Below are 57793 nucleotides of genomic sequence, written 5' to 3' on the forward strand. Positions count from 1 at the left end.
TAAGAGAAAATATTGCGATCATATCCTTTTTAATGGGTTAATACCCAAAATATATAAAGAACTCCTATAACTCAATACCAAACACACACACACACAAAATCTAAGGGTACTAATTCCATTCGTGAATGCTCAACTCTCATGACCTAATTGATCACCTCCCAAAGGCCCTAGCTCCCGAAACAATTACCTTGGACATTAGGTTTTCAATGTGTGGATTTTGAGAGATACAAAATGTAGACCACAGAAGAGGAATTAGACTCCACCTCTTTTTATTTATTTATTTTTTAATATTTACTTGAGACTAAACATGAGGGAGCAGGAGGTGGGGATGGGGGAGCAGAGGGAGAAGCAGACTCAGCCTGAGCAGGGATCCAGGTGAAGCGCTTGAACCCAGGACCCTGAGATCATGTCCTAAGCCAAAGGCACTTGACATACTGAGCCACCCAGGTGCCCCAAGACTCCACATTTTGATGAGAAGGGTATCAAGTTTTTGGAACCGCATGTGGGATCAAAAATATTGTGGATATTCTTGGAAAATATGCCCCAGAGGCTACATGAAGATGCAGAATCCTCTTGCTTCCAGAGATCTTTCAGTTACACATTTTATATCTGCCCTATTAACTTTAAACATCTCAGAGGGAAACTAATTCATACGGCCTACTATGCACCAAGCACTGTTAAAAGCACTGTAATGTGTTTTTGCTATATTAAGATTATTCAATTCTGCTGTAAAAACTGAAAGAAACTAAGTGTGAGAGCCATTGGATTGTAAGACCTATGGAGATTCATAAGATACGTTAAGTATAAATAATAAGTTACTAACCTATGAGGCATGGTAAAGACAAAATAAATGGAACACAATTATGTTGAACATAGATAAAAATAATGGACATTTTTATCCATTAAATAAATGGATATTCATTTATGAATATCACAGAATGTGATATGTCACATTCACAGACAGAAATGGCTGGAAGGAATAAGGAGATCTAAAATATTCATGAGGTAAAGATCGTGTCATTTCCAGACTGACAACTATGTTATCCCTAAATCAGCCACCAATTGGTGACTTCCATTTTGGTCCCACATAGGCTCTTCTCAGGAAACACAGATAAAACACATAACTGCCCAGCAGGTTATTATAGGACATGTTATACCTATGAGCAGGTCTGCTTGCTCCTGTATCTCCAAAAGAGTAAGCTGGCTTTACCTTCTGTCTGTTGAGATCCCTTGCTAATTCTTAACTGTTTTTTTTTCTTTATAGGATTTGAGAGAGAGAGAGAGAGAGAGAGAGAGAGAGAGAGAGAGAGAATGAGTTGGGGGCGGGGAGGGACATGCAGACTGCCCACCGAGTGCAGAGCCCTATGAGGGACCCTAACCCAGGACCCTGAGTTCATGACGTGAGCCAAAGTCAGACACTTAGCTGACTGAACCACCCAGGCACCCCTTAACTCTGGTTTTAATAACTATACCATCAGTCAGGAAATGCGATACAGCAAGGGCAGGATTATATGAACACTGAGTAACACTGAGATTTGCATCGTAGGGTCCTTCCTTTCAGTCCCTCTCCTCCCCATACCCTATCGTAATTGGGTTAACTATTCCAACTCTCTCCTCTTCATTATGCCTTAATTTAACTTAGTAAACTGTGTAATTCAAGCAACTGAATTTGATCTGAACCTTTCTGTTCCATGATCTCTAGGATGGCCAGATTAGCAGCACAAGTGTACTTGGAAGCTACCATTGTCATTTCCCGCCTCAGTGAGTGCTTTGCAAGTAATATATGATTAAATCCACACAACGGTCTTAATAGGAAGGCATCATTATTCTTATCCAACAGGTGAGGAAATGGAGTCTCGCAGAGGCTAAGTAACTTGTCCGGCGTAGCACAGCTAATATACAGGGCAACTAGAATTCATGCCCATCATGACACCACTCCAGGGTCCATGTTCTTTTTCACTATGTGCATTCATTTTTGTTTCTTCAATAGCCAATACGAAGCCTGACATACAGTAGACATGCTGTTTGGTGACTCTAAATGATATGATCCTTACTCTTAGTTTATCTACTATGTGGCCAATAAATTATCCAACCTCTTTAAGATTCGTTTCCTCACATAATTTGGCTACTACTTAAAGTCAGTAGATGTAAAACATTTTCCTCAGCAGCTGACCTCTAGGAATTGCCTTGACAGGGATAACTGGTGACGCCTGAGTGCCTCAGTGATATAGCATCATCTGCCTTTGGCTGAGGGTGTGATGCCAGTTCCAGTTCGGGATCGAGTCCCGCATCCGGTTCCCCGCAGGGAGCCTCCTTCTCTCCCTCTGCCTCTCTCTCTCTCTGTGTCTGTCATGAATAAATAAATAAAATCAAATAAATAAATAAATAAATAAATAAATAAATAAATAAATAAATAAATAAATAAGAAAAGGATAACTGTCATCCCCTATTCTAGGACAGATTTTACAGAGAGCTGTGGGGCATTTTCTGAGGCTCACTTTCTATCCTATTTTACCACACCTCACAAGGCCATGCGCAGGACAGGTGCAGGCTGTGCAAGGCAGGACAAGGTTCTCGCAACATCTCCGCTTCAAACGACTGAAAGTTTCGCCTCATTTTTACTCGCTAAAGTCATTTTTTCTCCTTTGTTGGAGTTATCTTTCCATCAGCCCCCCTGGGAGGTGGGTGGCAGCCATTCACACTACGGTGACTACGGGCACACCGCCCCCGGCCACGGCACCGGGGCGCGGGGGGCTCTGTCGCTTCCAAGTTAACGAACCTCAGTGACGTTTGCTGAGGCGGCGGGTCCTCACCTGGGGGAGCGGGGGCGCCGCCGGACTCGCCTCGCAGGGGGTCCCGAAGAGGAAACGGCTGGCGCCCCCTTCGCCCGAGCTCGGCAGCTACTTCCAAAAGCTTTAGTCTGTGGAAAGAATCTCCCCGAGCTTCCACAATTTTCCCGAATTTAGTCCTTTCCGCCTCTCCTCCTCGACTAGAGGCCCCACCTACTCCGTTCCCGCTTTCCCTCCACCACTTCTTTCCGGTCGCTGGAATACAGCAAAGGCAGCCTTCTCCCCTCACAGGGCGGTCTGCTCCCGTCGCCACCACCGCTCCCCGCGCGGACAGCGCTCTCTCCGGCCGTCCTCCGGCGCGTGGGCTCGCCGCCCCGGGCAGGCTCAGGGCAGGCCGGGTGAGCGCGACGTACCGTGTTCCCGAGGCGCGGCGAGGTGGCCGGGCGTGGCCGGGCGGCGCGGCCCGCGGGTTCCGGGCGAGCTCTTCTCGGGGCGGGCGGGAGGCGGGGCTGGGGCGGGGCGGGGCCTCCCGGAGTGGGCGGGGCCCTGGGGCCGGGGAAGCGGGGTCCACGCGAGGGTGGTGCGCGGTGGGCGGAGGCCGAAGGCGGAGGCGGGAGGCGGAGGCGGGAGGCGGGGGGCGGGGGGCGGGGCCGGCCGGAGCAGGCGGTACCCAAAGGCGCGGGGGGCGGGGCCAGGCCGGCGCTGGGAGAGTCGCTCAATCCGGGGGCGAGAAAGCGTAGCCGGCGGGAGTAGGAGGGGTCTGTGCCGCCGGGGGCGGGGCGGACTCGGGGACCCGCGGGCCACCTGGGCTCTGCCAGAGTTGGAGGTGGCCGGAGGCTCTCGGGTTCTCAGCTCCCGTGGCTCTGGCGGAGTCTGCGCGATGGGGGACCCGGAAAGGCCGGAAGCGGCCAGGCCCGAGCTAGAGGAGGTAAAGGTTGCTGCGGTTCCCTGACCCGCCCCATAGGCACGCCTGGCCGGTAGGTCGCAGGGTGCAGCGGGATCTGCGAGGTGCAGGACCGCAACAGGGTATTTTGCGCGTTGTGGTCGGCAGCCGGGTGCAGGCCCAGCCGCGAGCCCTCGCCGCAGCCTGGTTCCGCGGTTGCGAGTGCCCGGGAGGCCGTGTCCGGGGAGGGGTGACGAGGGAGCCGGGGTCTGCGCGCTTGGTCTGCTCCGGGGCCAGCCAAGGGCGACGCTCTGAGGTTCAGGCCGGGCGGAGCAGCACCTCGCGCCCGCGTCCGCGCGGTGGTCGGCCCAGTGCCGTCCTCCCGTCGTTGCGCGTCTGGAGCCCTGCCTGGGAAAGCCCAGACAAGGGAAGGGGGCAGGTGGATCTACTGCAGAAACGCATCCCATCTCTGAGATGATTAAAAGGAGTTGGAAGCCTGTGGACACCGACACAGGTGGACGGGGTGGTGATGAGAGGAGAGGGCGACGGCAAGTCCTCGCAACAATGAAAAATGTCCGGTTAGGAGGCCGCATTGGCTCAGCCTGGGCCACTTAACTAGCAGTGACTCTTCGGGGTGTCACTTTCTTCATTTGTACAGTGGAAGTGATACTTACCTCGGACGAATAAGGCAAAGGCTTTATGCAAAGCGCCACGGAAATTGTGGGTGCATCCAAAAACCCAAGTTAACGTGTTTATCTGCGTCTATAATAGAAGTACATAATAACAGTAAATCAATGCATTCGACTGTTGTCCGGTAGTTCAAATAGTTGCTCTGTAATTTATACCCTGTTACTTCGCGAATACATCTAAACCATTTGTGTACAAGAGAAATACTTTTTTGTATTGATCTTGGACCTGTTGGCTGTGTGTGATATCTTTGTTTTAACAGTTGCAGCTTACAGAGACTCCTACTTAACCCTAGATTTATTTAGAAGGTTGTAGAGGCCCGATTTGGGGTTTTATATTATTTGATTTTGATTTTGTAAACATTTAGTAACTAGTTAACAAGTTGTAAATATCCCTCAAACTTTTTCTTCCCTCTTGTTTTCTTCCCCTTTTGAAACAAACTGAATACCAATTTCCTCACTTGAAAAGGACATTTCAGACTTGTCTTTTTGTGCTAATGGCACCAACACCGTTCAGACTTAACACCTGGAAGTTAACTTTTTTTTTTTTAAGATTTTATTTATTTATTCATTAGAGACACAGAGAGAGAGAGAGAGAGAGAGGCAGAGATGCAGGCTCGCTGTGGGAGCCCAATGCAGGACTTGATCCCAGGACCCCAGGATCATGACCAGAGCCAAAGGCAGACACTCAATCACTGAGCCACCCAGGTGCCCCATGGAAGTTAACTTTCACTTATTATCCCTTTCTCAATGTCATAGGCCCACAAAGATGCAGATTTTAACTCTAGAATGAATTCTAGTGAGCATCTGGTCCAAAAGTTTTTAACTTGAGTTGCAAGAATGCCTCAAGCACTTTGTTTCTCTAGATATGATGGTTCAGCATAGGCCATCTGCATTAGAGTCAGGCTGGAGTTGTAAAAAATGTAAATTACTGGGCCTACATTCTAGACAAGGTAAATCAAGATCTCTTGGGAGGGTCTGGGACAGCAGTTTTAACAAGGACGTCAGGTGATACTGATTCACACTTTTTAAGAAGCACTTCTTTGAAGGGTTCGTAGATGAGCTTGGAGGAGGTTTATGAATTTCCTGAGAAAGGGGTCCTTAGCTTTCATCAGTTTCTCAAAGTTAACCATCATTAATCTAATTGATTAGATAGTCCCTATTTTCAAGATAAGAAAGTTTATGCCAGAAAAGATAAATTGGCATGCCCAGGACCACATGATTCAATAGCAGAGCTGGGCTTAAGACTGATTTCTTGCTGGTGGGCCAGTATTCTATTGGGAATAGAAAATGACAATGAAAGTGACACCTGGGCAAATACAAATAGTGTATGACTGTAACAATATCCAGTAGTCTTCTTACCTGAGAAGAGAGGCCAAGGTAAACAAATGAAAATGGTGGAATTGAGGCTGGATTGAGAAGGAGGGCTGTAGCATGCCAGCCTACACCAGGGGATGGTGAGTACTAGCTGGGGAATCTGTTCTGGCATATCCTCTTGGGATGAAGTGACCAGAAACTAAGGCAGACAGGAACTAGAGGCACCATTCTGGAAGACACTGTGGAATGTTGCCAAGAAATGCTTCTGTGTTCTGAACTTTATTTCAGGGTCTTATACTTCATAACTGTGCAGCTACAATGACATATTTACCTCCAGTCTTACCCACTGTTTAACTCTTTTTACCATTGCTAAATTAATCCTTCACTAAACCAGTGCCTCTATGTCACTCCTCTCAAGTAAAAACTCTTGAGACTGTCTCAATTCCCACCAAAAACATCCAATTCCATAGGCTGCCAAAGCCCTGTTGAAGCAGCTTTTATTATGCTAACCACCACAGCTTTAAGATTTTTATTTTATTTTATTTTTTAAGTTTTTATTTATTTATTCATGAGAGGCACAGAGCGCGCGCGAGAGAGGCAGAGAAACAGGCAGAGGGAGAAGCAGGCTCCATGCAGGGAGCCCGACGTGGGACTCAATCCCAGGTCTCCAGGATGGCAACCTGAGCTGAAGGCAGCGCTAAACCGCTGAGCCACCCGGGTTGCCCTAACCACCACATCTTAATTCAGGCTGCCATGACATCTTTCCAAAGAAGACATATAGATGCCCAACAGACACATGAAAAGATACTTAACATTATTCATCATCAGGGAAATACAAATCAAAACTACAATGAGATACCACCTCACACCTGTCAGAATGGTTAAAATTAACAACACAGGAAACAACATGTTTGTCAAGGATGCAGAGAAAGGGGAACCCTCTTATACTGTTGGTGAGATGCAAAATGATACAGCCACTCTGGGAAACAGATGGAGGTTCCTCAAAAAATTAAAAATAGACCCAGCAATTGCACTACTAGATATTTACCCAAAGGATACAAAAAATACTGATTTGAAGGGACATATGCACCCTGATGTTTATAGGAGCATTATCAATCAGCCAATTTATGAAATTTGTTCAAATATTTGTCAACTGATGAATGGATAAAGGAGATGTGGCGATACATATAATGGAATTTTACTCAGCCATCAGAAAGAATGAAATCTTGCCATTTGCAATGATGTGAATGGAGCTAGAGAGCATCATGCTCAGCAAAATAAGTCAGAGAATGACAAATACCATAGAATTTCACTCATGTGGAATTTAAGAAATAAAACAGATGAATGTAGGAAAGGGAGAAAATGGAGAGGAGGCAAACCATAAGAGAGACTCTTAACTATAGAGAACAAAGAGGGTTGATTGAGGGGAGGTGGGCAGAGGGTGGGCTAAATCAATAATGAGTACCAAGGAGGACACTTGTGATGAGCACTGGATGCTGTAAGTGATGAATCATTAAATTATACTCCTGAAACCAATATTGTACTTTATGTTAACTAACCAGAATTTAAATAACTTGAAAAAAACTAAATAAAAAAATTCAGGCTACCATTTGCACCCCTGAGATCAATACCATGGTTGCTACCAAAATCTATGTTTTTTTTTTTTTCCTTTTCCAGCTCATCCTGGATAGATAGCCAATGAATCCTCCTGATGCCACCCCTATACATGATAATTCATATTCAGAAACTATTACTATCCAGAAGAATGCTTTTCAAACAGCCCTACAGTGAATACCAGTACCTGGGGGTTAGGGGCACGTAGTTAGAGTTGGAGTATGAGCCTCTCAATCCCCCAGATGTTTGAAAATCTTTGGCGCACAGAATTAATTCCTAACCTCTTACCCTGATTGATATCCAGAGTGTGGATTCTTTACAGAATTCTTCTCTATTTTGTCTGTTGACAGAAATGGCTTTAGCCAAATCAAATCACTTCTGCCTTTGCTTTTGATTGTCCTATATCCACCTCAGTCACTTTTAATCCCAGCTGGTTCCTCTTCTTCCACCTGCCCTTTCAATTGTCAGCATTTTCTCGGCTGCATCCTCAGCTGTGCTGTTTCTCTATATTTTCTCCCTGGATAACCCCTTAGGTGACTAATAGTGGGATGGATGGCCACCATTCATCTGCTGTAGTGTTATATTTTTAGCTGCCTACTGGATATCCTCAAACTGATCAAATTATGTTTTTTATTGACCAAGTTGAACTTTTAAAGACTATTGTGTTTGTAACTATTGTTGTAGTTGGGGTTGGTGGGGGAGTTCATTCAAATTAAGCTTTTATTAAACATCTAATATGAGATGCAAGAGTTTTTGTCTGATTTATTCAGTTATTCTCCAGATGCTGAGCACTTTGTGTCTTTTACTTCTTGCTGTGATCATCCAGTTGTTGGACATCTTCAACTCTTCTTTATTCCATTCTCCAAAATCCAAATTTTTTAGCAAGAATGATTAATTCTACTTCTGAATCTCTCTCTCTCTGTCTCTCTGTCTCTCTCTCTCTTTTTTCTGAATATCTCTTAAAGCAGCTTTCTTTTGTGTTTCTACATCTGGTACCCTGGTTCAGGCAAGATTTGGGTAGGATAATGATCTTTTCATTGTTCTCTCCCCCTGTAATTTCTAGTCTGATCACATTTCTAGATAAGTGATTTTTAAAAAAAAGATTTATTTACTTATTTGACAGAGAGAGTGGTGGGGAGGGGGAGAGACTGAAGGAGAAAATCTTTAAGCAGACTCCCCGCTGAGCAACAGAGCTTGAGGCGGGCCTTGATCCCATGACCCTGAGATCATGACTCAAGCTGAAACCAAGAGTCAGATGCTTAATTGACTGAGCCACCTAGATGCCCCTTAGTTCGCTTCTGAAAAATATATACAAATGGTTACAGGGTTTATTGTTCTTTTGTTTTCTTTTTAACTACCTTTCTCTAAATCTTATGCAGTCTTCAATTAAGCAGAGATGGCTAGAAAAACTTTTATCTGAGGTCATCCAGAAAAAAAGAAAGAAAGAAAAAAAGAAAGATGGCAGCCTGGAAACACAAGTTCATGGATTGGTGGCTTTCTTTATGTGTATTTTGGAATATATCTGTTATTTTTTTACCACTATTTTAACAGCTTAACACATTTCATAGTGAGATCTTAATCTGGCATTTGTGACATTAGAGGGACTGCAGAGTTCTTTAGAACACATTTGGATAGTCTCTGATTGCTTTCTGGTTTCTTCTTCCATTGTCCCCCACATATGGTAAAGTCCAAACTTAGAAAGTTACTTCCAATTCTTTAAAAATATCATCTGACATCATGTCTTTTTTTCCACGTTGTTTTCTCTTCTAAAATATGAGTTGTTAGCTCAGGTCCATAGAGGATATTCTAGAGATCCTAGAGCTTTGGGATGTATGATCCTCCTGACATTGATTAAAATGTGTGTGGATTTTTTAAAACATCATGAAAATAAGCAATATATCATCTTTAGCTCAATTCAGATGTTTGTGTTGGTTATACCAGCCCTCCTCTCTTCACATTGCAAACTCTTGCATAATGCTCTCCTCATCCAACTTCTTCTTAACAATGTACATATTATCAGAACGGAACAGGAGGAATGTTACATAGAAAAAGGACTTTCATTCTAACTGAAAGATACTAGTCTTCAGCAGTTTTCATAGGTAGTGACATTGATCAGTTATTTAATCAGCATTTAAAAACTCCCTTCATAAAATAAATAAATAAATAAATAAATAAATAAATAAATAAAAACTCCCTTCAGGGCCAGGGTGCTTGGTACCAAAGAGTTACTGCTTATGATGGTTCACATAGCAAATACAGTGAAGGTAAGGAGTTCCAGCTCTGAATGTATACTTGTACCCCAGGGACAAAATATATAAAGGCAACACAAACAAAAAACTTGAAAGCTTCTATTTTAAAAATGTGCTCAAATATTTGGGGAAATGAATGTCAACTACATGCCAGGTCATATGTCAGGTTCTAGGGATTCCACAAAAGTAAAGTTACCTTTTACTCTCAAGAAGCATAGTTTGGAGGGGACTCTAAATGGAAAACAAGGAATTAAATTGCAGTGAGTTGCGTACTGTGTGAGGTATGCAGTGAATTATGTGTTTAATCCAGGCCTTTAGGGTGATGGGGACAAGGGAGATATGGGAGTACTTAGCAAAGGCTTGATTTGATGGTTATCTCACTGATATATTGTGGTCATATGTTAAATTCAAAAGGTATCCAGTAGCCCAAGCACAGGATAAAGAGAAATTAGCAGCCCATTCACTTACTTAGCTAACGTTTATTGATGTTATGTTTGGGAATGCCGTAATAAATAAAAAGTAGTTTCTACTCTCCAGGGCTCAAGTTCTTTATCTGGGGAGGCCTACACCTTCAAATAAGTAGTTACAAAATAAGACAGTCTCTCTACTATGATGACAGTATGTGTGCAGTGTGCAAGCCCTACCTGGATCTGTATAGCCTCAGGCTTTGATTTTGATTTTGAGTCTTTTTCTCATCTTGCCTTGCCTTAGCACACTTGCTCTGGAGAGGTGTGGTTGGTGGAAGCGATGATAAGGATGAAGAAATGTGATTGGCCTGACACTGGAGAGAGAGACCGTCAGTTTGAGTTAGGCATCCAGATTTTAAATATATGCCAATAATCTTGATTTATACATTTTTAGCCTAATTGTATATACTTTGTGTATATTCATTCTCATGCAAGGTATAACTCTTCTGATACTTCTGATATATGTATATGTATACATACATATCTTGCACTGTCCCCTTTTGGAATGCTATCATTTCCAAGTCATGTATATATAAGTATGTGCTTTTCACTGGATTCTACAAAGCTTTGAGCCAGTCTACAGTGAGACCATTTGTAGTAATGCTAACAAGTAAATAGTAATAGCAGATTGGTATATGGGAAAGTTCAGATGAACAAAGGTTGCTAAATTGTTGGTAAGGAGTTTTCAGGTAAGTTTTACAATAGTTCAGATTAGAAAGAATTCAAATAGGAAAGTAGGGGTGCCTGGGTGGCTCAGTCGGTTAAGCATCTGCCTTTGGCTTAAGTCATGATCCCAGGGGTCCTGGGGTCAGGAACCCTGCTCAGTGGGAAGTCTGCATCTCCCTCTCCCTCTCATCCTTCCCCCTGCTGGTGCTATCTTAAATTAATAAATTTAAAAATCTCTTAAAAGTAAATAAAGAAGTGTATAATAGTAGCCTATTCATGCCAGCATCTGATCTCTGAAAAAAGGCACTGAAGGGACATTTTATGCACAAACTTAGAAATTTGCCCACCATAACATTTATGGATCTAGTTTTGTGCTTATCTTAAAATAGCAATAATGACAATTTTGCTTCATGCTTGTTATGCACCAGGCTCCATTTAAAGCACTTTTAATCATCAAGTTTAACCTACAGAGTAAGGGTCATTTTACTGATAAGGGCAAACCAAAGCTCAGAGAAGCAACTTTCTGTGGTTACACGACTAACCAAACACTATTAACCAGGTTCCAGATAATAGTAAAGGATTTAACCCAGGCAGATGGGCTCCTCAACGTGTGCTGTCTCTCAAATTACCCCCAGTATGTGTTTAGATATGAATAATGAGGGCATGTCTACACAAAATGGATGTTTCTACTTTATTTTCAAAGAGGTTATCTTCAGATACCAATGAAAATGAAGTGAAATCAGATGAAGAGCCACTCCTACGAAAGAGTTCTCGCCGATTTGTCATCTTTCCAATTCAATACCCTGATATTTGGAAAATGTATAAACAGGCACAGGCATCTTTCTGGACTGCAGAAGAGGTAAGTGGCATCACCTTTGCCAGCAGGCACACCCCATAGTAGAGTGTTCATATCTTCTGTCATGGGACATTGAAAAATGTTAACTTATATTGTAAGATACATATAACTGAATAAAATCAGTTATATACAATAGTGTCTGAAATTACTGAAATTAAATACAGTGTTCTCCAATATTTTATGTGTAGACTGCTATCTATAAACACGTTTCCCGCTGCAAAAATGGCTTCTCACTCTGCCAGGTTTTTTACTTCCAATGTATTTTAGAACATTTTCTATTTTTAAATAGCCTTTTGATTTCCTATGACCAAATAAGATTGGTTTTTACTTATGGCCAGCAGAATAAATAAAATTGTGCTATGGCCAAAAAATGAGAGTGAAAGCCCTAGGGACCCTGCTTTTCAATGACTTACCTGATTATGCAGAAAGAGCTGTGGCAGAGCATTTGCCTGCTCAGGCAGTGCACTCTCTTCTAAGCTGCCAGCCAGAGCTCCTCCTAGGCTACCCTGTCCTCAGTCACATCCAGTCTGGCACTGCTGCCTCAGCAGCCGGGACTGTTGTAGTATGTTGTATGTTAGGGCAGCATTTTCCATCTAGACAATGATTTGGACACAATAAATGAGGAAATACCTGCTGGTTTGGTAAAGACAGTTGGTCATGTAAGTGGTTGCTCTGTAGTCTAATTGAACACATAGTCATTGTCTTCATCTTTCTCTGTGTGTATGTGTTCACTTATCTAGATAAATAGATAAATGAATAGATCTATTTAGATAGTTATATTTGGATCTCCCTATTTTTCAGAAGATTGTTTTCATACACGTAAGCACACACTGTTGAGAATGCAGACTCTGGAGCCAGAATGCCTAGGTACAAAATCTGACTCTACCACTTACTAGCTATGAAACTGGAAAAATTGCTTAACCTCTCTGTGTATCCTCATTGGAAAATTGAGCTAATAATACCTGGCTAACTGGGTTATTGTAAGGATTACTGAGATGAATCTCATGAATAGAATTAATGGGATGAAGCTCATGAATGAGATTAATGAGATGTTTAGAATGTCACATGGCGTTTAGTAAGCACTAAATAAATATAAGCTAATTCACACAGAATGAAGGAGAGTTACAGTAGAAATCAGAAGACACCAACTTTTGAAGCTTTGATTACACTAATTTTACCCATTTATCCACTTGTGTTATATTGGTAACATCTTTGTTATACTTAGTTAACAAAAAGAGCAAAAAATCCAAAACAAAATAAAAACTCAGTATTTTCTAATTGGGTCATACTGCTTGGCACACCTGACTATTTTTAACTGTGGTTTTTAGGATGTGTTTTTTTAGATATGGTTAACAGAATAAATGGAGTACACAGGTGGCTTTTTCATTCATCATGTTAAAAAGCTACTTGTGATACTTGGGTTTCTTAAAATTCATTTGTAAAATACTTGCATCTTTTAGCAAATGTAATACATGTTGTATTATAACTAAGAAACACTGATTTAAAAAATTAAAATACAAAGATGGTACATATTTTGTTTATACATTTTATTTTATTATTTTATTTTATTTTTTAAAAAGATTTTATTTATTTATCCATGAGAGACAGACAGAGAGAGAGAGAGAGAGGCAGAGAGGCAGAGACACAGGCAGAGGGCGAAGCAGGCTCCACACAAAGAGCCTGATGTGGGACTTGATCCCAGGACTCTGGGATCATGCCCTGAGCCGAGGGCAGATGCTCAACCTCTGAGCTACCTAGGCATCCCTGTTTACACATTTTAAAAGGAAATGAAACACATATAGTTCCATGTATTTTTCCTTTAAACAAATTATGTCAACCTTAGACTTCATTGTTTTATCTGTGGTGTAGCTTTATTCCTAAATATGACCAATTATCAGAAACCTTGATTCAGAAGAAAAAGGTCTAGGATTTTGGGTTTTTCTTTTAAAGCTGCCAGACAATTCTAATAACTAGTAGTTTGGAATCAATATTTAGAAAGTAGAATTGAGAATTTATTTAGAGGAGAAAAAGCTGAGTAGGAATGTTTACATTTTAAGAATGGGAGATGACCAATGTAGTATAAATGAAATTTATAAGGCTTTTTGAAGTTGAATGGTTGGCAAGGTAAGTTTAATTAAGGTAAGGTAAGTTTAAATTAAGGTAATTAAGGTAAGTTTAATTATAATTAATATACTCATTAAGAATGAGTATATTATAGTATAAAATTTCATATCAGGAGTATAATATATAAAAACTAGGAAGGTGTCTGTCAGTTAATCCTGATTGAGTTTTTTTTTTAGTATTTTTTTTCTTTATTTATTTGTGATAGTCACACACAGAGAGAGAGAGAGGCAGAGACACAGGCAGAGGGAGAAGCAGGCTCCATGCACCGGGAGCCCGACGTGGGATTCGATCCCGGGTCTCCAGGATCGCGCCCTGGGCCAAAGGCAGGCGCCAAACCACTGCACCACCCAGGGATCGCCTCCTGATTGAGCTCTTAAGAGAATAGGACCTGATATTTAGTTTACATGTTTTAAAAGATATATACAAGTATACCCCCCAACTCCATTGTATTGCCAACACTTTTTTTTTTTAAGATTGATTTATTTATTCAAGAGAGCAGAGTTGGGGAGGGACAGAGGGAGAGGGAGCGGGAGAGGGAGAATCTCAAGCAGACCTTCCACTGAGCATGGAGCTTGATGTGGGGTTCGATCTTATCACCCTGAGATTATGACCAGAGCTGAAGTCAGATGCCCAACTGACTTGACCACCCAGAGCCCCCACCCCCGTTTTCAAAAATATTTCTATTTCCAGAGAAAGCCATACCTGTAAATTGCTTTATAACCTAGGTTGTTACATGCCAGATACTACTTTCTGGGTATAAAAGTAGATTAGCTGGCAATACAATAGCAGCTACTATTGCTTAACAGGTAGCTAATTTAACACTACAGTAAATTATATGCCATGGTAAAGCAATGGCTGCTGAAAGTCACTAGTTTATTCTGCTCAATTAGCCAGAATATAGAGCCCTTCATAATACTTTTATTGTATTGTGTTCTTTGTAATAGTCTTAGTCAATTTGGGTTGCTGTAGTAATACCTTAGACTGGATGGTTTACAAACAACAGAATTTTATTTCTCACATTTTTAGAGGCTGGGAATTCCAAGATCAAGTCTCTAACAGATTTGGTATCTGGTGAGGTCCCAGTTCCTATTTCAGAGATATCTGCTTATACTTTGTGTTCTCACATGGCAGAAGGGATGAGGAAGCTCTCTGGCAGCTCTTTTATAAGGGCACTAATCCCATTCATGAGGGCTCCACCCTCATGACCTAATAACTTTCCAAAGACTGCACCTCCAAATACCATCACACTGGGCATCAGTTTCAAATATGTGAATGGGGTGCGGGGGCGGGGGAGGACATGAACATTTAGTCTATAACAGTTATGTTAACTTTTTTTTTCCTTTTCTTCCTTTTTCATTTCATTACTGCTAATGAGATGGCCCTCCCCAACGTTGAGATAGAAGTTAGTTTTCCAAACACTTTAAGAAGAATTGAACACCAAGTTGAAATTTTTGAAAATCTTTTTATTTCAGGTTGACTTATCAAAGGATCTCCCTCACTGGAACAAGCTTAAATCAGACGAGAAGTATTTTATCTCTCACATATTAGCCTTTTTTGCAGCCAGTGATGGAATTGTGAATGAAAATTTGGTAAGATTTTTGTTTTATTTCTGTTCTCATTCAGCAGCTAAATGGTGATAATGGCAGTAAGACAATTAGACTAAGCCTGAAAAACGACTTCTAAGAAATGAACTAGATAGAGTTTAACTTTCAAAGGTGTTTTTCTGATGAAGTGTTAAAGAAAAGGATAGATTTCTCCCATTTGACCAGCAAAATATCATGAAATCAAACATATTGTACCAATCAAAACTACTTAAAATGCGTAGACATGATTTCAATTTTTACCCTTATCTTAATAGAGAGCTTGCACATTAAAAACCCTTCTGGAGCTCTGTAATAAGGCACTGCATTCTGGCTCCCCATTTTAAAACTTGTATCATGGTTGGCCAGGAGGCTTACCCTCTTGTTAAAGAGAATTAGATAGAAGGGACTTCAATCGATCTATCTGCTTTTGGGGAAAATAAAGACCTAAAGTCAATTTTACAATGCAAAGTAATTATTTTTGATAGCCATTCTAAAATACTTGGCTTTATAGGAAGTATCTCCACCTATCAGGTCAATTCATTTAATTGCTTGAAAATACATTAGGCAACTAATTTATTGTAAAAGGTTAATAGATAATACTGCTTAAAATAACCTATAAATTCTGTCTAACTTATTTTTGGCATGACAGGTAATTTTTAAGTGATGATTCTGATTTGCAGTGTTTAATTAGAGCCCACAGAATTGGATACGTTTCCCTTATTTTTGTAGGTGGAGCGCTTTAGTCAGGAGGTACAGGTTCCAGAGGCTCGCTGTTTCTATGGCTTTCAAATTCTCATCGAGAATGTCCACTCAGAGATGTACAGTTTGCTAATAGACACTTACATCAGAGATCCCAAGAAAAGGTATTACCACTGGGATTTTATTTACAGAGGTTTATGCTATTGCTTATGTTAAGAGCAGAATTTACTCCAAAACCAAATGTCAGGGAAAAATTATTCAAATGCTTTTTATTGTTTAATAATGTGTTGGGTTAAAAAACTTGTATAGAACCAGTTCATCTTTGGGTATTATAGCTTTAAAAACTGCACATTCTGTTTAGAAATTGAATACTGACTTTATTTCTTTAAATATTTTACTTAAATTCACCTTGCCAACATATAGTATAACACCCAGTGCTCATCCCATCAAGTGGCCTTCTGGGTGCCCATCACCCAGTTACCCCACCTCCCCCTCCACCTCCTCTTCTGCAACCCTTTGTTTCCCAGAGTTAGGAGTCTCTCATGGTTTGTCTTCTGCTCTAATTTTTCCCCACTCATTTTCTCTCCTTTTCCTTATAATCCCTTCCATTATTTCTGTATTCCACATATGAGTGAAACCACATATGAATATTGACTTTAGTCAATTTTGTGTCAGACCAGATCCAAACCGCTAATTTGAATTTTAGTTTCATTTCTTAACTTTGTGGGCATGCAAAATATAGAAAAACGACAGATCCGGTAGCATATCATAGAGTTGCAGTTATTATTGATGATTAAACTATGAAAATTTATTCCAATTAAGAAAAATGAATAACTTTGCCATTAATCCTTTGTTTTTTACAGGGAATTTTTATTTAATGCAATTGAAACAATGCCATATGTTAAGAAAAAAGCAGACTGGGCCTTACGATGGATAGAAGATAGAAAATCTACTTTTGGTAAGTAGCTGTAATTTAAAAATGATCAAAATTGCCTCAGTTGACTTAACACTTATTATATGGTGTGACTATCAGGTACTAATCAGAGTCCCAGAATAGAAAAGGATATGAAGGTCTCCGCATCCACTTTTTAGAATCATTATTCCTAATGCTTAGGAACCAGTGATAAAATCATATAAAGTTGTTATCTATTTTGTTTAATAAGTTGAAAGTTGAAAGGTTAAGGTGTTAATACATAAGTAGAGGTAAAGAAAAGTCATACAGAATCTGACAAAAATATTGTAGCAATCACAATTTGTCTCTGCTTTCATAAATATTTAAGAGAGTTAAAGCAAGTCAAAATCATATTTTTTTCAGGGAACAAATATGTAGTTTCTGGAAAACTATACATATTACTTGCTCAATATATATTTAATTTAAAATATTCAGATACTCCATTTATCTAGCTCTAAGTACCTCTCATTCTTATCTATTTCATAATTAGTCGTTTTTACTTTCTGGTTTTATTCATTATGGAGGAAGCAAGTCTCAAAATTTTTGGTCTCAGGACTTCTTTGTACTCTTAAAACTTATTGAGGACTCTCCTGTTGGTGTGGTTTACTGATTATTTCCATATTATAAATTAAAACCAGGAAAGTTAAAATATTTATGAATGCATTTAAAAATAGCAGTAATAACCCATTATATTTTATTATTAATAGCATGTATTTATGAAAAAACACTATTTCCCTCCTCCCCCAAATTTTGCAAACCTTTTAAATGTCTGACTTAGTAGAAGACAACTGGATTGAATCTCCTTCCACATTCAATTATTGCAGAATATTGACGTAGTTTATCATATAGTTATGAAGAAAATCCAGTCTTAATCAGATGTGTAGTTAGAAAAGGGAAGACTATTTTACCAGGCTCCTCAGATTATTGTGGATATGTCATGTAGTATCTGGAAATCACAACTGTACACTCATGTGAGAATTGTGGTTAAAAAAATAATAATGCCTTAGCATTGTTATAAAAATAGTTTTGACTCCACACACCTCCTCAGTCTGTGGATTTACAGAAACACACTGAGAACCAATGATGCACAGTAAGGTATGGGGGAAGCCTGTTACATATTAGGGAAGAAACAGATGTGTTTGCAATGCCTTCAGTTCATTTGAAGAATGAGAAAAGTGATCATTCTCAATGTGCATAAAAATTATCTGAGAGTTTGAAGAAAAACCCTGCAGAATCCTGGTCCTCACCAGAGAGAGAGATTTAGAAGGCCTGGGGAGGACTGAGGAATCAACATTTTATACCCAGCTGATTTTCTCACAAATGGTTTGAGAAACACTGGCTGGCTTTAAAGACAAAAGGAGAGAAACATCAATGTGTTCAATACATATTGAAAAGAGTATAGATAGATACCAATGGAAAATGATGAACAGGCTCACAGCAAGCATGTATTTCATAACTGCCAAAGAAAGTAACCTAGAGGGATGCCTGGGTGGCTCAGGGGTTGAGCATCTGCCTTCAGCTCGGGGCATGATCCCAGGATCGGGGTTCAAGTCCCACATCTGGCTTCCTGTGAGGAGCCTGCTTCTCCCTCTGCCTGTGTCTCTGCCTCTCTCTTTGTGTCTCTCTCTCATGAATAAATAAATAAATCTTTTTAAAAAAAGAGAAAGTAACCTAGAGAGAAAATTGAGGAGGATGGCAGTCGCCATGTGACAACAGCAGGGCTCTAGGTAAATTCTCCATATTGCTTGCTCTCAAGCAAACCCATGCTGCAGATGCAGAAAAAAACATTGAACAGAATTCAATATCCATTTATCATAAAAACCCAAGAAAGCAGATATGGAGGAAAAATACCTCAGCATGATAAAGGCCATATACGACAAGCTCACAGCTAACATACTCAACTGTGAAGAGCTGAAAGCCTTTCCTCAAGATCAGGAGCAAGACAAGGATGCCCACTCTTGCCATTTTTATTCAACATAGTATTAGAAGTCCTAGCTGGAGCAATTAGGCAAGAAAAAAAAAAAGGCATCCAAATAGGAAAGGAATAAGTAAAACTCACTATTTGCAGATGACATGCTATATATAGAAAATCCTAAAGAGGGATCCCTGGGTGGCGCAGCGGTTTGGTGCCTGCCTTTGGCCCAGGGCGCGATCCTGGAGGCCTGGGATCGAATCCCACATCGGGCTCCCAGTGCATGGAGCCTGCTTCTCCCTCTGCTTGTGTCTCTGCCTCTCTCTCTCTCTCTGTGACTATCATAAATAAATAAATAAATAAATAAATAAATAAATAAATAAATAAGAAAGAAAATCCTAAAGACTCCATTAAAAAAACTATTAGAACTAATAAATAGGTTCAGTGAAGTTGCAAGATACAAAATTAGTATACAGAAATATCTTGTTTCTATATGATAATAATGAGCTATCAGAGAAATTAAACAATCCCATTTACAGTTGCCTTAACAAGAGTAAAATATTTAGGAATAAGTTTAACCAAGGAGATGAAAGACCTGTATATTGAAAACTCTTAAAATATTAGTAAAAGAAATTAAAGACACAAATAAATGGAAAGATATTCCATGCTCACAGATTGAAAGAATCAATATTGCTAAAATAAGATGTCCATTATACCAAAAACAATCTACAGATTAAATGCAATCCCTATCAAAATTCCAATGGCGGGATCCCTGGGTGGCGCAGCGGTTTGGCGCCTGCCTTTGGCCCAGGGCGCGATCCTGGAGACCCGGGATCGAATCCCACGTCAGGCTCCCGGTGCATGGAGCCTGCTTCTCCCTCTGCCTGTATCTCTGCCTCTCTCTCTCTCTCTCTGTGTGACTATCATAAATAAATAAAAATTAAAAAAAAAATTCCAATGGCATTTTTCAAGAAAATAGAACAAATAATACTAAAATTTATATGGAACCACAAAAAAATCCCAAATAGGCAAACATCTTGAGAAAGAATAAAGCTGGAGGCATAATGCTCCCTGATTTCAAACTATCTTACAAAGATATTATAATCAAACCATTATTGTATTGGTATAAAAAACAGATCAATGGAACAGAATAGACAGCCCATAAGTAAACCCATGCATATATGTTCAATTAATTTATGACAAAGGAGCCAACAATATACAACGGGGAAAACACAGTCCTCTCAATAAATAGTATTGAGAAAAATGGACAACTGCAAGCAAAAGAATGAGACTGAATTGCTATCTTACACCACACACAAAAAATAACTCAAAACAGATTAAAGATTTGAATGTATGGCCCAAAACCATAAAACTTCTGGGTATTTATCTGAAGAAAATTAAAACATGAACTCAAAAAGATATATGCACCCCCATGTTCATTGCAGCATTATTTATAATAGCCAAGATAAGGAAACAACCTGAGTGCCCATCAATGGATGATGAATGGATAAAGAAAATGTAGTGGGGGGGTATAATAATGGCATATTATTTAGTCATTAAAAAAAAAGTGAAATCTCACCATTTGCAACAACATGGATGGAGCTAGAGGGTATCATGCTAAGTGCCATAAGTCAGACAGGGAAAGACAAATACAATACTATATGATCTCTCTTATATGTGAAAACTAAGAACAAAAAAACTAAAAACTAAAATCTAAGCTCATAGATACAATAGTTGGTGATTGTAAGAAGTGGAGCATAGGGGTCAGGAGAAATGAGTGAAAGCAGTCAAAAGGTTAAAAGAAAAAGGTCTGTATAGCTTACTTGGACAAATGTCAGCGATCAGAAAAACAAACAAATGTGTAAACTTTTGGGAAAAAAAAGAATAAACATTTCCCATTACAGTTGACTCTTGAACAACGTGGGTTTGACTTATGTGGGTCCACTTATATGCAGATTTTGTTGATAAATATAGTACAGTACTGTAAATGTATTTTCTCTTTTTTCTTATGATTTTCTTTTTTTAAAACAAAATTCTGCATTTTTATAAAACTTGATAAAAAAATAGTATTTCAAACTGTACAGTCACCAGAAGTACTCAGTTATCAAAAATGCACACACTTCACTTGGCATCTCCAGCACCTTCAGCTTTCTGTGCCTGATCTGTTTTGGCATCTCCATTTTCTGCAGGGTTATTTCCATCCTTGCCAGAATCAGCCTTCCCCTTTTAGCTTTGGGTACTTTCTCTCCCTTCTTTACAGGGGCCTTTTTAGGCTTGGGCTCTGGCTTTGGAGGAGCAGGTTTAGCAGATAACCTTGCAGATCTTCTCTGTGGCTCATCCTTCACCTTGGCTTTATCTCCTTTAGCATCCCCTTCAGCCTTTCTCTTGGGCATGGTGGCAACGGCAGTGGGATGTAAGCGCTGGACGCGGGGATGCAGCGGCACACAGGCTTTGGCCGGTCCTGGGGTCGTTCTTGCCTCTTCTTCACACTGCTTGGGCTCCGGGGGATTTATAAACTTTTTATATCTTATGATTTTCTTAATAAAAATTTCTGTAGCTTTATTGTGAGAATACAGTATATAATGCATATAACACAAAAAAAATAGGTGTTGGCTGTTATCTATAAGGCTTCCAGTCAACAGCAGGCTATTATAGCTAAGTTTTGGGGGAGTCAAAAATTATATATGGATTTATAACTACACAAGGACTTAGCACTCTTAACTCCTTGTTGTTCAGGGGTCAACTGTACATGCAAAAAAAAAAAGCTAGAATTTCACATATTTTGTATAAGACCCTGAGAACAAATAATTGAGAGTATCATTTTAAAGAATAGGCTTTGGGGGGAGCTGGGTGGCTCAGTCAGTTAAGCATCAGACTGTTGGTTTCGACTCAGGTCGTGATCTCAAGGTTGTGAGATCGAGCCCCACTTTAGGCTCTGTACTCAGTGGGGCATCTTCTGGAGACATAAATTTGTACATCACAAGAATCTTTCATTATGTAGGACCCACCTAACAAAGAACTATACATTCTGAGTGAAATTATTGAAATGAAAAGTTAAAGGAAATATGGCAGAAATAAAGTTACCTCTTAAAAAAAAAAACTGTATCGTACTTTCTCATCTCTAAAATCATGAGGCCTTCACATTCATTAAAGCTTTTAGAAGAAATATTTTGGAAGTCTTTAAATTTACATCTACTCCTGAAATTTGTAAAGTTTACCTCTCTTAATCCTTTAATTCTTTCCAAAAAAGAATTGCCTTCTATAATGATTTTTGTCCTGATTTTCATCCTATAGCATTTACATGAATGCACAGAATAGTTAAAATAAAAATTTCCTCTTATTCACAATGTTTGTGTTATAGTCTAGTTCTCTTACATTTATGTGATAATGAAGAATGCATCAATTGTAACTATTATCTTACTAATAGCAAGATGAAAATACAATCTATATGTTAAAATAAGGAATCTTCATCTTAAAAAATATAGCTAGTCTAAAAAATATTTTTTAAAAAAGATTTTTATTTATTTACTTGAGAAAGAGAGAGAGAGTACAAGTGGGGTGAGGGACAGAGGAAGAAGCAGACACCCTGTCGAGTAGGGAGCCCGATGCAGGACTTGATCCTGTGACTACAGGGTCATGACCTGAGCCGAAGGCAGACACCCAACTGACTGCCACCCAGGTGCTCCTAAAGAGCTGTTTTTTTTTTTAAGACTCAGCAGACCATAGTGATTATTATTATATTTTGTATTTAGTACACTAAAGAGTCTTAATTCCAAAAAAAAAAAAAAAAAAGAGTCTTAATTCCTTCTACACAGTCAATACTCAGTAAGTACTTATTTAATTTACCTTTCTTCTGTTATTTTTTTTTTCAAAATGACTTAAAATTGTATCTGTAAAAATGAAATGCTATAGAAGTTTTTCCGACCTTTTGGGCTTCTAATAGGCAAATATTTGATATAATCTGATTTGATTTATTTAAGATAATCAGAGAAAAGAATGAGGACAAACCAGAGCGCTATTTACAGACTGCCAGAAATATTTAAGTCATCTTTCTTTTTGAAGTTTAAATATTATAATTACCTTTGTTCTGAAAGTTTTGAGTATTCTGGATCAGATTTTAGCAGCTTTCATAGAATGAATAGTAATGTTTGTCATCTGGTGCTTAGATATTTTCCACTGATTCAGTTCAGAACACATTTATCAAGCACCCACTCTGTGTTTGGTGTGACAGTACTGGGATACAAGCTATGATGTTATTGATGAAACAGACCTGTCATTTAAGCACTCCATTGCCTTTATCCTCACAGTCTTATAAACCAAACCTTTCTCCCTAGACATAAACATATATAAATACTTCTCCTGAGCATATGCAATGTGGTGACATTTGTTTGGGTTAGACTTATAATTAACCCCTAGAGACAGTATTACAGATATAGTTCCATTATAGACCTTTGAGGAGATGGACTTCTGCACAGTCCTTGCCTAACAGTGAGTAGTCTCTGAAATTGGGCCTGAAATTTAGCAGGAGATAGTATTTTTGCTTATGTGCTGGGATATTTTATCCAATAGATATACTTATTATCTTAGCTGGACTTACATCTTTTTTTAAATTGCAGATACATGACAATGTTTTGTGAAATGTTTACTGCTAATCTGTCAGATATCTTAGGTTTCTAAAAATAAAAACCTCAGCAACCTCCCCTTCCTTAACCATAAAGAAGGAGATATTTGTCCTAAAAACTTATCTTCTACTCTCTACCCAATACATGCACACACTGTAGTATAGTACATATATACATGTACTATACTCATAGGCACGTGTGGTGCACAGATAAAGCACCTCTTTCCTTTGAGTAGGGAAAGATCTCCTTTGTCCAGATACCAAGACCTATAGGAGTCCAATGTCTGACATAAGATTTGAAGTAGACATACCTACATACTTTTCTGCTGTAGTAGGTAGAGGTAGCATATTTCCTCCTCTGAAGACCCTTGGCCATGGCACTAATTTATTGATTTTGTTTCTTGGCAAAATAGTTGTGATATTGGTATAAATATATGTAAAAATATGTATTTTTTATATGGAAGCTTGAAAATGTCTACGAGATGTTTTATTTCAGAAAATAAAACTATTTTATGTCTCCCAGGGGAAAGAGTCGTGGCTTTTGCTGCTGTAGAAGGGATTTTCTTCTCTGGATCTTTTGCTGCTATATTCTGGCTAAAGAAAAGAGGTCTCATGCCTGGACTCACTTTTTCCAATGAACTCATCAGCAGAGATGAAGTAAGGAATGAAATACTCTTCTAGTGATATTTGTATTCATATTTGGATTTGGTGTTCATTTATTTTTCTTTATGCAAAATGCTGATGATGGCCCACAGATATCCTGGCAATTAAAAGAAAATAGGAAGTAATTTCTTCCTTGGTTTTTAGGACATTGTATTTTTCCCCTGCCTCTTACTGTTCCTCCCGTCTCCCCTGCTCATCCTTATATATCATTAAATCCCAGGTCCCCACCTTGGCCTCTGTCCTTCACTCTACATGACCACCTGGCTGATCTTATCTGTTTCCATGGGATCAGCTACCATTTAGAGGCTCGTAAACAACCCAGACTTGAGCACAGGTATTCTTTCCTGAGCTCCAAACCCATGTGTTCCAGTGCATGTTAGTTTCTCCTAGAAGGCTCCACAGAAATCTCAAACGTGTTATTTCAGAAATCAAACTTACGATCTTTCTCCCCAGATTCATTCTTCTGTTTTCCCTGTCTCATTGAGTGATGCTACCTTCTATCCAATCCAAATTTGAAATCTGGGAGTCATTTTAGATCACTTTTTTTTTCTTTCTCAGCCATATCCAGCCAGAAACTAAATCTTGTCTCCCTTTGCCTGTGATACCCTTTCCATATTCCTGCCAATTTTTTTCCTGTTGATTACCTTCTCACAAGTGGTAACTCAAAACTTCCCTGACTCAGTGGGGTAAAATGAGCCACTCTTTCCTTTATGTATCCCTTTGAAACCAGAACCTGTCCCTTTCTTAGGGGTGCTGCACTTCTTGCCTCTCTCCTCTGCTGGACTCTAGGCTCCCTGTGTGTGGACATCTTGTCTTACTTGTCTTCCTGTTCTCAGGGGTTAGCCCATCACAGCCTTCAGTTCACATTTATTGCCTACACTAATCCTGGCCCCCCAGCTTATTTCTAAGTGACCTTGTCAAGTTATTAAATTCTCCGAGCCTCAGTTTCTTCAACTATACACCTCGATAGTGTTTTGTTAAAATAAAATGAACCTGTATGTATGAAAATGCTTAAGTGCCATAAAATGCTTTGTATAATTTTGTTGCTTCATGTTGTTCAATTTCTAATAATTTTTATCATAAATGTCATATGTGATGATTACAGGGAATTAAGAGAATAAAATTACTCAATCTTAACAGAGATAACCACTTTTAGTATTTCATTGTATTTCTTATTAGACAGTTTTTTTACATTTAAACCTATATAGATATATTTGAACATCATGATTTTGTAATTTGAAGTATTCTGCTTTTTTCATATTTTTATGAGCTGAGATTTTTCTGTAGCAGACATTGTGAGCATTTTCCTGTGAAATTAAGCATTTTTGGGGGAAGTTTTTTTTTTAAAGTTTTATTAGGTACAACATTATAATAAATCAGTGTATCCCTTATTTGACTATACTATAATTGTAAATTTAAGCTGTTTCTAGCTTTTTATTTGCTATAATGCAAATGAATGTCTTTTGTGTATAAGCTTTATCCCAATTTCACGTTATTTTCCTAAGCTAGATTGCCTAGAAGTAGAATCACACATTATAAGGTATGAACATTTTGAAGGTCATCCATACTAATTTCCAGATTTCTTCCCAGAAATTTTATAGAAAGCTCCACTCAGCAACATATGGACATGTCTTTTCTTACCTAACCTCACCAAAATTTGGGTTTATGTTTTAAATATTTGCCAAATTTGATAGGGGTAATGCTTTCTCATTATTGGTTTTATTTGCATTTATTTGATTACTACTTAGATTGAACTTTTTTTTCATAATGACATTAGTCATTTGTATTTTTTTCTGTATTTACCCATTCTTGTCTTTTGTCTCTATTTCTGTTGATATATATATGTGTGTATATATATATATATATATATATATATATATATCCCAGTGCATAGTGACTGGGAATAGTGCATAGTGACATAGTGAGCTTTCAATAAGTGTTTGTTTATTGAGTATGTTATATTTATTGTATGAATATAATATAGAATACTATTTTTGTCATATTTATTACGAATATTTTCCCAATTTGTCCTTTGTTCTTATAACATATAAAAACCTGATATTGTTTTGATCCACTTCCAGAGATGAGTTAAGGAATCACACATATTTTCCTCTTGACTTTATAACATCTAACTCTGAAATACGTTCGGAATTTGTTTAGTGTAAGTATAGAATTAGGTATAAATATTGTAAAGAATGTTAGAATTTAATGCGATTTTATTTCATGCAGTCTTAGGAAGTTTTTCTGGTTATCTTTAAGTATTCCATCCTTCTTCACTGACTTGTGGTGTCTTCTTTATTATATAGTAAGGTTTTTTTTTTTTAAAGATTTTATTTATTTATTCATGAGAGACACACACACAGAGAGAGAGGCAGAAACAGAGGCAGAGGGAGAAGCAGGCTCCATTCAGGCAGCATGACATGGGACCTGATCCCGGGTCTTCAGGATCACACCCCAGGCTGAAGGTGGTGCTAAACCGCTGAGCCACGGGGGCTGCCCCAGATATAGTTAAGGTTTTAAGTGTACTAAAATCTGTTAGGGGCCATTTTTTCTTTTCATTAACCTATCAAATTTCATGTCAAAGAACTTTTTTTTTTTTTTCCCTTGAGGAAGGGAAGGGATGGAGAGAGAAAGAGAGCAGAACCTGACACAGGGCTCGATTTCACAATCCTGAGATCATGACTTAAACCAAAATCAGAAGTGAGACGCTTAACCAACTGAGCCACCCAGGTGCCCCTAGACAGTTTTAATTATTGTAGTTTTTTTGTTTTGATAACTAGTAGAATAAATTTCCTAACTTTCCTATTAAAACTGTTCTTAGAAGATTCTGCCCACTTATTCTTCCAGATTAATTTTTTAATTGAAATACATTTGACAGAACAGAGGGGAGGGGCAAGATGGAGGAAGAGTAGGGTCCCCAAGTCACCTGTCCCCACCAAATTACCTAGATAACCTTCAAATCATCCTGAAAATCTACAAATTCGTCCTGAGATTTAAAGAGAGAACAGCTGGAATGCTACAGGGAGAAGAGATCACGCTTCTATCAAGGTAGGAAGACGGGGGAAAAAAGAAATAAAGAAACAAAAGGCCTCCAAGGGGGAGGGGCCCTGCGAGAAGCCGGGCTAAGGCCGGGGAGACTGCCCCCAGGACAGAAAATCTCCGTCCCAGAGAAGCAGGAGCTTCACCAATCTTCCTGGACAGAAAAGGGCTGCAGGGAGTTAGAGCAAGACCCCAGGAGGGCGGGGATGCCCTCGGGCTCCCTGGGACACTAACAGAGCAACTGCGCTCCGGGGAGAGTGCACCGAGCTCCCTAAGGGCTGCAGCGCGCACGGCAGGACCCGGAGCAGCTCGGAGGGGCTCGGCCGGAGGCTCCGCGGAGGGGGCTGCACCGCCCCAGGAGCAGCTCCGCGGGGCTCGGGCGGAGGCTCGGCGGAGGGGGCTGCACAGCCCCGAGAGCAGCTTGGAGGCGGCTCCGGCAGAGAAAGAGGCTCCACGCAGAGGGGGTGCTGGGCCCCGGGAGCAGCTCGGAGGCGGCTCCGGCAGAGGAAGAGGCTCCGTGCGGAGGGGGCTGCGCGGCTCCGGGAGCAGCTCGGAGGGGCTCGGACGGAGGCTCCGCAGAGAGGGGGCTTCCCGGCTGGGAAAGCAAATCCAACAGGCAGGCCCCGGAGCACAGGGCGCCGGGGACACAGCCCAGGATCCAACCTCCCCCCGGGACAGGCAGGGGACAGGCAGAGGCCAGGAGGGCCCAGGACAGCAAGGACGCTCCTGCCCTGAGCTAAGCAGATCAGCGGCCCCGCGCCGGGAGCATCCAGGCCTCTGAAGGCTGAGAGCTCCGTAGTTACCGCAGGAGCTGACTCCAGGGCTCCAGAGCTGGCCACCGCCACTGCAGTTGTTCTTCCTGGGGCCTCACGGGGTAAACAACCCCCACTGAGCCCTGCACCAGGCAGGGGCAGAGCAGCTCCCCCAAGTGCTAACACCTGAAAATCAGGACAACAGGCCCCTCCCCCAGAAGACCAGCTAGACGGACAAGTTCCGGGGGAAGTCAAGGGACTTAAAGTATACAGAATCGGAAGATACTCCCTGTGTTGGTTTGTTTGTTTATTTGTTTGTTTTTGCTTGCTTTCCTCACCCTGTTTTTTCCTTTCTTTCTTTTTCTTTCTCTTTTTCTTCTCCTTTTTTCTTCCTTTTTTCTTTTTTCTTTTTCTCTTTTCTTTCCTTCTTTCTCTCCTCTCTTTTTCTCCTTTTCCCAATACAACTTGTTTTTGGCCACTCTGCAAAATGACTAGAAGGAAAACCTCACCTCAAAAGAAAGAATCAGAAACAGTCCTCTCTCCCACAGAATTACAAAATTTGGATTACAATTCAATGTCAGAAAGCCAATTCAGAAGCACTATTATACAGCTACTGGTGGCTCTAGAAAAAAGCATAAAGGACTCAAGAGACTTCATGACTGCAGAATTTAGATCTAATCAGGCAGAAATTAAAAATCAATTGAATGATATGCAATCCAAACTAGAAGTCCTAACGACGAGGGTTAATGAGGTGGAAGAACGAGTGAGTGACATAGAAGACACGTTGATGGCAAAGAGGGAAACTGAGGAAAAAAGAGACAAAAGACCATGAGGATAGATTAAGGGCAATAAATGACAGCCTGAGGAAGAAAAAGCTATGTTTAATTGGGGTTCCTGAGGGCGCCGAAAGGGCCAGAGGTCCAGAATATGTATTGGAACAAATCCTAGCTGAAAACTTTCCTAATCTGGGAAGGGAAACAGGTATTCAGATCCAGGAAATAGAGAGATCCCCCCCCAAATCAATAAAAACCGTTCAACCCCTCGACATTTAATAGTGAAGCTTGCAAATTCCAAAGATAAAGAGAAGATCCTTAAAGCAGCAAGAGATAAGAAATCCCTGACTTTTATGGGGAGGAGTATTAGGGTAACAGCAGACCTCTCCACAGAGACCTAGCAGGCCAGAAAGGGCTGGCAGGATATATTCAGGGTCCTAAATGAGAAAAACATGCAACCCAGAATACTTTATCCAGCAAGGCTCTCATTCAGAATGGAAGGAGAGATAAAGAGCTTCCAAGACAGGCAGGAACTGAAAGAATATGTGACCTTCAAACCAGCTCTGCAAGAAATTTTAAGGGGGACTCTTAAAATTCCCCTTTAAGAAGAAATCCAGTGGAACAATCCACAAAAACAAGGACTGAATAGATATGATGACACTAAACTCATATCTTTCAATAGTAACTCTGAACGTGAATGGGCTTAATGACCCCATCAAAAGGCGCAGGGTTTCAGACTGGATAAAAAAGCAGGACCCATCTATTTGCTGTCTACAAGAGACTCATTTTAGACAGAAGGACACCTACAGCCTGAAAATAAAAGGTTGGAGAACCATTTACCATTCAAATGGTCCTCAAAAGAAAGCAGGGGTAGCCATCCTTATATCAGATAAACTAAAATTTACCCCGAAGACTGTAGTGAGAGATGAAGAGGGACACTATATCACACTTAAAGGATCTATCCAACAAGAGGACTTAACAATCCTCAATATATATGTCCCAAATGTGGGAGCTGCCAAATATATCAATCAATTAATAACCAAAGTGAAGAAATACTTAGATAATAAAACACTTATACTTGGTGACTTCGATTTAGCGCTTTCTACACTCGATAGGTCTTCTAAACACAACATCTCTAAAGAAACGAGAGCTTTAAATGATACACTGAACCAGATGGATTTCACAGATATCTATGGAACTTTACATCCAAACTCAACTGAATACAACACATTCTTCTCAAGTGCACATGGAACTTTCTCCAGAATAGACCACATACTGGGTCACAAATCGGGTCTGAACCAATACCAAAAGATCGGGATAGTCCCCTGTATATTCTCAGACCATAATGCCTTGAAATTAGAACTAAATCACAACAAGAAGTTTGGAAGGACTTCAAACACGTGGAGGTTAAGGACCATCCTGCTAAAAGATGAAAGGGTCAACCAGGAAATTAAGGAAGAATTAAAAAGATTCATGGAAACTAATGAGAATGAAGATACAACTGTTCAAAATCTTTGGGGTGCAGCAAAAGCAGTCCTGAGGGGGAAATACATCACAATACAAGCATCCATTCAAAAACTGGAAAGAACTCAAATACAAAAGCTAACCTTACACCTAAAGGAGCTAGAGAAAAAACAGCAAATAGATCCTACACCCAGCAGAAGAAGAGAGTTAATAAAGATTCGAGCAGAACTCAACGAAATCGAGACCAGAAGAACTGTGGAACAGATCAACAAAACCAGGAGTTGGTTCTTTGAAAGAATTAATAAGATAGATAAACCATTAGCCAGCCTTATTAAAAAGAAGAGAGAGAAGGCTCAAATTAATAAAATCATGAATGAGAAAGGAGAGATCACTACCAACACCAAGGAAATACAAACGATTTTAAAAACATTATGAACAGCTATACGCCAATACATTAGGCAATCTAGAAGAAATGGACGCATTTCTGGAAAGCCACAAACTACCAAAACTGGAGCAGGAAGAAATAGAAAACCTGAATAGGCCAATAACCAGGGAGAAAATCGAAGCAGTCATCAAAAACCTCCCAAGACACAAAAGTCCAGGGCCAGATGGCTTCCCTGGGGAATTCTATCAAATGTTTAAAGAAGAAACCATATCTATTCTACTAAAGCTGTTTGGAAAGAAAGAGATGGAGTACTTCCAAATTTGTTCTATGAGGCCAGCATCACCTTAATTCCAAAACCAAAGACCCCACCAAAAAGGAGAATTATAGACCAATATCCCTGATGAACATGGATGCAAAAATTCTCAAAAAGATACTAGCCAATAGGATCCAACAGTACATTAAGAAAATTATGCTCCATGACCAAGTAGGATTTATTCCCGGGACACAAGGCTGGTTCAACACTTGTAAAACAATCAGTGTGATTCATCATATCAGCAAGAGAAAAACCAAGAACCAAATGATCCTCTCATTAGATGCAGAGAAAGCATTTGACAAAATACAGCATCCATTCCTGATCAAAACTCTTCAGAGTGTAGGGATAGAGGGAACTTTCCTCAACATCTTAAAAGCCATCTACGAAAAGCCCACAGCAAATATCATTCTCAATGGGGAAGCACTGGGAGCCTTTCCCCTAAGATCAGGAACAAGACAGGGATGTCCACTCTCACCACTGCTATTCAACATAGTACTGGAAGTCCTAGCCTCAGCAATCAGACAACAAAAAGACATTAAAGGCACTCGAATTGGCAAAGAAGAAGTCAAACTCTCCCTCTTCGTCGATGACATGATACTCTACATAGAAAACCCAAAAGCCTCCACCCCAAGATTGCTAGAACTCATACAGCAATTTGGCATCGTGGCAGGATACAAAATCAATGCCCAGAAGTCAGTGGCATTTCTATATACTAACAGTGAGACTGAAGAAAGGGAAATTAAGGAGTCAATCCCATTTACAATTGCACCCAAAAGCATAAGATACCTAGGAATAAACCTAACCAAAGAGGTAAAGGATCTATACCCTAAAAACTATAGAACACTTCTGAAAGAAATTGAGGAAGACACAAAGAGATGGAAAAATATTCCATGCTCATGGATTGGCAGAATTAATATTGTGAAAATGTCAGTGTTACCCAGGGCAATTTACACATTTAATGCAATCCCTATCAAAATACCATGGACTTTCTTCAGAGAGTTAGAACAAATTATTTTAAGATTTGTGTGGAATCAGAAAAGACCCCGAATAGCCAGGGGAATTTTTAAAAAGAAAACCATAGCTGAGGGCATCACAATGCCAGATTTCAGGTTGTACTACAAAGCTGTGGTCATCAAGACAATGTGGTACTGGGACAAAAACAGACACATAGATCAATGGAACAGAATAGAGAATCCAGAAGTGGACCCTCAAGTTTATGGTCAACTAATATTCGATAAAGGAGGAAAGACTATCCACTAGAAGAAAGACAGTCTCTTCAATAAATGGTGCTGGGAAAATTGGGCATCCACATGCAGAAGAATGAAACTGGACCACTCTCTTGCACCAGACACAAAGATAAACTCAAAATGGATGAAAGATCTAAATGTGAGACAATATTCCATCAAAATCCTAGAGGAGAACACAGGCAACACCCTTTTTGAACTCGGCCACAGTAACTTCTTGCAAGATACAGCCACGAAGGCAAAAGAAATAAAAGCAAAAATGAACTATTGGGACTTCATCAAGATAAGAAGCTTTTGCACAGCAAAGGATACAGTCAACAAAACTAAAAGACAACCTACAGAATGGGAGAAGATATTTGCAAATGACGTATCAGATAAAGGGCTAGTTTCCAAGATCTATAAAGAACTTATTAAACTCAACAGCAAAATAAATAAATAAATAAATAAACTCAACAGCAAAGAAACAATCCAATCATAAAATGGGCAAAAGACATGAACAGAAATCTCACAGAGGAAGACATAGACATGGCCAACACGCACATGAGAAAATGCTCTGCATCACTTGCCATCAGGGAAATACAAATCAAAACCACAATGAGATACCACCTCACACCAGTGAGAATGGGGCAAATTAACAAGGCAGGAAACGACAAATATTGGAGAGGATGTGGAGAAAAGGGAACCCTCTTACACTGTTGGTGGGAATGTGAAATGGTGCAGCCACTCTGGAAAACTGTGTGGAGGTTCCTCAAAGAGTTAAAAATAGACCTGCCCTACGACCCAGCAATTGCACTGCTGGGGATTTACCCCAAAGATTCAGATGCAATGAAACGCCAGGACACCTGCACCCCAATGTTTCTAGCAGCAATGTCCACAATAGCCAAACTGGAAGGAGCCTCAGTGTCCATCGAAAGATGAATGGATAAAGATGTGGTCTATGTATACAATGGGATGTTACTCAGCCATTAGAAATGACAAATACCCACCATTTGCTTCAACGTGGATGGAACTGCAGGGTATTATGCTGAGTCAAATAAGTCAATCGGAGAAGGACAAACATTGTATGTCCTCATTCATTTGGGGAATATAAATAATAGTGAAAGGGAATAGAAGGGAAGGGAGAAGAAATGGGTAGGAAATATCAGAAAGGGAGACAGAACATAAAGACTCCTAACTCTGGGAAACGAACTAGGAGTGGTGGATGGGGAGAGGGCGGGGGGTGGGGGTGAATGGGTGACAGGCACTGAGGGGGGCACTTGACGGGTTGAGCACTTCGTGTTATTCTGTATGTTGGCAAATTGAACACCAATAAAAAATAAATTTATTATTAAAACAAAAAGAAATACATTTGACATACATACAAAAAAAGACATACATTTGGCAAATTTAAGATATATAACATGTTAATTTTATACATTTATATTTTGTGATATGGTTGCCATTGTAGTGATAATTGGCACCTCTGTCACATTACTTAATTTATCCTTCCTTTTTAGTTGTTCAAATAATCAAGTTCTAGTCTCATATTCTTTTAACTAAAAACAATGCTATTGAGGTTTTGATTGGACTTGCTTTAAACTTCAAAATTAATTTTATTCACTTACTGATTTAGCAATATGAGTGCCTACCTTTGATTTACTCTGTAATATGTGGCTCGCTGTCAGTTCTAATCAACACTTTAACAGCTTTCACAGTTTATTTGAAATTCAGCCTTTGGTAATCTGAAGTATCCTCTTGAGTCCAGTCTGGGAAGAATGTTTGCCTAACAAATCTGCTTAATATTAGCTGTTCAAAAAGGTTCTTTTTCTGATGCTGCTTCTGGGAATAAGTAAGTAAATAATCCTTGGAATACAGCCTTTGATTTGAGTCTTGTCTTTCATTTGTCTTTGGTTTTTGTTGATTTATTTAGAAAAAACCCAAGCAAACTCTTATTTGTAAACCTGTAAGGTGCACATTCCTTCATCCTTGTCACCCTGGTGGCTTACAAAAAATTTTTTTTTTCTTTGTAGCTTAGAAATGTTCATTGACTCTGCCTTGCTTCATTTTATAGTCTCTAGCTTAATTTTGTTTGGCACTGCATCATCTTCCTCTGTCTCTGGCCTCTTTCTTTGTTTTGACTTTGTAATTCTATTGTTTTTAGCTTTATACTGTCTGTTCTGTGTTTTAGAATCCTGGTAATTGTAGATTGGATCTTCTTGCTCTGTGCTCTAATTATGTAAAGCTCTAACCCATTTCTTGCATTTGTGTAACCATTCTGTTCTACAGGTAGGTCACAAGTTTATTTTCTTCTTTGGTTATCAGCAGCGTCATTTCTGTTTTGTACAGCTTCCAATGGCTTTCTTCATTCTTTTCATTTTCATTGCACTGAATTTATTTTTATCTTGAGTCATTCTTATTTAATAAACATGTTGTCTTTTTGATATCTCTGAATCAGTTTCACCTTTTCTTTAAACACATCGTTTTCAGTCACTTAGTTTTTTTAGACATTAGAAATGAATGAATTTTCATTTCAGCTCTTTCTTTGTTCTCCTTTCCAAAATGACTTTGGTTGCAGATTTGTAGTTGTTGTTCTTCTTGTTAATTAATTCATCTTTCACATTGACGAATTAAGATTTACTGGCACTGAAAAATTTTCATCATAGGTTATTATAATTGGCATTTTAATGAGATTTGAAAGGAAGTAGTTCCTGGTACTATGAATCCCTCCTCTATCTTCCAGAAATTCTGTTGCATTCCTAGAGCCTTCTTTATATGACGCCTGACACATGACAGGTGTGAAACTAGGTGATTAAACATTCTTCAACAATGGTATTTTTCTTCTGTTTTAGGGGCTTCACTGTGACTTTGCTTGCCTGATGTTTCAATACTTAGTAAATAAACCTTCAGAAGAAAGGGTCAGGGAGATCATTGTTAATGCTGTTGAAATTGAGCAGGTAAGCAGGGAAGCATATATGATTAGCACATCTCTTTTTCTCATATGTTTATGCCATTAGTGTATGGGGTTGACTCATAGGAAATTGCCACTTGTAGGTCAAAGCAAGTACCAGCAATTTTATATAGTCAATCTGACAGTACCAACAGATGATGCATTGCAATTATTATGTCAGTTTATAATTTTGTTTGTAAGTAAATGTTAAGAGTTTTATATATACAAAAATCTATTTCAGGATTTTTTTCTGTCTCATTGATCTGACACATTCTACAGCCACAGCAAATAATTATGTTAGTTTGCTTCCTTGCTTTTAGATTTTCAGTACTGAAGAGCGGTTTCTTGTTTGTTTTGTATTTTCAAAACCGAGCAAGATACCTAGCTTGAAGCATGCATTAAATGTTTATAGAATTAGTAAATCAATGAATTAGTGAATAGTAAAACAATTTATATAATGTAAAAATCTAAACTCTTTTTTTAAAAAAAATACTATCTAGTTTGATAGCCATGGTTTTCATGTTGGGAAGGAGAAAATGCATAAAATGCATTTTGGTATTTTAATCATTTTGAGAACTAAATCCAGATAGCTAATGTTTTTATTTTTCCCCTCTTAACACTTTACCACTGTCTTTCAATATAGTTGGAGCTCAGTTTATCTCCCAACCCTCTGATTCACTTTTATTTTTTCATTTTCTTTGTTAATTGTGTTTCACTCTTTCCCTTCCATAATCATGTTCATCTTTGGTGAATCTTTTTCCATATATTTCAGAACAAAGTATCCCCTTTTTTCTATGGAGAAAGTCTATGAATTAAGGTCCTATAATGCCATTGTATAAAATACCAGTAATTTGTTAGTTTCAACTTACTTACGCAACTTGAGAATGTGAAATACTGTGAATAGTAATACCCCCAAACATTTTTAAACAAATGGACATTGCCATGTTGAAAGAATTTATCCTAGTATACTTTTCTCAGGGACTTAGAAGACTAAAAAACTAAAACCCTGTTTTTATTTGGAAAATATGCATTTCTGTTCTGTCCCTGTATTTTATTTTGTTTTTGTTCATATCTCAGGAGTTTTTAACGGAAGCCTTGCCAGTTGGCCTCATTGGAATGAATTGTGTTTTGATGAAACAGTATATTGAGTTTGTAGCTGACAGATTACTTGTGGAACTTGGATTCTCAAAGGTAAGGTGTTTAAAAATGTATTACTGCTAGCTAAGACTATAGCAAGCAAAGCTACTAAAGATTATATTTCATTGAAAGCATTTGTAGCACACCAGTCTACTTTTAAAATGTCCGTGACAGGGCAGCCCCGGTGACACAGCGGTTTATCGCCGCCGCAGCCCAGGGCGTGATCCTGGAGACCCGGGATCGAGTCCCACGTCGGGCTCCCTGCATGGAGCCTGCTTCTCCCTCTGCCTGTGTCTCTGCCTCTCTCTCTCTGCCTGTCTCTGCCTCTCTCTCTGTGTGTGTCTCTATGAATAAATAAATAAAAATCTTTAAAAAAGGGCAGCCCCGATGGCGCAGCGTTTTGGCGCCGCCTGCAGCCTGGGGTGTGATCCTGGAGACCCGGGATCGAGTCCCACATCGGGCTCCCTGCATGGAGCCTGCTTCTCCCTCTGTCTGTGTCTCTGCCTCTCTTTCTCTGTATCTATGAATAAATAAATAAAATCTTTTAAAAAATCTTAAAAAAAATAAATAAAAATAAAAAAATATTTAAAAAAATAAAATAAAATGTCTGTGACAGGGATACCTGGGTGGCTCAGTTGGTTAAGTGTCTGCCTTCAGCTCAGGTCATGATCCTGGGATTGAACCCAACATGGGGGCTTCCTCCCGCTCCCTTTGCCCCTCCCACCAGTTTGTGTGTGCTTTCTCTCTCCCTCAAATATAAATAAATAAAATATTTTTAAAAAATGTCTGTGACAGCCTTGGTTTGCATGAACAAATTGGTTTTGTGAAATCCTTTGAAACTTGAAATTCGTAACAGAAGTAGGAGGCTGATAAATCTTAAAATTAATAAGCTCAATAAATTACTCATAATTATAGGCATTTAGTAGGATTATCTTTGAGTAAATTGAATTTAATATGTATATATATGTTTACCCTCATAAATCCCCATGGGTCTGTTTTATGACTTTTATGTTAATATTTTTTAAAGTTATTTATTTTAGAGAGGAAAAGAGAGAGCATGAGCATGAGCAGGGGGAAAGACAAAGGGAAAGGAAGAGAGAATCCTGAAGCAGACTCCCTGCTGAGCGTGGAGCCTAGCATAGAGCTTGATTCCAGGATCCTGAGATTGTGACCTGAGCTGAAATTAAGAGTCAACTGCTTAGGGATCCCTGGGTGGCACAGCGGTTTGGCGCCTGCCTTTGGCCCAGGGTGCGATCCTGGAGACCCGGGATCGAGTCCCACATTGGGCTCCCGGTGCATGGAGCCTGCTTCTCCCTCTGCCTATGTCTCTGCCTCTCTCTCTCTGTGTGACTATCATAAATAAATAAAAATTAAAAAAAAAAAAGTCACCTGCTTAACTGACTGAACCACCCAGGTTCCCAGCATTAGTTATTTTTTTAAGGCCTGTTTATCTTTTATTTGTTTAATGAGATTAATCCATCTTAATTAATACTTTTATTTTAAATTTTTAAAATATTTATTTATTTATTTTAGAGAGAGAGAGAGAGAAGTTGGTGGGGAGGGACAGACAGAGAGGGAGTAAAAATCTTAAGTTGACTCCACACTGAGCACAGAGTCTCACTCAGGGCTCAACCTCACAACCCTGAGATCCCAACCTGAGCCTGAAGCCAAGAGTCAGACACAACCGACTGAGCCACCCAGGCACCCCTGAACATTAATACTTCTAAATATGAATAGTTATTATGAAGACATTAACTGTCATAATTTGACCCTTTAAACTCAGTTGTCTTTTATTTTTAATTTTGTTTCTCAGAGATAATATACCTGAGTTTCATAAAGAGATGTGTTTCTCACATAACAAATGTAGGCTGCAGCCAGTCTACCTGAGTTTGAATCCTGGTTCTGCTACTTTCTAAAAAGATGAGCAAGTTTCTTAAGCAAGTTTCTTAACCTCTTATCCCCATTTCCTCATCCATGAAAGGGAGATGATAATAATACTACTTATCACAAAGGATTATTGATGAGTTGGTGTACTTAAAGCACTTCAAATAGTATCAGACATACAGTAAATGCACACTAAGTGGTCATGTTGTATTCACCGTAAGTGGAACATTCATAGAACATTACTGTGTACTGTGTATATGATGGTAATTAGAAATTATAGGTTTTAACTTCTTAGCATGGAAATGTAAGTTTAAATTGTACTTAATGAGGAGCCTTATGAAATTCATGATGCTGGAGTAATCATTTCCTTTCTCAGTAATGCATTTATATTCTGGTGACCACAGAAATACTATCATGAAAAAGTCAGATATGGCAAAGGTTTTTTGTAAGATGAACCATATTTTATTATTTTAGTTATAAAATCCTCTGTGTTTACTGATAATGGATAAATCAAGATTACAACTGTATTACTATGATCTCTTAAATTTATAAACTCTATATTTTTTAAAATTGTGTTTGTTATACTAATATGTTTGTTACAGGAAAATTAATTTGCTCAGTTGAACCTTAAAGGGAACTCACTATCCTATAACCTACCACCATATTCTCACACTGGTACATCCATGTTCTCCTGCTTATTGAAAAACTGTGGACTCCTCAGTATAGTTTTCCCTTTGGGAACTTGTTCACTGTAGATCTATAAAACATCCTGCCTATAGAAGAAAATCTAAACATAGTATGAAACATCATTGTTCTACAAGCCTTCAACATATCAATAAATTCCAAAAAGCAGAAATTATACAGACCCTTTAGATTTTAATGCAGTAAAATTAGAAATTAAGATGAAAGATTGCCAAAAGTTCTGTCTACTTAGGAATTGAGAAGCTATCTTAAAATGAGACTAGAGTGAAAATATAAAGTAATAGAATATGAACTAAATAACAAGATTATTATATATATCAAAACTTGTGGAATGCAGCCAGCTAGGTTCTCAAAGGAAAACCTAGCCCTTGAATGTATAGTTTAAAAAATAAGACAGTTTAACAGACATAAACTACACTTTGAACTCAAGAGCTAGAAAAAGAATGGTTCTTATAAGGATAGTTTTTGATAAAATAAGAGATTACTTAAATTAGCAAATGGTTGTCATTTATACAGTTCTAAGTAGGAGCCACATTAATGATGTTTTCTACTTCTTTTTTAGTTTGGGATTAGTCAACAAATATTTGAGTATTTCCATGTGTCAAAAATAAGCCACTTTATTTTTTGGTATTATTGAAATGTAGTTGGCATACAATGTGATACTAGTTTCAGGTGTGCAACTGACTTGACAATTCTATACATTATTCAGTGTTCACCATGATAAGTGTAGTCACCACCCTGTCACCATACAACGTTATTACAATGTTATTGATTATATTTCCTATGCTGTATTTTTCATCTCCAGGACTGATTTATTTTATAACTATAAGTTTGTACCTGTAATTCCCTTCATATATTTGGCCCATCCTCAACCTCCTCCCCTCTGGCCATCACCAATTTGTTCTCTGTGTTTATGAGCCTGTTTCTGTTTTTTTTTTTTGTTTTGTTTTTTGTTCATATGTTTTATTTTTTAAAATTCCACATAGAGGTGAAATCATATGGTATTTGTCTTTCTCTGACTTATTCCACTTATGATGATTCCCTCTAGGTCCATCCATGTTGTCATAAATTGCAAGATCTCATTCTTTTTTATGCTGAGTAGTATTTCAGTGTGTGTGTGTGTGTGTGTGTACATACATATTATATCTTTATCTGTTCATCTATTGATGAATGCTTGAGATCAATTCACACATCTATTGCTGCTGTATATAATGATGCAAAGAACATAAGGGTGCATGTATCTTTTCAAATTTGTTTTTGTTTTCTTTGGATAAATACTCAGTCCCAGTAGTAGAATTATGGGATTATATGGTATTTCTGTTTTTATGTTTTTGAGGAACCTCCATATGGTTTTCCACAGTGGCCACACCAACTTACATTTTCCAGCAACAGTGCGTGAGGGTTCTTTTTTTCTCCACATCTTCACCAGAGCTTGTTATTTCTTGTCTTTTTAGTACTAGATATTCTGACATGTGTGAGATGATATCTCATTGTGGTTTTGTTCTGCATTTCCTTGATAATTAGTGATGTTGAACATTTTTTCATGTGTTGGTTGGTCATCTGATATCTTCTTTGGAAAAGTGTCTTTAGCTTCTCTGCCCATTTTTTCCCCTTCAGCCCATTTTTTCAACCAGGTGATACGTTGTTTTGTTATTGACTTGTGTACGTTCTTCACATATTTTGTATACTAACTTCTTACTGGATTATCACATATATAAAATATTTGCAAATATTTTCTCTCATTCTGTAGGTTGCCTTTTTGCTTTGTTGATGGTCTCCTCTGCTGTAGTCATGATAGTTTATTTTTGCTTTTGTTTCCCTTGCCTAAGGAGACATATATATGTTGCTAAAGGCCAATTTCTAAGACATTACTGCCCTTTTTTTTTTAAGGGAGTTTTATGGTTTCACATTTAGGTCTTTCATCCATTTTGAGTTTAGTTTTGTGTATGGTGAAGGAAAGTAGTTTAGTTTCATTCTTTTGCATGCAGCTGTCCAATTTTCCCAGCACCATTAATTGAAAGACTATCCTTTCCTCATGGTGTAGTCTTGCCTCTTTTGTCTTAGACTGAGCATATAAACGTGGGTTTATGTCTTACCTCTCATTCCTGTACTATGAATCAATGTGGTTTTTTTTTTCGTACTAGTACCATATTGTTTTGATTACTATAGCTTTCTAGTATATCTTGAATTCTGAGATTGTGATACTTCTAGCTTTGCTTTTCTTTCTCAAGATTGCTTTAGCTATTTGGGGCCTTTTGTGGTTCCATACAAATTTTAGGATTATACAAGTTATGTGAAAAATACATGCACTTAATTTAATCTGGTCTTAGTTACCTTGCTCATGCCATGGATGATTTAAATCAGATTTTTTGGAAGGCCTCTGGTTTTAAAATCCAGTGAAGCTATAATGATTGGTTCAAGGGTGCCTGGGTGGCTCAGTGGTTGAGCATCTGCCTCAGCTCAGGGTGAGATCCTGGGGTTCTGGGATCAAGTCCCACATCGGGCTCCCTGCAGGGAGCCTGCTTCTCCCTCTGCCTGTGTCTCTGCTTCTCTCTCTGTGTCTCTCATGAATAAATAGATCAAAATTTTTTTTTTTTTAAAAGATGATTGGTTCAGTGCTTTTTCCACTATATCCTTCTAGTTCAAATTTCCACTCTGACAGGCAAAGTCACTGAATTCTATGACTCAACCACACACAGCATATAATCTTTTGTTGAAACATTGTATATATGTGTGTATGTGTATATATATGTATTTTACTATGTAAATATGTGTATTTACATATGTATGTATACTATGCATTTTATTAATATATTAAGCTTTATTAAGGCATAAGTTAGAACATACAGTTTACCTATTAACAAACGTACAATTCAGTAGTTTTTAGTATATTCACAGAGTTGTACAACTATCACAATGATCTGTTTTAGAATATTTTTACCACCCCACAAAGAAACTCTGTACCTATTAGCAATCACTTTCCTTTCTTTCTCCCACCCCCACCTCAGCACTAGGCACCACTAATCTAATTTCTGTCTCTTTAGATTTGCCTATTCTATTTATCCCATTTCATATAAATGGAATCATACAATGTATGGATTTTTGTGGCTGGCTTCTTTCCATAGTGGAAGTTTTCAGAGTTCATTCATGTTGTAGGAGTACTTTATTCCTTTTTATAGCTGAATAATATTTATTAGTACTTTATTCCTTTTTATAGTTGAATAATATTTCATTGCTTGACTATACCAAGTTTTATTTATCCATTTATCATTTGATGGGCATTTTCAGTAGTTTCCACTTTTTGGCTCTTTTGAATAATGCTAATATGAACATTCACTTATAAGTTTTTGCGTGGACAGATGTTTTCATTTCTTTTGGAAATATAACTACAAGTGAAATTGCTGGGTCATATAGTAACTATTGTTAATTATTAGAGAAAATACCAGGTGATTTTTCAAAGCAACTGCACCATTTTACATTCAGCAGTGTATGAGGGTTTTAGTTTCTTCACAATTTCATCAACACTTGTGGTCTTTTTTACTATAGCCATTCTAGTAAGTTTGAAATAGTATCTTGTTGTGGTCTTGATTTGCATCTCATTATTGAGTAATGATTTTGAGCATTTTTTCATGTGCTTCTTGGCCTTTGTATGCCTTGTTTAGAGAAATATGTATTTGTCTATTCAGACCCTTTGCTCATTTCTAATTTGGGTTATTTTAATATATTCTTGTCTGTGGTGTTCATAATCCATGCTGGAATACTCCTAAATTCAAAAATCCTATTTTATTGCCCCTCATGGATCATTGAAATATTTCATGATTTTCTATCAAGCTTCATCACCATGTCTGCTTCTTGTATTCAGAAGCAATAAAAAAGCTTCTTGTCAACATATGTTCCACATTTTGTTTGGAAACATCTGTGGATAGTATGTATCCATCTATTGGTTATACCTGTGAAAAGGTCTGCAGTATCTATGATGTATTGGATCTCTCAAGCTGCAGAAATATTTTAGTTTGGTGTTAAATCTTTCACTTCCTGCAATAATATGTGTTTTCTTTCTACTTCTTAGAATACCAGAGATGCTAGTATAATTTCTTAAGGAGGTTAGTAGATGATCTCAGTTGTCAGAATTTATCAGCCCTGAGTGCCTCTAGGACCTTCTGGAATAATGGATCCTATAGGTGACTAGACAGGTGTTAGGAGACCTGAGCTTGTTAGTTCTCTGTTTTTCTTGTGGGTTTAATTTGGCTTCTTCAGAATGTCAAATGACATTTCTTTTCTTTTTAGGTTTTCCAGGCAGAAAATCCCTTTGATTTTATGGAAAACATTTCTTTAGAAGGGAAAACCAATTTCTTTGAGAAACGAGTTGCAGAGTATCAACGTTTTGCGGTTATGGCAGAAACTACAGATAATGTCTTCACCTTGGATGCAGATTTTTAAAACCCTTTGTGTATATAAACCTATCACTGGTAAATAACTGTGTTTTTCTTTGCTTAAAAAACAACAAAACATGTAAAGCACCTCCTTAGGGAATAGAAGTTTACTCAAGAGGAAATCTAAAACCAAATTTCAGTCATGTTGGATTTATATAAATACACTCTAATTTTTTTGTTTCATCACTAAAATATAAGATGATACTATGTAGCAGTTAAGAGCATGATATGAGGGGTCAGTTATAAGTTGGACATTCTGCCCTTACTACTTGTGTGATTCTTGGCAAGTCAGTCAAATTCCTAAATCTCAGTGTATCTTTAAAATGAGTATAATAGTAGGTCCTAAATTTATCACATGGATATGAAGATTAAGCCACAAAATTACCAATATTACCACCACCACCACCCCTACTACTACTTATTAATAGTGTTAATTATGGTGATGTGATAAACTGCCCCGCTGTCCTCAAGGTAATTGCGATTCTAGGTCCTTAGATCTAGAATTAGATCTTTGTATTTTTAATGTTTGAGGGAGAATATAAAGATTTCATTTAAAAGATTATAATTCTCATTAACTTGAGAATACTTTATTTAAATTCGTCAGCATGTAGTAAAGGAAATTTAGTTCTTAGTTGCTTTGGGGAGGATACTTATGAAGTGGAATTCAGGAGGCCATCCTGGTAGTTGACCTTGTAAGCAAAATGATTCTCCTCCTTTAGAAATCAAAATCATCACTATTGCCAGATGTAGCCCTGAAATATTTAAAGCCCAGGTGAATTAGCTAGGATAGCATTTCCCAAAGATTATTTGAAGAGTTGTTAGCCCCTCTAGATATTTTGTGGGAGGGGAAAAAAAAAGGGGGATTCTGTGGTCAGAAGAATCTGGGAAATGTTTATCTTCCCTTTCTCTTTAGAATGTATAGTCAGTACATCAAAGAGAAATTATGCAATGCGTAAGCTTATTTCCCCCTGCATATCCCAGACTTAATACAAATCTGTTTTTCACCAATTAACATCTCACCTAACTGGTATTGCTCAGAACATAGTTTGGAAAAAGCTGGCCTAGAACCATTTTGTACTCAGAGGAAGGAGTTGCAGACTAAGTTAAGGAGACCCGGTGGGGATTACAGAACCATTCATATTTGTGCCAAGCTGAGTAATGTACCCAAGACTGACCTTTGTGGTGCTGCTTTAATATTCTTCAAACTCTTTTATGCTGCTACAAGGTTTAACAGTCCTAATAATGGACTATGCCTCATGTACAATAGCAGATGGTGAGGGAGACAAAGGTCTCTGCAGAGGAGACTGAGGAAAGGCTGGGAGCCCATCTTTATCATTAGGAAGAGTCCAGAGGTAACACAAACTCCCAAAGTGTGGTTTCCCCACTTAACAGCAAACTATCTTATAAAATTCTGCAACCAAAAAAAAAAAAACAAAAACAAAAACAAAAAAAAAATTCTGCAACCTAGAATTTAGAGATTTTCACTTTGCATAAATTTTTGCTCCATTCATTCAGCAATGATCTAATTAACAAAAACTGGGAGTTCTCAAGTGGGTGCAAAAGGAGCAGGTCATAACTTTGTTAGGGAGGATGCCAGAAACCTGATATATCTCAGCCCATCACAATGCTGATTATTTGTTCAGCTCATTCAGTGCTGCACATTTGACCAGCTGTTTTTACATCCACTCAGAAGATCCCACAACAGCCTTAGGAACTTGACAGAGCAGCTAGTATTGACATTTTACTGATGGGAGAGAGTGAGGCTGAGAGAAGTTAAATGACTTGGCCAAGATCTGCTCATATCATTGCAGTAGACAGGAGTACATATCTATGACAGCAGAATTCTTTTTTCTTAGAGATTATCATCTTTCTTGTATTTAGTCCTTTATATCCATCTTGATGTGATTTTGCCTATTTCCTCACTCAAGTATTAGGTACTTTAAGGTGTTACATAAAATATTTAACTATATTCAGGTAGTATGTTCTAAAGATGTGTCTACTTCTATACAAAAACTGAACATTTAATATTGATAATATCTGTAATGATACCAGAATGAAAGAAAAAAGTTTTCAGTGCATATTTCCTTTGTTGTGAATCCAGATCTTTTTCATAGGTAATGACAGGTGCCTTAATATACAGCTTATTTATAGTAGCAATAAGTGTAACTGTATTGAGATGAAGAAGTTTTAATACTGATACTGGATTTTTAATACACTGGGTTATTATATTCGGTGTTCTATATCCTTTTCTAGGACTCCAGGTTGCATATTTATTTATTATGTTCAGTATTTTGCTTCTTAGTTCTTAAGGAATGAAGCAGTTGTGGAATCTCTTTTTAATATTATCTTACAGATAAAAAAATTCAGAGTATGTTTGTAACTTCTTTTTTAACAGCACATGTATTTAAATCATTGCTATAGTAGTTAAAGTTAAGTTCATTATTTAGGAATAATATAAAAATTTGTAGTTCATGACAGATTGCACTTATTAAAAATATTTCATTGTAATATGTAGAATCATGACTTGGAAAGACTCGGGAAGATAGTTTGATCCAGTGCTTTCAGACAAGGCTGTTTTGTTGTTCAATTATGTATGATAATAAACAATTTTTTTTTACATATAAGCTTGAGTCATGTCTTAGTTGTCTTGTTTTGGAACATCAAATTTTTCTGTTTCTTTTGCCATTTTATTTTTTATTCATAGAAAAGTGATTAGAGTTGAGCCTTGAACAGTGCGCGAGTTAGGGGCACCAGCCACCCTGCACAGTTGAAATTTACATATAGCTTTTGACTCCCCCAAAACTTAACTACAAATAGCCTACTGTTGACCAGAAGCCTTACCAATAACACAGCTGATTAACACATATTTTGTGTGTTACATATATTATGTACTGTATTTTACAGTAAAGGAATCTGGAGAAAAAAATGTTATTAAAATCATAAGAAAGAGGAAATACATTTACAGTACTGTCCTCTATTGAAACAAATCCTCACATAAGTGGATCTGTGCAGGTCAAACCCATGTTGTTCAAGGGTCAATTGTATTGAGAAAGCAATTTGCATATTTAAATACATTACTTAATAGTCATAAATTTGCATTTTATATTTAAATATGCTAACATCAGTGTCATGGAGTTCCCAAATTGCATTTGTACAGATTAAGCTAAGAGCTAAATGTCACTAATTGATTTTCAGTGGTAAAGAAATCTGCTTATGGGATGCATGAAAGCCAGTTTAGTACTATAATCAATATTGTTTTTCAGCTAAATTGAGTGAATTGGCAGCCAACTCAGGAACTCTTCCTCAGCAGAATCTGTATGAATGGCACAGAAGTGAAATATGTATATCTTTGTTTCTCCTACCATTTAAATAACCTCCTTTTTAGACAATTACAAGTTTGAAGGAAAACTTGGTATTCCTAGGGCCTTGGGAAGAAAGGATTTAAGCCTTCAAATATGGGGCTTAATTATGTTAAGAAAAATATAGGTGAAAATGGAAGGATAAAGAGTGATTTTTTTTTGTACTTCACAAGATTGTTAACTTATGCATTTGACTCTTTTGTTTTTGCATTTGACTCTTTTATGAATATGTTTTGATTTTTTCAAATAAATGGTAAGTTAGCAAAGTTACTTGATATCTGCTATGTATATAGAGAAGCTTTATTGGATGTAGTGTACCTAAGTCTTTTTGCTAAAACACATTATGGTCAATCAAGCCAAACCTGCCTATTTAGAATTGGGTGTTGTGTTTTGTTTTGTTTTCCAAAGAAATAGCTGTCTTTTTTGGTTTATTGTGTTGAAATAAACTATATCATAGCTACATCATTGTGTGTGTTTGTGTCCTTTTTAAGAGTATGTCTTTATAAGTGCAGGGGCTACCCTAATCAAAGAATGTATATACTATTTGTACATACAGATAAATACATATTGGTATTACTTTGTTCAATTTTCTCTCCCTCCCTCCACACTGTTCCTTGACATAAATGGGATCCCCAGTCCTCTCCCTCATCTACCTTCACCTAAATCCATGAGACTTTCTCTATGTTTCTTTAAATCCAGCTCAGACTCCACAGTCCATCATATGACTAGTTCTAACATTCTTTACCAGTACTCTGAACTCTGTCCTCATCTGCATTTCTATCATACATAGAAAAATCAAGGATATTTCCCCACCTTGGTACAAACATGACAGTTTTTTCCATATTTTCCCTCTAGCAACCAAATGCTGCTAGAGAAAAAAAAGCATATAAGACTAATTGGATCCATTTACTATAAATCCATGGTGACTTACTGTCTTAGTCCATTGGGGCAGCTATTAAAAACTACCATAGCTTGGGTGGCTGAAACAAGGCATTTGTTTCTCACCTTTCCGGAGGCTGGGAAGTCCATGATATAGGTGCACCAGAATTAGTGTCTGGTGATTCTTGCTCAATTGGTTAAGTGTCTGACTTTGGCTTAGGTCATGATTAGGTCCTGGGATCAAGCCCCATGTGTCATCATCAGGCTCCCTGCTCAGTGGGGAGGGAGTCTGTTTCTCCCTCTGCCTCTCTCCCCCACTTGTGCACTCTCTCTCTTAAATGAATAAAATCTTATAAGGGCACTAATCCCATTCATGATCCAATCACCTCACACAGGCCGCACCTTCATACATCATTACCCTGGGAATTGGTTTCAACATGAATTTTGGTTATAGCATTTAGTTTATAGAACCTACCTCGGCACTGTCTATAATTTTAGTACATTTTCCTGGTAAACTTGTTCTCCGTTCTCCATCATTGGCTTTTCTACACTGTCTCCACCTTCTGCTACAACCTCACTCCCCAAGAAGGTGCTTTTATCATCTGTTTTTTTCTCTGTGGCCCCACAAGATATATTCTCACCCAGCAGAAAAATCTGACAATTAGAGGACTCCTAAATCTGGAACCTAAGAAGCTGGCACTAGAATTCAATATACCAATGTCTATGCACGATTTCTGTTCTGTGGAGTCATTGCAATCAAAGAGTGATCAAGGATATTATCTGCTTTGCTGTCCCTTCTTCTGGGAATAAGAGCCACTTATTTGTGGAAGCTGCTGCTCCCACTCTCACCATGTGGTTCTCTCAGGACTGTTAGCACTAACACACTATCTGGGCCCGGGGTTAGTCATGTGATCCAGGTGGGGCCAGGTCCTTACCTAAGTTGTTTCTAGATGGAACTAAAGGAATGTCATTATTCTAATGACCAAGCTCGAGAAAATACCCTAGTTCTATCCCCCACAACTGTGAACTTTTCATTATCCCTATTCTGTGCAACTTTACATTATCAAAGTAATAAATGCCTACTTTGGGCCTAAAACAGTTTAAGTGTCCTGATTTGCAAGTGAAAGGACCCTAGGTAAAACAAAAATTGACTCCTGGATCCAAAAAGTGATTGGAAAGGACCTGGGTGTTCAGGCGTGTATTAGTCAAAGAGCTGAGAGCCCCAAGTTTGCTCCTGGGGTGGACTCTGGGGACCAGGTGCACCAGATAATAGAGGCACACCTGGCTCTCTTGCTTATAGTGATACAGATAAAGCCAGACTTCTGTCCCAGTTATGCTTGATACCAAAGTTCATGCTTTCCCTAGAACCTCCCGATCAAGACATCACGGCCGCTCTGATGAGTGGAGTCCCGGGTCCCAGGGGTCATGGATCCCAAACCACCACAGAGGGCTGTTTGGCCTAAGGTGAGAGTCTGCAGCTGCAGGTGCTCCTCAGGCTCTAGGAGAGAGAAGCCCATAGAGGCAAAGGTCAGACACCACCACATTCTACTGGCAGCTGGCAGGCAGCCCTGGTACAATCAGTGTGGGATTTGGTGGGCAGGGCTGATGGGAATTTAGCAAAGCTAAGTCCATCTCATTCTCTACGAGGGAAGAATAGCTTCAGGATCTTGCCAGCTGGGATGCCTGGGTGGCTCAGCAGTTGAGTGTCTGCTTTTGGCCCAGGGAATGATCCTGGGGTCCTAGGATCGAGTCCCACATCAGGCTCCCTGCGAGGAGCCTGCTTCTCTCTCTGCCTGTGTCTTTGCCTCTCTCTCTGTGTCTCTCATGAATAAATAAATAAAATCTTTAAAAAAAGAAAAAAAGGATCTTGCCAGCTGCTACCAAGGTGGAGCTCAGAGTTGCCAGCCCCCACCTATCCTGCATGGATCTGGGAAAAACCAAAGGAGGCTGCTGTGGCCCCCAGTCTTCCCTGATGTCAAGGGAAGCAGAAGTGACTGGGTGGGATGGGGTGGGGGCACATGGTGCCAAATCTCCTTTCTTGCTATAAAACTGACCTGTCTGCTCCATTGACCTCCTGTTCCCCATCTCCTCCTTTGACTTTTTGCAGGTGGTGGTAGATCTTCCTGCTCTGGAAGATCATGGCAGTGTTTTGCCAGAGATCTCATTTCTGGACTTCCTCATGGTGGAGCCCTTGAGCCGCTGGTTTCTCAGCTCAGAGGCTGCTTCTTCCCTGTGGGAGTTAGAGGTAGATTTTAAAGAAGAATGATTCTGCTTCCAGATGAGCTTGGACTGGAAGCAGAAGAAATTCCTGCTCAGCACTGGTCCTTTAGAAGGGCAAACCCCCTTGGGGAATTTCACCTCCAGCTGGCTGTCCAGAAATGAAAGCCTAGGGGATATTACTGTAAGGGAAGCCCTGCACTTTGGTACTTTGCTACCAACTAAAGGAGGAAAAAGTTCTTTCCATAGACAGGTGCTGAGCACTTATGAAGCAACTGACAAAGCTACACATTTTTATGAAGTATCAGGAGCCCTGGGCTAGTCAGAGTCACCGGGATTTTGTTATTTGTTTATCCATCCGTTTGGGGGATGGGTGTTGGTGAGGGGAGGGTCAGAAATGGCAGACAGATAACACATACCCTCTGGCCCATTCTGGGAAGATCTAAAGGTGAAGGGGAAGGTACTAGCTCTTGTCTGTTGTACCAGAATGGATCACACCAGTCCCTTTGGCCTTGGATACCTGAAATCTCCCATCCACCTCAGTCTGAGAGGAGAGATAGAGATATCTATGGTCAGAGCAGTATATTTTCACAATTCTGATGTGGGGAGTAGGTTTCTTAAGAGCTAAGGCATCATTAAATGATACTCCAGCCTATGAATACTAAATCTATTTTGACTCAGTTAACTTATTTGCAACCCACAGGAAGTACCTCAAATTGTAAGACTTTGCTATGGTGAGTTGTGGAAGAGCACAGGCTTTAGGGCCAAGCTACTGGGTTCAAATCCTGGCTCTATTATTTACTGGCTGGATGCCTTTGGCAAGTTAAATGTGCAACTGAGAAGAACAGCAGTGTGGACTTCTTATGTCATTGTATAAATATGCAGAACACTTAAAATAGCACCCAGCACCTAATAAGCACTCAATAATTGAAGCTATTATCTCAAAGCTTCTTTTTAGCATTAAAATTCCAACTGTTTGCCTGGGACATTGCCATTGGCTTAGAGTGACCTTAAGGTCAATAGTTCCCCAAAGGCTGAGCTATTGGCTTCTTGCTATGTCACCTTTAACAATTTTGTCGCTGTATAGGTTTCAGCTCTCTCTTGCAGATTGGTCATTCCAATTTTTACCATAAACTTATAAGTACCTAGCATGTTAGTTGGCAAGGAAATATTTTTATGTTTCCTTAACAAATAAGATAGTTTTACTCTTCCTACAACATTAGCAGTAAGTGAAATTCAGTTCACCTTCATTATTCGTAAAAGTTTAACATCCTTTGTTGTCATCATTAGCCTTTTAAAATCACAAGCCTTAAGAATGAATCATTCCTATTTGGTTCTATAAGTAGCAAAGTCAAGTAGCTTTAGTGCCGCGATGTATCACTGCTTTAAGGATAACCCTCCAGCCCCAGGAGGCCTGATCCTGTTGTTTCCTCAACTAGACTGAGAGCTTGAGGCTGCAGAGTTGATGCTCCTTTGCCTTAAAAGCCCCTCCTTGCATCAGGTGGGGTTCAGACTCGTTATCATTTGCAATAGGAAGTTCAGTTTGAGCCTAAGCTCTCCCACTGGGACTTAGGCATGGCTGGGTTGTGGCTCACTTACATGGTGGCTCAACTGAAGTTTCTTAGCATGTCGTCTTCTGGGAGAGAACCAGTCCTGGGGCATGGAGGGGGCAGATCTGATGGCTTTGACCCAAGTGATGGGTTGGGCAGAGATTCCGATTGTAGCATGGAAGCTTATACAAACCCCTCCAAGTAGAACAAGGGGAAAGGCAAACCTTGAAAGAGTGGTTTCACACAACCTTGCCATTTTGGAATACAAACCACACAAAGGATAACACAAAGGGAGAGGTCTATTCTCCTTTCCAGGCCAATTTGTAATTGACTTTGGTACTTGGCAAAGCAGTATGAAGTAGGGATGCTTGGCTGTTCCAACTTCTTGCTCTTACAAACACAGATGGTGAACATCCACATATATATTTATACATACGTATACATGTATCTATACAACTTCTCACAAATCCATGATTTTCTCTAGGATAAATTGGGTCAGAGGCATGTAGAATTCTGACATTGCCTAACTTTTTTAAAAAAAGATTTATTTATTTGAGAGATAGAGAGCACCAGTGGGGAGAGGGGCAGAGGGAGAGAATCTTCAAGTAGACACCTTGCTGGGTGTAGAGCTTACCAGATATGGGGCTCCAGGCTCAATCTCATGACCTATGAGATCATGACCTGAGCCAAAACCAAGAGTTGGACACTCAACTGACCAAGCCACCCAGATGCCCCTCTCACATTTTTTTTAAAGAGTATGGAAGTAAAATGTGCATATACAGCCAGGCCTGTCTTTTTTTCTTTTAAATAATACAGAGATTTACATACAAAACTTTAAAAAAATTTTTTTTAACTAAAACTAGATACATTCTAAAACTTTTTCTTTGGACTTAGGTAAAATTTTTTTTTTCTGGCCATATTTCTATTTTTCCCTTTGGCAGATACTGTTAGCTCTCCACTTCAAAGCTATTCCCAATCCTTGCTCACTTCCACAACAGAAGTTGGGAAAGCCACGTCGTGCTTGCTTTCCCAGATTTCCTTGTAGCTAGAAGTGGCTAAGTGGCCCAATCTGGCTAATGAAACATAAAGTAAAACTTATTGGGTCTTATGGAGAAATATTTTTTCCTTTCTGCTAAGTGAGACTTATGAAAAGAAAGTCTCTGCCAGGAATGCTCCTTTAGTGCCCTGTCTTCAAACAGTTGTGTGAGGATGTAATCCTTGCTACAGTAATCCTTGCCACCTTGTGATCATGAGGCAACATGCATGAGGCAGAACAAAACAGCTAAGATACTGATGATAGAAAAGGTAAAAGGCAAAAGATTCCTGGGCGTTGAGGATACCATTACATGGACCAGCCATGGTAGCTTCTACCTCCCATTTCTATTCCGTGAGACAGTAAGTAACCAAGATTACCTAAACCATTCTAGTTTACGGCTTCTATTCCTTATAATGAATACATCCTACTTGAAACAATCTCCCCTTTTTAAAACAATTCAAAATGAGATCATTATCCCTTCCCCCTCATCCTGTGTTCCTCACTTGTAGGGTGGTTTAAATACTCCCACTCTGATTACATTCTTTACAAAACATTTAAGAATGTGAGACACCTAGATCCATTTCTCAGCAATGCTGGCATCCTTCACAAACGTTCCTGCCCACCCAGCCCTGGTTCAGCCTGGTTTTCCAGTCCTGTTGCCCATCTCCTGTTCAGCCCTTAGTGCTCCCCAGGCTTCGCCTGACTCTCTCATCAGCCTGTCTTCCTTTTCCTCCTCCTGCCTCTTCATGCACTCTGGCTCTTTCCCAAGCCAAAGCAGATCCCAACCCTCTCAATGTGGTAACACTGTTTTCTAGATAGCCTCCTCCTATCTATCCTCTCCTATACCACCCCAAATTTGGTCCTGGAGCTCTGAAACCTTGGAGGCTCAGCTTCTTGAATATTTAGTTCCTCTCCCAAGCTCATAGAAACAATTGCACCGAAGTCTCCATCACTGGGCATGGTTCCTTGTATCTTCCCTGTTATTGGGCAACTTAACAGATGTTCTTTACCCCAATCCTCATAGCAAAACAATGACACCTCATTTATCTACCTAATTCATTTGTTCAAGGACTCTTTCACCATTGACCTCATTCTTTTTTTTTTTTTTAGATTTATTTATTTATGAGAGAGAGAGGCAGTGACACAGGCAGAGGAATAAGCAGGCTCTGTGCCGGGAGCCCGACACGGGACTCGATCCCAGGACTCCAGGATCGCACCCTGGGCCAAAGGCAGGCGCTAAACTGCTGAGCCACCCAGGGATCCCTCATTGACCTCATTCTAATCAAAATGCAATTATATGGGGGGGGGGGGGACGGGCAGATGCCCTTGGATAAAAAGTTCCTGTTTTAAAAGGCCAACTCTTCACCTGGCAGCCAGGTGGCACTTTTGTCACCTTTGAGCCTTGAAACAGCAGGACCATCTTCAAAGGTTATTCCTGCTATCAGTGACAACTTGCATGGGAGAGGCACATGGATGATGAACCCTGGCAGTCATAGTGTGCTGATTTGTTTCCAACCTTCAATCTCATCGTGAAAGTTAAAATGTCCCTAACTTTTGGCTATGTGTGCAAGCCTGGTGGTCTATTGCCAATAGGAATTGTACCTTGGTTCACTATCTTCAGAAGCACCTGAGGGTACTTGGTAGTAGATTCTTGAGCCTCAGATCTACCCAGTCTGATTTTCTATGCTTAAAGAGAATCTGGAAGTGTGTCTTGTGCATTCCAAGGTTTGAATGGGTGATGGACTTATTTCCAGGCTGGGATTTGTCCCAGATTGAGCCTGAATCCATGCAACATGAGTCATGCTATATCCAGGCTCGATTGTTATTGCAAGTGCCCCCATTTTGTAAATGGTTTCTTCTTGGTTCAGGTCAGGAGGTCAAGGCTGAATCAGTTGTGGGCATAAACTATCACCAATCTCCCAAATTCCCAGTCCTTATCCTCACCTGTTTCCCTAAAATTCCCCAGACCTATGTGGTTTGAGAGGTTGGCTCCAGGTGCAGCCACCAGAGGGATCTGTTACATCTCCTCTCTGCCTCTCACCCTCCTGCCTTAACCTCCATTCACCAAGAGACTTTCAGTGGGGGAGACTTTCAGCCCCATGAGAGTAGTACTGTGTGTGCCCAGTAGCTCCTAAATTTCCTTGTGAAAACAGTTCCTTCAGGGTTTGGGGGAGGCCTGCGCAAATGTGTACACACACGTACGCACACAGATGCCCCTCAGGTCCACCAGTTCATGCAAAGAAACACCCTGTACAGCCCATGAGTTCTTCAAGGAGCCAGATTTCAGATTCTAGTCTGGACTGAACTAAGGCATCCTGGTAGTTAAGTACATGCTGGGACACCAAGTTTATTAGAGCCCTTCAGGGCAGGAACATGAAGACTTTAAGTTTTCTATTCCATTGTTCAGTGGCATAGACTACAGTAGCCAGACATATCTCCCTCCCTCCTATACATCCTCCTTACAATGAAAAACAGTTGGCAATTTTGCTTTGCAAACTTAGTTTCATCCCAGACATTTGGCCATAGGGCTTGGAGCATGAAGGACATCTTTGGAGCCCTTTGCATGCTGAAATTTGGACCCCCAGAGAAGAGACACTTCTCTAGCAGGGAAAGTCTGAGTGGGACTTCTCAAAATGTTAAATAAAATTGTAAAAAATGTAATTATGAGAAATTCATTTTCATCTCATAGCCAAATACTTTGGGGTTTGTGTTTGTCACTCATAGGGAGTTTTTTAATTTGATGTATTAACGTTTGGTTCATTAGCCCTGGGGCAATTACCAGCTTGATGGAAAGAACCACATCATAATAGACGGGACCAGAAGGTGGCCTGCTTCTCGTGGAGCCAGTGCCTGAAAGAGTACCAAGCTGACCTTCAGCTTGGCTGCCTGGCAGGGCCTGCAGGGATCAGTTTATTACCCAGTGAACTCTGCTGTTGTCTTTCCTACTAAATCTAAAAGGAGAATTATGATTTTCCCTGACAGCTTAGTCTTAACGCTTTTGTAACTAGTAGAAGGGGAAGATGACTAAAAGGGATATAACTGGGGCTTAATTTCAAAAGACCACAATACAATGGCCATCAGATATGAAAATGCATGTGAGACCAATCCCCCAGATGCAGAATGTACACACAAAACTGTGCAGAACTATTCCATGGTGCTTGGACCCTTAAGTGAGATGGAAGATATGGATAGGAGTTGGAGTGGAACAGGGAGAAGACGTGGGTGGATTTCTTTGGAGAGAGATGCTGGACTGTTGTGAGTCCCACCATTCTCCAAGGAGGGATAAGTTCTACTTCCATTTCAGGTCTAGCAAGGGAACTTATATAGGATCCCTTGGAGAGCTTGATGTGTGTTCCCTGCAATTGAAAAACATGGTGGGTGAGGGGACCTGTACTCACAACTGAGAGAACTCTGGGGCTGTGGCAGCAAAATTGAAGTGGCTGTGCTGGGCCAGACTTTCAGTAATGCCCATGGACCAGACAGAAAGAGCTGGCTTGGATCTCTCTGAATCCTAAAGAAGAGCAAAGGAAGGGCACTTTTTTTTTTTTTTTAAGTTTTCATTCATTTGAGAGAAAGAGGGAGAGAAAGTGAGCAAGCATGAGTGAGGGGCAGAAGCAGAGGGAGAGGGAGAAGCAGACTCCCACTGAGCAGAGAGCCCAATGCAGGGCTTGATTCCAAGACCCTGAGATCATGACCTGAGCCAAAGGCATATGCTTAACCGACTGAGTCACCCAGATGCCCCAAGAAGGGCACTCTTTTTTTTTTTTTAATTTATTAATGAGAGAGACAGAGAGAGAGGCAGAGACGCAGGCAGAGGGAGAAGCAGGCTCCATGCAGGGAGTCTGATGTGGGACTCAATCCTGGGTCTCCAGGATTAGGCCTGAAGGCAGCGCTAAACCACTGAGCCACCTGGGCTGCCCAAGAAGGGCACTCTTAACGGTGAAAGTATGTATGGGGAGGACCTCCAGAAGAGTGGAAGCTAAAGGTGATAGAACGCCGTCAGAGAGAAGAAAGCTGTCATCATGGGATTGCAACTGAATGGGGGCCCAGATCTTCAGAAAAGCCCACTAAAGAAAGAGCTGGCTTTAAACATCTGCCAGAAAAAATAAAATAAAATAAATAAATAAATAAATAAATAAATAAATAAATAAATAAACATCTGCCAGACTAGGAAGTACAAATCTAGTTGAGGGAGGTACCAGTTTTGGGAAACTGATTCTGATGTAGGCAAGCAGGAGCAAGGACAGAGGTAGAGAGGAAGACAGAAGTGCTCCCACCAAACAACCTCTTTGTGAAAATAAGGGAAAAGTCTATGGATTTGAGTGGTGACACTCTTCCCTCTCCCCAGAGTTGTTCAGTGTCCAACTTGCACAATTGTGATGACCCTGAGACAAAACCAAATTCATGGCTCTTTTACAAAAAAGGAAAATAGGTTTGTACTGAAGGAGGGGGATATATTTGATATATTTAATGGTAAATCAAGTTAGAAGTTTTGATTAATATCTTGGACAGAATATTCAAATTACTCAGTTGATCTGTATTTGCAATGTATGGACCCTTAGGAGAGTCTATAAAACCCAAGAAGGAACAAAACAGGCTGTGTTACCTACCAAATTTTCATCCAGGGGTAGGGTATGCTCATTGAATGAATTTTGAAAGGTCATTGGGGGACAAAAACAAAGTTACATTTTGTTTACAACTCGATTTAACACATGAAGGAGGAAGAAGAAAAAGATCCCTGAAATTTTAAGTAGATTGAACTGATTGGATTTACCTTACAAGTCTGAACAATTTTCCATATTGGAAAAAATAGCAAACAAGTTTAATTTTATGTACTGAGACTTCTTTAAGTTGAAGAGTTGTAAGCAATCAAGGACGATTCCAGAGAGAACAAGGAAGGAAGATAAACTTGAACCCCTGGTAAAAGCCTGATTGATGTGGCTGGGAAAGTGAAGTTGAGGTTCTCTAGGGAATGAAATAGTGACACTTCAGTGTGGGAACTGGAGGGCTGATGCTTGTTTTGTATAGGACTTTGGGGAAAAGTCTACAAGGAGAACTTAACTGCATAGTTCCTTTGCTGCTGGCAACCAGATACGGATTACTGGGTCCACGGCTACTTATTTAAGGGGAGCCTTACATCAGACATCAAGATCAAGGTGCCCAGGGGCACCTGGGTGGCTCAGTCTGTTAAGCCTCCAACTCTTGATTTTGACTCAGCCCATGATCTCAGGGGCATCAGATTGAGCACTGTGTTGGACTCTGTGCTGGGTATGGAGCCTGCTGAAGATTCTCTCCTCTCCCTCTTCTCTCCTGCTGGATCCTGGGACGCCAGGATCATGACCCAAGCCAAAGGCAGATGCTTAACCAACTGAACCACCGAGGCACTCTACTTTTAGCCATTCTGAACAGTGTGTGGTGGTATTTTATTGTGGTTTTGATTTGTATTTCCCTGATGAGTGATGTTGAGCATTTTTTCACACTACATTCTTATGCAGCCATCTGGCCTTGCCTTTTCTTGGTCTCTGGGCTTTTCCATATTGGGCTTGCTTCTGCTCACATTTTCTTCCACGGTTTGCCCTTCATGTGGGCTCTGAAAACTTTTTCTTAGGTACCTGTCCT

At 39.4% G+C, this 57793-nt stretch overlaps 1 protein-coding gene across 2 annotated transcripts; it reads left to right on the forward strand.

Moving 5' to 3' along the window:
• The first annotated feature begins 3475 nt into the window (after nt 1-3475).
• On the forward strand, nt 3476-46954 carry RRM2B (ribonucleotide reductase regulatory TP53 inducible subunit M2B). Of its 2 annotated transcripts, none has more exons than XM_025994788.2 (9): nt 3476-3717; nt 11375-11530; nt 15124-15240; nt 15964-16097; nt 16797-16891; nt 23942-24075; nt 34880-34984; nt 36055-36168; nt 42988-46954. In XM_025994788.2, the coding sequence occupies exons 1-9, from the start codon at nt 3670-3672 to the stop codon at nt 43138-43140; spliced, it is 1056 nt and encodes a 351-aa protein (XP_025850573.1). In that variant the 5' UTR covers nt 3476-3669; the 3' UTR covers nt 43141-46954. The 2 variants fall into 2 exon arrangements, with proteins under 2 accessions (XP_025850573.1, XP_025850574.1); XM_025994789.2 differs by having other exon boundaries at nt 3483-3766.
• The last annotated feature ends 10839 nt before the right edge of the window (nt 46955-57793 follow it).

Source organism: Vulpes vulpes, chromosome 13 (genome assembly GCF_048418805.1).
Source record: "Vulpes vulpes isolate BD-2025 chromosome 13, VulVul3, whole genome shotgun sequence".
In the NCBI taxonomy this organism is placed as follows: Eukaryota; Metazoa; Chordata; class Mammalia; order Carnivora; family Canidae; genus Vulpes; species Vulpes vulpes.

What these genes read in the sequence shown, in the direction of transcription:
- RRM2B (XM_025994788.2), top strand. Translation starts at nt 3,670, where the DNA reads ATGGGGGACCCGGAAAGGCCGGAAGCGGCCAGGCCCGAGCTAGAGGAG. An exon ending in CCAGGCCCGAGCTAGAGGAG is followed by an intron (nt 3,718 to 11,374) that starts GTAAAGGTTGCT and finishes TTATTTTCAAAG; the next exon opens with AGGTTATCTTCAGATACCAA. An exon ending in AACTCATCAGCAGAGATGAA is followed by an intron (nt 24,076 to 34,879) that starts GTAAGGAATGAA and finishes CTTCTGTTTTAG; the next exon opens with GGGCTTCACTGTGACTTTGC.